This window comes from Cavia porcellus, unplaced genomic scaffold (assembly GCF_034190915.1).
Source record: "Cavia porcellus strain 051 isolate PalLab524CR breed Dunkin Hartley unplaced genomic scaffold, mCavPor4.1 scaffold_8, whole genome shotgun sequence".
Taxonomy (NCBI): Eukaryota; Metazoa; Chordata; class Mammalia; order Rodentia; family Caviidae; genus Cavia; species Cavia porcellus.
The window spans coordinates 68,991,895-69,063,983 of NW_026947491.1; the positions used below are offsets into that span (position 1 = coordinate 68,991,895).

Consider the following 72,089-nt stretch of genomic DNA (forward strand, 5'->3'; position numbering starts at 1 on the left):
CCCAAAGGCTTCACTGCTTTCAATAGCAACACCCTGGGATTAAGTTCTTAATATATGGACCTCTGAGGGATGTAACTCCTATTTAAACCGCAGCATGTGTGTAAACCAATTTGGCTTTATAAGGTCTCCTTTAGAAGGAGAATATGAAGGACTCAAAAATGTAGACCCCTCCCACAAAAACTCAGTTAAAAATGGGCAACTGAAATGAATAGACGTTTCGCAGAAGTACAAATGGTCAACAGATACATGAAAAAAGTGTTCAGCATCTCTGGCGATTAGAAAAATACAAATTAAACTAACACAAATCCTGTTACTCCAGAAAGAAAGTCTGTCATCAAGAAATCAAATACTAACAAATGCTGGTGAGGCTGTGGCAAAAAAGAAACCTGTCTTCAGGTTATATGTGGAAATATAAACTAGTACAACCACTATAGGAAACAGTAGTATAAAGATTCCTCAAAAATCTAAAAATAGAAATTCCATTTGACCTAGTTATTTCCCTTCTAGGTATCTTCCCAAGAGCTAAAGACATCATATTACAGAGACACAGTGTACCCATGTTTATAGCTACACAATTCATATAGCTAAATCTTGGAAGCAGCCCACACATCCATCTACAAATGAATGGATAAAGAAAATGTATTTATACATAATGGAGCTTGGAAGTCCAAGTACTTTGCCATAAAGAAGGTTAAATGAGATATCTATAGGCAAATAGGTGCATCTTGAGACCGTAAGCGTAATTGGACCCACAAGGTTAAATATCTGATAGTTTGTTTTACATAAGAAAGCCAAAATATAAAGAGGAAAATAAAAGGTGGATAATAGGAAATAGGGAGATAGATGTTTTGCAAAATGGACAGAGACCAGGAGATGCGAGAGAGGGGAGGGAAAGGAAGGGAAGGACATGAAAAAAGAATTAGGATGTGTTGAGTACTTATACCAACTCTCCGTGAGGAATGTAAGCATGACCTAATAAAAAATAAAAATGGAAAAAAATAAAGGACTAAGGAGAGATTTTCTGGGGAAGTCTGAGAAAAGTCTTTCATATTCCTGGAAGAAATTCCAAAGAGTTGTTTTACTTCTTTTGAATGTGACTGTGTGGGACTGTAATTGCTGCAGATAAAACTAACCTACGGAGTAAGGCAGAACCAAAGGAATTGGCATGAAAATGTGCTAGTCCTTGTCCTGCTTCTGTGCCTCTTATTGCTCAAGCCTGTGTGAGTTATGTTTTTAAATACTTGTCATTAAAGTATTCTAGCTGTTTTTAGAGAGTTCAAGGGGTATTTGTGAAACAGGACCAAATGACTAATACCAAATTGACTGAGATTAGTTTCTGCCACAGGGTAGAACACAAGCTTAAAACAGAAATTAATTCCAATCACTGAATATGCATGTCAGTTATCATGCACACCAGCTAACGGCAACACCATTTCTTCAATAATACGCTTCAAATTTCAGTGACTGCGATGTTACACAAAGCAAATATTTTGCTACTTCGGTCCACAAATCACTGTGTCAGTAACTGCTGCCCATCATGAGCAGTAACCAATCACTTCACTTCTTTCAAACTTTTGTTCATGGACAAGGTCTGTTCATACAAACAATAAAGCAGGGGATCTTGTTGGCTCTTGTTTTCCACTGCTACAATGCATTCATTTTAATAAAGTGAATGATCTAAAGAGAGATTTAGCCAACAGAGATAGGAGTGAAGCAAGGAAACAAAAAGCAATCATGCTGGAAAACAATTGGAACGGAACACAAATGCAATCCTTAGTAGAAAGGACAATGGGATGGTGACTGCTACTGTCTACCGATGACACCCAGCCCAGCTGCAGAAAGTGCTTGTGATGAGCCTGAAGATGCCCCAGAGAGAGTGATGTCTGCAGAATCTTCACGTTAAAGAAACTATTCGATATTTTGCAGAATCAAAACTAGTGTGATAGTTTGTTAGATGGTGATCCAAATTCAGGAAAGAGTATGACATTTACCAAGACAGAAAAGATGCCCAGTACTCCTTGGAAGTTGCATGAGAAGATGATTTTCAAATTGCTCTTGAATACATTTTTCACAAATAAATGTTTCCAACATTTTATATTATACACTAAATATTACTTTTACTAACTTTGCATTACCCTAAACATTTCTAACCAGAGAGTTTTTAGTATTTTGATACAAACTTACAAAGCTCACAGAAGAACTGCCAAATACACATTCAGTCTTTATACCAATCACTCCCTTAGTCTTAAATGCCTCCTCCCACACCCATTTTCTTTTCCTGACAATCTTTCATGCATCTTACCAAAGCCAGATTAAATGTTAAGACTGCTTTGGGTATGTTTGGCTTGCACAGTCTCAGAAGAGGGCTAGACACCCAAGTGTGTGATCTGTTAGATCCATGCAACCTGAAAATTTATGGATAACCTATGGGATAGGTTTATATGGATCAGCCCCTCAACATTTTGCTACAACAGCTTACCTTGATGAGTGGTATGGCATAAGGACGATATGCCAGACTGGGATTTGGGAAGGCTTGTGTTCTGCTGTCAGCTCTGTGATTAAAATGAAATCCAGGACAGGTTGCTTAACCTTTTTGTTTCTATGGAGTCTAACAAAAACAAAGCAAAACAAAACACAGACTTATACATACTTCAGGAAAAGAAAAATAGTATGAAGCTTTTTCAACAGATGGTACTACCCTCATCTGGGGGATCCTAAAGGATGTTGCATATCACAGAAAACCCACTATACTTTTAGGCAAAATTGAAAATGCATGTGCAGCAATCTCAGTGACCAAGGTTACCCAAGCAGTAGTTTGCTACACTACTAATTGTCTGGCAGTGAATGGCCACTGCTTTGAGCACTTCTCGAAATTGTACAAACCAAAGGTAATCTGTACTAATCTCAAGATGTCTCAATAAATTTAGCATTAAAATATTTATTTTTCCTTTCCTGAAGTGTGTATATTTTTTTTTCAGACTATTTCTTTCTTCATACAATAGGTTGTGAATAGGGTGAATAGGGCAATTTTCAAAGTTTTTTGGCACTAGATTTCTAGAATTTTCTTTCATTATCAAAAAGAGTTTGCACAAGAGCAATAAGTACTGAGTGGATCTATGATCAACTTGACTTTATGGGTGAGGCTATTCATGGACCATTTGATTTTTTTTTTTTTTGTCTTTTTCCTTTTTATCGGTACCGGAGATTGAACTCATGACTGCCTGCTTTCAAGGCAGGCGCTTATGCCGCTGAGTCAAATCCCCAGCCCCCGACCATTTGATTCTTGAGAAGCACTGACTACTCCGTATTTTACTATTTACACTACATATTAAACTATAGCTCTTTGATAGTTTATGAGTGCATTACTATTCCTTCAGCCGGGTTGACTGTTTAAAGATTCCTGGAGCACAAATGCTGGGCTCTGGAGAAAAACTTAATTCCTGCCTTGGAGGTTCTCATGGTGTGGTGAGAAAAACAACCCATTCTTCCTGCAGGAGAGACATAAAAATTTGGTTTTGAAGAATGGATGTGATTGCCCATGATACATGATAAAGAGAAGTGAGGGAGGAGGAGGGCATTTTAGGAAGGGGGCATGGCTGGTGCAAAGGCATGGATACACAAAATATTAATAAAAGCATAGAGTGACTGACAGAGGGTAAGTGGGGAAAAGGTGGTGGGAAACAGGACTGCAGGGTTCTGTGAAGAATTAGAAACACTAGGTATTTCTAACAGGAAGGTTTTAATACAGGGAGTTAGGCTGGAAGGGAGGAAAAGCACAAGAGTTGTTATAGAATGTTTAGATCATGTCTCACTGCTGTTACCCAGGGGAAGTGAGGGTGCTGTTTTCTCCTGATGGGTGGAAACTGGATAAAACCACTGCAGATATAGCTGCTGCAGTCCTGAACTAGAACAGCTTTTGCAAACACTGAGTCTCCGCATGAGTTGCTCCTACTGTAAACTGAACAACATCCTTAAGCGTCCTTTCCTTCTACCAGTCTTGTGTGTGTACATCCTAGTGACAAATCACACCTGGAACCTGACAGCAAGGGAATCTGGGAAATAGTTTCCAGTCCCTGTGGTAGGAGTAGAAATGAATGCTGTGTGGCAGAAAGAGTATCTTACTTAGTTGGCAAAGTGGGCCGAAACCACAGGGCCAAGGGACTGGAGAGGCATGCCAGTTAAGAAAAAGCAGTGTAGGATGCTTCTGGACAGTCAAAGCAGGATTGTCATGATGAGATGTACTTTGTGAATACTGGTGGCACAATGGAGCCCATTCTTGTGAACTAAAAAACCAATAAAAAAACTCATCAAGCTATATGGCAGTAATTTACTAAATAGCTATTATACAGAGCAGAGCTGTGTGCTGCGAGAGTCCTCTTAAAGCTTTTTTAAACTTTTAATATTTGTGATAATCCATCCATCCAGGTTTCTCCAACTTTTTACTAACTGTACATTTTACAATAGACATATAAGTTATCTGTAATCTCTGCCTGTAAAAAGCCAATCTTAAATCATTTTTCCTTTCAGGGAAAAATAAGGGTATTTTGGAAGTTTGAAGGATTGATCCAGTGCTTCTCAAGGTATCTTCTGAGGAAACATAGTCTCTTAAAAAGCTGTTGAAAATGATCTCATAATCAAACTAGCTTTAAAAAACTTGTATAATATACTTTCCTATGAACTTAAGCCACTAGTAAAATTACAGTAAAAACTTAATTTTAAAAGTTTTATCAGCATTAGTCACTTTCGACTTTTAATATCCAGTAGTGGCTGAGTTCTTCAGAGCTGTTAGGGAGACTGGATGCTTCTATAGGACAGCCAAACTGAAGGCTACAGACTATTTATAAAAGTAGATTTAGATGTGAGACGTGCAAAGAAAACCATTTTTGTTTAGGTGTAATTTCTCACATTTGGAAACATTTCCAAGTAGACACGACATAAGCAAATTTAAATGCTAAAAAACCAAGTTTTCAAAAATTACTTTGATAAATAAGAAACAGTAAGTGCTAGAACAATCACCTAGCAACATGTCAGTCCGGGACAATGGAAAACCTGTAACTATTGTAACAGGATGTTAAACGGTGAGCTTATAAATGCTGTACTCAAATGTTGTTGGACTTCGTAGAATTGGTAAAGATTTTATAAAACCAGTTATGTAACTAACAAATCGTGTCTCTCACAAGGGCATGAACATGAGTGAATGGAAACAAAAATTGACTTAGGGAGGCTTTTCTTTGGAGAATGATGCTGATTGTTCACCTGTCATTCAAGAGCCACAGAGGGATGCTGTTTGGGTGTCTCTGCCTCTAGTGTCTGTGCTTCCTGCAGCACGGAATGTCTTCTTGGTATCTGACTTGAATGGGGGAGACAGCTGGGCCACCAGCTTTGGGAATGAAGGTAGAAGCTGTTGTAGGTTTGGTTAGTTTTCTTAGAATTAGAGCAGAGCACTGACAGTGGGCTCATGGCTTCATATCCTGCCTGAGTAAGAGTGGTGTAAACTTAATCAGAATATGGTAGCTGGAGGAAAATGTTTTGCCTGTATCACAGGAAGTTCAAGTTCCATCCCAAGACAAGTGCTTTGAGGAGCTGTCTGTTTGAAACAGCCGGAACGTCTGCCAGTCTCACCTCCCAATTTGGTTGGGCAGGGGCGCTGAGGACAGTGCAACATGGATAACTCTCTGCCATATAAAATGCTGGAGGAAATCGTACAAAGTCTGATTAATAGAATTTGGCATTAAAGCATTTGTTACAGGAAGAAGCACCTACTGTGGACACTGAGAAGTTGGTGAAGTGGTTTGCATGTCTCTAACTCCCATACTGAGTAAGCCTCAGAATCATCTGGAAGCAATGTGCACTCATAGAAAACAGAAGCCAAGTCGGGTGTGGGGGTGCACTCCTGTAATCCCAGCACTCGGGAGGCCTGAGGCAGGCGGATCATTGCGAGTTCAAGACCAGCCTGGGCTACAAAGTGAGCCCAAGGTCAGCCTGAACTGCGTAGTGTGACTCTGTCAAAAAGACAGAAAAAAAAAAAAAAAAAAAAACCCAGAAGCCAAGTTGCACAGTCCTTCAATCTTCTCAAGCTCTTGTGTAACTGTAATATATTCATTTTTGGCATCTGGAACCCACTAGATCTACTCTCAGCAAAGATGCAACTTGGCTTTTTAAGGTCAGTCTGGCTATGTTGGCAGCTGCTAATGGTTTTACTGAAGATGGTATGTGAAGAAAGGCCATCAAGAAATACAAGTAACATCTCTTACTAAATGCATTACTTTTTATTACTACTTGATAAAGCTTAATATTTTTCTAAAAGAAAAAAGTTGGTTTACATGTAGTGGAGTTACAAGTAGATGGCTAAAGATAGTATAACTAGTAGAAATAAGAGCAGAGCTAAATAATATGAAAATAGAGCAGTAAGCAGCAATAAAATTAATTCCTACACAAAGCTAGCAGTGCAACAGGATAAGCGGAAAGCAGCTTTACATTAAAAAGTTATTTAAATACAGAAATAGCACCTTACAAAAAGGAATTGAAGAATGTAAACTCGGTAGGTAGATTCAAGTATAAAAGTTATACCCCCAACTCTTGTACCAGAACGAAAGGGTTTCACAAACCCTGGACAGTGTAGGGCACACACACCCTCAGTGCTGACGCAGCTGCACGAGTGATCCTTAGCAGGATCACCAACAAGTATCTTTTGCTTTCACTAAATTATACAACGATAGACTCAGGATTGCCATTGCTTCTTCCCTAACCCAAATATCCAAATCTAGCTTAGCAGCTTCACTCTCATCAGTCATTCTGTCAGAGAATCATTTTCCTGACAGAACCAACCACCGATTATTTTTACATCTCTTAAAGCCACACTAAGAAACAGGCATTGAATAGAAAAGCCATTTTTCTTAGTTGGCTCTTGCGAAGTGTGTTCACAAAGTGGTCACATTCTCATTTTGCAGGATTGTTTCTTAACACCTCTCAAGAAGGACGAATTCTCTGAGTTTAGGATAGTCACATCACAAACAGAATTAAAAAACAGAGATCAAACAAGTAGAGAGCATCCAGAAACTGTGAGGGGGGGAAAAAAACCCAATTTGTTTCCACCTAAACACAGGCCTCTTGGTGAAGGTATTTTGTGAAAGTTTTTAATCATGATAGATTTAAAATGTATGTACCTTGTCCAGATTTATATGTTGCATTATCCTGTAATCTACCTGAAAATGCATATTTTCATTTGTTTTGATAAGAGACCATCAGTATTAGTTCAGACTATTCATTACTATGCAATGGTTGATGGTTGAAACCACTCTTAATCTAACTTCAGAGAAGGTTGTAAAAAAGGGGAAAAAATACCATGTTGTAAACTTTAAAAGTTTAGTGTTGATAAAATTTGACATAAATAGCAAATTTATTTAATCTGGCTACCTACCTCAAGTTCTCAAAAATCTTGTCAGGGTAATATGCTAATAGTATCTTGTAGTTAATATAAAGCTACATTACTCAGACTCCCAGAGTCTTTTAAATTAATATTTTTATTCTTTCATATAACATTTTATTGGGTCCAAAAATAAAAAAAAAAATAGCCCTATACTAAAATTCTAAATCTAAGAAAAGTTTACCAAAGAAGAGAAAGAAGAAAAAAAAGAAGCAGAGAAGGAATGAAGGATGCCATTTGAAGAAATAAGAGTGAAGCAAATATCAATAAATCTAGAAAACAATGAAGTAGTTTGGTTACTTAATGAACCCCTAAAGTAATCTGGTTTATAGAGACACTGCATAAGTTTCCAGAATTGTATTTGTGCTACAACAATGAGCCTCTGCACTCACTGTTATTTGGGGGGGGGGGGGGGATGATACCATATAACTGGTTGGAATTCTACAGTGCACCCATTTTTCCTTTTACCCTTCTAAAGAAGTTAAGAAAAGAAAGAAACCCAGCAGAAATCACGTACTGACCTACATCAGCTGCTATATCATCACTCTTGAGAATTTCAGTCTCATCTACGCTCTGATTTTCCATGTGATTACTTTTTCCCATCCTGATTCATTTTTACAAACGCTTGCTAAAAGGCATTCATACCTGATACTCTATAATTAATATTAAAATAAAAATCGGCCACATAATGAAGGAAAATGAACACAGTAGAAATTTTAAACGAACAGTAAAAACCTCATTGTTGTCCCGTTATCTAAGAAGCAGCCATCAGGCGCCCAGGCTTCCCCTTAGTTCTCATGATCGGATCGGGTTAGCACAGTTCAGTTATAGCTGGGTGTGTCATTCGGTTATTTTGGTCTTGACGTCTGCCACATATACATGTCTCCTCCACATTACTAGGTTGTAGAATAAGTGCGGGGCAAATTAGAGGAAAAAGTACAAACATTCAAGTCGTCATACCCTGAAAAGTATGTGTTAGGCTGTAGTTGTAAACTCTTTGCACTAAATCCCATTTTAGGAACAAAATAAATAATACCATAGGATTCATAACTGAAGGTGGCTTCCCGATGAAGCCTAAAGAAGCAGTAGCTTTTTAAACTGCAGAAAGTTCTCTCACCACAGATTTACTCAGGGCAAGTGGAAATACATATCAAGAGTGCTTACCCTGCTTAAGTGCTAGATAGCGCCCCCTTCAGGAAAACCACAAGGCCCCAGTAGCCTGTTCAGATCTACGTCCAGGAATCAGATGATTCTTGAATCAAACCACATTAGTCAGCCAGTGCTTTCACTGTGACACCATGCAGAGCCTTACTCTGCCTGGCACGACACGCACAATTAGTTAAGAACTACTTTCAGGAACACAGATGATCCATGACGTTGGGAAGATAACAGAACCAGTGGACAAAAGAAAGAGCAAGGACACGAGCTGAGGACTGATGATGATTATGTTCCACTTAGGACACTGCCTGTGACACAGGGAAATTCAGGTGGTTTAATCCCACCCCACCTGCCAAAGCATCTGTCTAGTCAGGCCCACTGCTGGGGATTTCTAGTCTCCTCTGGGCTGAGCTGGTGTTTCGCGACTGACTCCTTTCTCTTCTCCTAAGGACAGGGTCTCCAAGGCTGCCAGGTGTCTTGAAAAATGTCTCTCGGTGTCTGCATCGCATACTCTTGGGTGTCACTGGAACAGGTGACTGAAATAACAAGAGCAAAGTCACAAGTTAAACTCTTCAGTCTCTGAACTCAAAGCTTTTTCTTGACTTTTGTCATTCTGATCCCTGTGCAGGTGTCCCGTCTTCTTGACTTTAGTTTCCTATCACGCTCATTCCTTGTATCTTTTTTACATCCCTAACGTCACTGAAATTTAAATTCTTGCTGATTTGGGGTGAGGAAAGGCCCCCTACCAAAGAGGTTAAGACATGGACAGGGCCTGGCTCTCCCTTCTGTGTGACCTTGTGCAAATTACTTAACCCATTTATCCCGTAGCTGTTTCATCAATGCAGTGGGGATGACAGAAATGTGACTATCAAGGCTGTAAGGGTTAAACAAGGTGACCTTTATAACACATTTTAGAGCACATGAAACAAACAGTAACTGTACATGCATGCTCTTTGTTTACATACTAATGTTCAGCCTGTCTTGTTAAGTTTATCCCCTTAATGTGTCCTAAAATGTCAGAGGCCATTATCCTGCTGTATCTTTAATGCCTAGATCAGTGTTTGGCTCAAACTTGTGGGAAAATGCACATGTTGGGGCTGGATATGTAGCTCAGTAGTAGAGTGCTTGCCTAGCATGTTTGATTCCACAGCAGCGCAAAAAAAGTGTACGTTGTATTAATCATCTTGTTTAAAAACCTCATGCAATTATTTCAATACCTGGCATACTTCTGACCCTTTGAATAACTTGTCTAAAGTGATTTTTTCTGGAATAATAAGTAATCACTCGAAGTAATACCTTTTATATTGTAGGAATTAAGCAAATATTTACTGTGGTTGAGGGACAGTTATAATAGATTCATTTATACTTATTAATATGCACTTTTTTTTCATACTAGGGATGGCCTTGTGCTTGCCAGGCAGGTACTTATGCTGCTGAGCTAAATCCCTGGCCCTATGTATGTTTTTATATATGTATACTATATACAGACCCATTGCCTCCTAGACATCATATTTTAAAAACATGCTAAGAATCTGAGTTAGTATCAAGATTTGTTTCCCTAAATTTTATACTATGTAATTTAAAATTCAGGGTCTAATAAAATGAAAGCTTGGAGATTACTGAGAACATCTAAACATCCAGCATTCCTCAAAAAATCTACTCTCATGGGGCTGGAGATTTAGCTCAGCGGCATAAGTGTCTGCCTTGCAAGCGCGTGGTCTTGAGTTTGATCCCCGGTACCGATAAAAAAAAAAAAAAAACCTACTGTCATTTAACTAAGATAGGCTGCCTTTATTCTAGGAGACACAATGATGAATGAAAAAAGAACTCTTGTCTGTAAAGCACAGGAAATTCTAGGCCCACAATGGAAGCCAGGGAGAGCTTGCCCTGACACCTCTATCCTGAAACCACGCTCCTACAGTGAGAACTAGTTACACGCAGCAGTGGGGCCCCAGACCTTACCTGTTCTAATTTCACAACTGACACTGGGTGTCCCATGTACACAGGAGACTCGGGTTGGATGACATTGTGCGACCTTGCCGTCACAGGACTCAGGTTCCATGAGGGCTGACCCTGCAGCTGAGGGTCTGCAGAATGGAGTGTGGATAACTTTGGATTAATCATGGCTGCAGGACTGACAAGAAGATGAGCTGTAGATCCAAGGCCAGGCAAGTTGAAATTCACAGGTCCTGTGTTTGGGAGCGTGCCAGGCGCTGAAGAAATCGGCCCGGGCATTGCAGAATAGATGACAGGAAAAGGGCCCAGAGGCGGAGACGGTAAGACCATGCACGGAACACTGAAGGGTGGCGGCTGACCTGAGGATGGTCCCACAGTGTGGGGGATTTGACTGCCAGAGAAGAGCACATTGAAACCATTTAATCCTGAAACAGAAGAACCACAGAGAAAATCAATTCAGCATAATGATTCCATTCGTGTTCACATCCTTCCGTGGCCTAACAGGAGAACATGATAAATCAATGAATGATGGAAGCTTCTCCTACTCCATCAAGTCAAACCCCACATCTGTGCTCTCCAGCTCACAAGGTTCTTCCCATCAGCGGTCAGGGCGGCACTTGGACATTTACCTGCATGATCATATGTGAGGCCTGTCAGGCCTGCCTCCTGGCAGGTTCCACAGAACCCAAAAGGAGCAGGAAAGGCAAATTTGGAAGGGAAAATTATTTTTATTATTATGAACTTCTAACTAAAACCTTCTACTTCCTCAAAGATTATCACAGGCAACAAATCATAGCAATATTAATAGTATTTTGACCATGTCATAAGTAAAAAGTAGAAATATATTCACATTATTTATCAGCTACTGCAGAGTTCCACACTTTCTTAGCACAATTTTGAGATGATGGCAATTTGGACTTGTCAGATCTTTTCCTCACTGTAAATAATTTCAAAAATTATGTTTCGACTTGTTCTTCAATATAATTGGTCCTTAGTAATTCTATGTTTTCAGTTCTATGCATCTGAGAACACTGTGTAGAGGAACTCACAGGCTTCTCCAGTTTAATCTATGGCTAAAAAAAGAGGAAAAATCGCTGTGCTGAGCTAGTTTTCACTGAGCAGTAGCTGAGTCTGATTTTGTAAATCAAAGTAACCCCAACACTGAATACCATGCTCAGAATAAGCATTCAAAGCTAAAGAAATGATAGAAGTAATATTTACCGTATGTGTTCTGATAGGCTTAAACTAACAAGAAACGAAAGGAATCAACTTAGTATCTTCATATCAAGAGTAACTTTATAGAAAATAACTTAAAAATTAGATTCTATTGTAATCTAGTTTTAATTTGAAACAATAACAGCGTTTACTATTTACCAGGTGCCAGATATTTTAAGTCCCTCAAATTTAACATTAAATCTAACTCAGTGTTCATAGCACTCTTATGAAGCAGGTGCTGTCACTGTTGCTGCTGTACTAATTAGGAAAGTTGAATGCTTAGCTTAAGTTCAAGTAGATATTAAGAGGTTTTAAACATCAAGCTCTTGCACTCCAGATCATAACAAATCCAAGTCAAAACAAAAAAGCTAAGTGTAAAATGACTCAGAAACAGTAGACAGCAGTGTATCAACAAACTTACTTTCTTTGGTCAGTGACACAGAAGAAACTTTATAGTGACCAACACAGGTCACAAAGCCAAGATGACACCTCTTACCAGATGGAGACTGCACATAAAGATACTGCATCAAAGATGGTTCTTTGGTGCTTTCATTTTCTCTTGAAAGTTTTTCAGTATCTGCATTTCTTGAAGGATTTCCACACTCAGAAGGAATGAAGCAGTTTGCTGTAGCATTTCTAGAACGCTCCTCTGCTGCAGGGTATGGACCATTCACATGAATGTCTTCCAGGGATGCAGAGCTCCTGCTTCCCATAGTCTTGGCAGAGGCAAGGTCTGAGGAATCTGAAGGCTTCTAAGTGTAACCAAACAGGAAACATAAAACCAAGTCAAAAATCCAACAATTAGTCACACAGTACTTTTCCCAAAATACCTAACACATACACAAAAAGGTAAAATATAGGCACGTGCCAGTGATTCATGTACATCAGTCGTTTCCATCCTGACAGGAATAGTGTAAGGCCATGTGTATTGTAGGCTCATGATTCCTAAATTTAGACATGACAATGGAAATCCACCCATGGTGTTTAGACTAAAAGTTTCTGAGCTGGTAACAATGAAGAGCGTTGACGCTCCAGTTTCTCAGGGCCTTCTAAGAACTGTGGGCTGGCCTGAAGCCTTCTTGGTTGTCTAAGACATATGCTTGTCAGATTTTCACTTTTGATCTGCAACCCTAGGCTATGTACAGAATTAGAAAAACGTACTCTGGCAAAAGACATCTAAAGCAAGGCTCTTAATTAACAGAGGATTTCCATGCACGCAGTGTGTCCAGCTGACCCAAGGCAAACTGCTGTAGATGGGGGTGCTGATCTTTCCAAGTCCTCCTGCATATGTGTCATTATTCTCTGCGTGGTTACTAAGTTGGAGACTGGTGGGCAACTCATGTTTTTATTCTTTTCATTTGGTAGCTAGGGAAAAGGAATTGCTGGGTGAAGAGACGTGAACAACACAGGAACTGCCGGCCAGCCAGCCAGCACCCGTGTTCCCAGCTCAGGAATTCAGCTGTGACCTGGACTGAGATGACTTCATCAATGAGCCTAACTTCTTTATCTTGAAAAGTAGGCAAAAAAGACTGAGGCGAGTTAAACAAATAATGTTAGCACTGCCTGCCACTATTTGCTTAATTGATCAAGCTTTTTTTCTTTTTTATACTTTTTGATATTTTAAAAGAATTGTGATTTTCATAAAAACCACTCCCCACCCATTCTTTTCTTCTTGTGATACCCGGAATTGAAGACAGTGACTTAGTAGAGTTACTCAGACTGAGTCTTATTGGTATCTTATGTGTACCTCTGTCTTCAGGGTTACTGGGATGGCATCAGACACATTCACCCCCACTCCCTCACCTTGGGCATGACTAGCGATAAGGGGCTGTCTTCGAGGTCCTGACTTTGTCTTTTAGTGGCAGGCTCATGCTCCTCGAAGGCCTTCCTGTGCTCACAGAGGCGCTTTTGACTGGAAGGTGTCAATGGCAGCTCTGTTGTGCCGGGGACCTCCGAGCTTCTGCTGTCCCTCTCCAGTCCTGACTCTGGAGATGGTCCTTCCCGCAGGCTCGCACACAGCATGAACAGTGAGGTGGAGGGCACGTACATCAGGGGCTGGCCGGCAAGCATGGCTGGCTTCACACTCTCCCCGTCAGAGGACATGGGAGCAAGGGAGACACCTACTGCTCCGCTGAGACTGTTCTGCATGGAGAGTGCGGGCAAGTCTGTTTGGGCAACCGAAAGTACTTGATGGGCCAAAGGATTAACACAGTAGTCAGAGTCAAAGGGGAGGCTGGTGTTCGAGCTGCCTGCTGTAGGTACTACTCTCTTACTGGCAGAATTTCTTTCCCTGTAATGAAAAGAAACACAGTGAGCACCACAAGTAACCACACTCTCCATCTCCAACTCTGCCTTCCGGAGAGAGACTGAGCCGATTGGGAGTGGGGTGACATTGTTGCGGCTGTTTGGTGGCAGCAATCACGGGCAGAAGAGAGACTGGACCAGACTTTGATTTACAGAAAGACTAGGCTGTTGAAGATCAAGTGTCGAATAAGCAAAGAGGAGAGTGAATAAAGAAATAAAGTCATCTACTAAATAATTACTTTCTATCATTCTTGTTCTATGCTGCTCAGTATAACTACAGAATTCTTAGTATACATTTGAAATTAAATCCCATTCATGTATCAGATTATAAGCAGTATCTGGGCCTTTTATAAAAAAAAACCTCCAAATATTTAACAATATGCTTATGCTTTTCATACGTTTTTGGGATGAGAAGAGGAAAATCCTTTAAGAAATGCTAGAGAAGACAGATGTCTTGTCGCCCTTTTGGTGGAAGCATCAAGGTCTACACTGCCGACTTTCTCATCTTGCATTTTGCTGCAGGGAACAAAATGGAGCGCACTAGGGTACACATTGGGAGGAGTACCCCTTCCACTATGGCCTCGCTAAGTGTGGCATCAGTATTATCCAGCTCTGTGAAACTCAACAGGCCCAGAATGAGTGTATCAACCACCACCCGCCGCCCACCTATCGGTCTTCGACCTCTGCAGCTGTACCAATAATGCTGCCATCACCGTACCCCTTACATGTCCTTGCTCCCTCCTTTCTGTTTTTGGGGACAAGGACTTGCTCTGTATTTCAGGCTGGTTTTGAACTCACTTTACAGCCCAGGCTAGCACCAAACCCTCAATCCTGCTGCGTCAGCTTTCCTAGTGCTAGGATTGTAGGTACATATCACCCACCTGGCTAGATGTTCTTTTTGATGCCTCACCAGGAGTGAGTGAGTCTCCTGAACCACTGGCTTACACTAATTCCCCTTTCTTTCTCTCTCTGACACAGTGCAGATCTGTACTTTAGCAGACCAGAACTATTACCAACCAAGGCCCTGTTTGTTGACCTACCTGTTCATCAGGAACTGTTTACTTCTAATCTCATCTGTTTAAAGGAGCCAGGAAGATCATCCCTAGTGAATTTGTTCTTTAGGGTCTGTCTGTGGAATGTAAATGCTTCTTTCTACTTGGCTTTCAATGAACTTTGTTATTATGGCCTATATCCAATCACTTATGAATGATATTTCCTGTTATTATCCTTTTTGGAAAAATCATGACAGTTAAACTAATCGGCCTTTGTCCATCTATTTTCTGATTCTGACTCACAATCTGTTTCTTACTATATGTTCATTAAGAACCCCACTCTCTCTTTAACGTTTCTTCTTCTTTCTCAGATTATATACTGATTTGTTTCAAAATTAAACCACAAATTTAAAGCAGATGGCCTGGATTTGAATTCTGCCTCTTCATTTAGCCTGACCACGGGCAAGTTACTTAACCTCTTTTTAGTTTTGTTTTCATAAAATGAGGGCAATGGTAGCAGCCTCAAAGATTATGATCAGCTGGGTTAACGGACATCGAAGCAGTACCTGGACTCAGTACACAAAGTTAGCTATGATGATGACAAGATGATGCATGGGACTAAGATGCATCATTTGTCAATGTCACGTCCATGTAACCTTTATTAAAAATCAGTGCAATTCTTTTTTATTTTGTTCTTTGTATACAAACTGTCAGAGATTAGAGGATACATTTTTCAGACTTTTGCATCAATGATAATACACAGATAGGCACAAAGGGAAAACTGATCATTTCTTAAATTTTAAAAATGGATGATTTAAAATTTATCTCAAGGGGTGACATTTCAATCTAATTAAGATTAACAGTAAGAAACAGAAAAGACCACTTACTGTAAATTGTCTTCTATTTTCTGCCTGTAGACAGCAGCTAGACTTCCAATTTCTAAGGAATAACCCCCTGATCCTGAAAAGGAAAATGAAGGTTTAACAAATACGGCAAGGGGCCTATATATACCTCTTGCGGTGGAATCTATTACAAATAACGAGGGGATAATAAGACTATCTCAAATCTGTTCTTGTTTTGATTTAAAGAAAGAAATTTCCCAAATGGCAAATTCGGGTCTCATTAAGAAGGACTAAGAAACCAAACCAAGCCAAAACCAAAGTAAGTGTTGCTTTGTCAGTCTGCTGAATTTTTTAGATATATTAAACAGGCCAACCGTGGCAAACCAATTGATTAAGGCTGACTGGATCAATTTCAGGCGTGGGGCTATGTTCACACACTGTGAAGTCAGCATCTCCTTTGCTGCCAGTAATTGTTTTACTTCAGGCAAGTGAAAAGCAGACCTCTGTAAAAATAGGCAGGATCTACAATCAGATCATTTTACAATGTCAGCATATGGGTACGGTGGTAGCTGATGGATTGCATGGAGTCAGCAAGGGCAGATACCTTGTTCCTCTCTGTATGGGCTGCTGGGTTCTGAGATCACTTTCCTCTCTATCCTCTCAGAAGTCTGAACTGTGTTAAAGGAACCATAACGAGACAGCCTCTGTTTCGCACAGACTTGAACTTTGCTGTATGCTTCTCTTTTCAATTCTGGTAAGACAGATGTAGAAATATCCACCAGTTCATCATCTAAATAAACGAGAGAATTGGCAGTGTTTGTTATGCAGCTGTAATTCAGGATAATCTTAGTCTTTTCAAGAGATGACTTTGAATCTATAATTAGAACTGTTACCCTATAAATAAAAGACAGTCAAAGGAATTTTATGAGTCTTGTCTCAAACCTCATTTTTCGATATATTTTGTTTTAAAAGTTAGTGGAGGCCTAACAAGTGAGAATGAATCCATATATATTCTGAAATTATCTGAACTACAACAAAAGTAGAGCAAGATGTTCTTCAACCCAAACTGGAACAGGCCTGACATTTTAATGCTCTGTTGGGCAGAGTATCAAAGGAAAACCTGACCACACTCAGCACAACCTTGCATATTTTGAGATTCACTTTCAAAATTAATTGAAATTTGCTTCTTGTGCCAAAGCTCTGGGGCAACGAGTAGAGGAATCACTATTTGCTATGATTAGGCTTTCTTATTTCTTTCTCAGGCTGCAGGAGGCTCAGTTACTAAGTGACCACAGGAGAAAGGTCAGCAGACTTCATGGCTGAAATGCTGCAGAGCAATAAGGTAACAGAACGTTGGTCCTTGAGAGACTATTAGTGCTTCAAGGCACCTGTATATAGTCAGGCCAGTGCTACCCATCTAGACCCAGGCAGCCAATTCTGCCATCCTGACAGCGAATCTTTCCTGGCTTGTTTGTGCTCATTTTTTTCTAAGCTCAAAATAATACTTTAATTACAACAGTGATTTAACACACAGGAACACTGACTTACATTTTATAAAATGCACACTTTGATGGTTAATGTAACTTTAAAAACACTTAACCTCCTGGAAGACAAAATAGGTAAAACTCTTAAAGTCATAGGAGTAGGTAATTACTTTCTGAACAGGATGCACAGGAAATGGTACCAAGCATCAAAAAATGGGATCATATCAAACTACAAAGCTTCTGCACAGCTGAAGAAATAACCAACAGTAATAAGTCAATGTATAGGTGGGATTTTTTTTGTTTTTGTAACTGTTCCTCAGAGGACTAATAAATAGAATATATAAAGAGCTAAAGAAGTACAAGTGTCCAATAAGTACATGAAGAAATGCTCAACATGACTGGCCATTAGAGAAATACAAATTAAAACTATACCAAGATTCCATTTTATACCAGAAAGAATGGCAATCATCAAGAAATCAAAAAGTAACAAGTACAGGCCAGGCTGCAGTAAAAAAAAGTCCTCCTACATTGTGGGTAGGAATATAAACTAGTACAAACATGGAAATCAGGATGAAGAGTTCTCGAAGAACTAAAATTATCTATTCCTTATGACCCAGCTACCTTCCTTTCTAGGGATCTTCCCCAAAGACATCATACTACAGCAACAGACGCAGACCAACGTTTATAGCAGCACCATTCATAACCTAGAAGCAGCCAGGCTACCCATCAAGAGATGAATGCATCAAGAAAGCGTGCTAACTATATACAATGGGATACTAGTTAGCAAAAAAAGGGACAGATTTGAGACATTTAGGAAAATGGGTTCACCTGGAAAATATGTTGAGTGAAATGAATCAGAGACGTAAGCTCAAATACTGCATAGTATCTCAAATATCGTATAGTACAGCATAGTACAAAGAGAACAATAAAGGATGATAGGAGACAAGGGCATATATCATTGACAAATGGTAAAGGGAAATAAGCAGAACTGTTGATTTCTAGTTTTATTCTGTTAGGTTCCAGGTATAGGAATCTAAGAACTTCTATAAATATAAACATTATATGCCATAAACAGAAGAAGAGATTAATATCAACAAGAATGAAAATGGGGAAAGAGAATTCAGAGGAAGGAGGAGGGAGGGAGGGGGATTAAAAAAAGAATCAAAGCCTTTCCCTGTGAGTCAGCACCACTTGCAGACTGTGGGGGCAGAGAACAAGGCCATACCAGGAAGCAGGCCCTGCTGGAACTAGAGCCATGCGTGAGCTGCCACTGGCCTGGGGACAGCCAGATCCCAGCCTTCTGGCATGCAGACTGGCAAACAAGTACTAATCAACTCCCCCCTGCCCCCACTCCCCAAAGGCGACCAGCTGATTGGTCAAACAGGCTGTGATAATAGCTATTGAAGTGCAATGCAATTGGATGCCTGTGGTGCTTTGTTGTTTCACTAACATTGCAGGTCTAGGGTGGGTGGTCCGATCATTGGTTTGGAGGCTGGCAGTACAGTGTGGCATCTAGTGGGGATCTCTTTCTAGGGATCTGCCCCAAAGACATCATACTACAGCAACACTATGATAGGGTTACAGTCATTGTTGATTCCCTATTGTCTTGTTTTGCAGTCCTATATTGTTTTGCTGGGTTGGGATTTATTCTCTTTTGATTATGTTAAATCTGATGGCATGAACAGCTATTTTAAAGATAGCAAGACATATGGTAGCAATTTTGGATTTACTATTGGCTTGTTTTGAAGTACTTTATTGTGTGTTTTGTTGTTTCTATTGTATTCTGTTGTTTGATTTTTATTATGTTCAAAGGTATCTGCACCTATTTTGAAGACGAGGCATTATGGTAACTATTGTTGATTTCACAATGTTTTGAAGTTCTGTATCACTTACATTGGCTTTAATTGATTGTTTTTTAAATGATTCAATATTGGGGCTGGGGATTTAGCTCAGCGGCATAAGTGCCTGCCTTGCAAGCAGGCAGTCATGAGTTCGATCCCCGGTACCGATAAAAAGGAAAAAGACGAAAAGATTCAATATTGTTACTTATTACCCTATTCAAATTTTCTATGTTCTCATGGCTCAATGTTTGCTAGATTATATTTGCCTAGAACTTTGTGCATTACTTCTAGGTTTTCCAGTTTGTCAGCATATAGCTGTCTGTGACAGTATCTACAGATTCTCTATATCTGTGGCATTTGTTGTAATGTCTCCTTTTTCATCTCTGATTTTATTTGCTTGCATCTTCTTTTAGTCTTGGTTAATCTAGTGAAAGCTCTGTCTATCTTTTTTAAAAAACCACTTTCTTGATTCATTTGTTTCTATTGTAATCTGTTCTATTAACTTTGGACTCGGTTTGTTCTTTTGTAGTTTCTTCACCTGCACTATCACGGAAATTAAAGTCAATTTATCTGTGATTTAGGCATTGGATTGCTATAAACATCTCTTTTAGTATTGCTTTTGCTAAATCCCATAGCACAGATTTTGTTAAACTTTCATTTTTGTTTCAAGAAATTCTTAAATATGCCCTTTGATTTCTTCACTGACTCATTAGTCATTCAAGAAAATATTCATTTCCATGTATTCATACAACTTGTAAAGTCTTCTTGTAGATTTCTAGTTTTATTAGAGAAGACACAGGTTATGATTTTCACTAAAAAAAGGTGTTGATGGTTTATTGTGCAGTGTGACATGAACTCCATCTTGGAGAATATATTTTGTGCTTGTTGCATGAAATACATAAATTTCTGATAGGTCCATTAAGTGTATCATGTAATTTTACTCCAGTTTCTTTTTTTTTTTTTAATGTAGATATGTCTACTGGTGAAAGAGGATTATTGAAGTCTCACTATTTCTGTATTATAGTCCATCTCTTGTTTTAGATCTAATAATGGCTTTATACAATTGGGTACATCAGTGTTGGGTACATATATATTTACATTTTAAAATTTCTTCTTGTGGCTCGATCGCTTTATTACTAAAGAGTGACGTTCATCTTTTTTTAAGGTTTTTGACTTAGTCTCTTTTATTTGATAAATACAGCTACTCTTGCTCACTTAGATTTCCATTTCATGGTATCTTTTCTCATCCCTTCATTTTCAGCCTATGTATGTCTTTACTGGCGAAGTGATTTTCTTGTGTGCAGCACATCATTGGGTCTTATTTTTGTACCCAATCAGGAGTCCTTATCTTTTAACTGAGAGAGATAATGTGTTTACATTGTGTTATTATTGATAAGACATAGCCTTGTCTTTTTTTTAGTTTTCAATTTTCTGGTCTTGTATGCCTTTTGTTTCCTCCTTCTTAGCTCTGTGGTTTGGTAGTTTTCTGCACTGATAAGGTGCAGATTTTCTTCTATTTTTGTGCATCTGCTCTGTTAATGAGTTTTGTACTTTCATGTATTTTCATGACGGTAGTTAAGACTTTGACTTCTAGTATAAATTTCTCAAAATCATTCTCTTGAATTCTTTGTCAGGCAATTCATCCAGGAATGTGTACACCAGGCAACTTAATTTTTTTTTTTCTGTTTTTGCATTTTGGCAAATGACAGTGAAAATACCATAAAGACTGATTTAGGAATTCACATTAATTTTAGTAAGAAAGTAGACTCACATATAAGTAATCTGTGAATAATATAGAAAACACAAACAAATCTTGATGAGTGGGAGAAAAAAGATGAGAGATTACCTAGGGATGGAAATGAGGACTAGCACGGAGGAAATACAAAGGGGTAGAGGAAGATATCTGGGGGTGATAGATATGTTTATAATCTTAATGGTGATTACTACACTGGGGCATGCAACTGTAGGTTTTACATAAACAAAAAACCTCAAATTATAATTTTAAGTTTGTGCTATTTATTATATACCAGCAGTACTTCAATAAAGCTAATAAAACATCTATGTATGGTAGTTTGCCAAACTGGAGAAGAAGAAAAAGACATTTGTAAGGTTTAACTGCTACTTAAAAGGGAAAGAAGAATGAACCAAGGAATTAAATGTCCCTTGTGTTTCAAACTCGGTTGCTGGGTTGATGATGTTATTTATCAGTAACAGAACCAAGGAATACAGGAAGAGGATCAGGTTTCTGAGGGTAAAGAAAAATAAATTTAATCTGAGGTTGCAGGCCTGGTTCCAAACCCTCATCAAATCAGAGTTCTCCTCCCACTAGTTGTGCAAATACACAAATTCCTTAACTTCTCAACACCATCTTATTTTCCCAGAGATCTTATTTTTTCAATGGCATCACCATCTTTCCTCTTAACATGTTCACAATGGGGCCATAATGTGTATGTGTTGTTGCTGGGCTGCTCAAACTGTCTGATATATGACTATATGACATGTATCAGCAGTGGCAATAACTGCCCAATGGGACAGTCACGCATGTACCACTGGTGGTTCAAGCTGGCAGGTATGTGTTAATTTCTGTTTTAAGACTTGCCACTTCGGGGGCTGGGGATTTAGGTCAGCGGCATAAGCGCCTGCCTTGTAAGCAGGCAGTCGTGAGTTCGATCCCTGGTACCAATAAAAAGGAAAAAAGACTCGCCACTTCTTCCTATTACACAAGGTGCAAATTTCTTGGCTTTACTCAGGTCTTCAAAAATGTGGTCCCAAATGATTAGATTTCACCTTATTATTCTTTATCCTCTGCTCTCCATTTAAATCAGTGTACACCAAATTTGTTCTTATGAGGTACAATTGAAAAATACAGTGAGCATTTAAAAGATGTTTTACAGTAAAAGATGTGGTATTAATTTCCTCAAAATACTGCGCCTACCTCCAAAAACTTATCCCATTATTCTTGTCCTTTTTCATGTGTCTTCAGTTGCATTGCTGTGGCTTCCCTTAATGTCCTGAATTGATTCAAAATATTTATCTTTCATGGTCATTTTTACTTTAGATGGGGAAGAGTCAGAAGTCACAAGGTGCTAGATCCAGAGAATAAGATAGACAGGAATATACTGTAATGTTTTTCTGAATCTCCTTTTCCACTGGATGGCACCCGGCATCAGTATTTGCCATGTGTTTTATCACACCTCCTGAAGACACAACAGAGGACTGCCAGAGCCGCTTCAGAGTGGCCGGAAGTGTGTTCAAAGTGAGAGGGTGTATTCTGAAGGTGATCAGTGGCAATGGGTTTTAATGTGTTATTTCTAAAAAGTTTATACTCACTTTATTTTTCAATCACACATCCTATCCTATTCCTTCATCCTTCTAAAACTTAACAGTCCATTAAGGTATCCTTTCGAGCCAATGCCACCCTTTTTAGCAATGAATCACTCTCTAACTTTAAAATATGTGCTAATTTCTCACTTTCAATACCAACCTCATTTGCTAACTAAGGTTACTGCTCTATAGATTATGGGTTAAAGGAAGATGAATTTTGATGTCCGGCCTCAACTGTACAGGCCAAGGGCAATCTTGTACTATCAGCTTCATTAAGTAAAACAACACAATACTAACTGCAATTGCTCAGCTGAGACATTCTTTGCTCTGGGTGATCAGGGAAAACATTATGAAGTTGGCAGTTGAACTTGATCTTGCAAGTTAATAGAATATAGTCATGAGGATATTTGGATGGAGGATAGACCACATACATAAGATTATACTGAGTAGTGAGTCTGTAGTAGGCCAATTGGTGTTAAGTGCAGTTTGCTTTGTTTGCACTAGGATGAAATCACCTCAGGACACATCTCATAGAATGTATGCCTGTTGTTAAGCGATGCATGGCTGTATTTCTAGTACTAAAAAAAGGAGAAATCTTCACAGGTGGAAAGAACAGGAAAAAATCAAAGACAGAGAAGCAGAATATGGCAAAGATGTGTATTTCACACAGGCAGGGACTACATCACACCTATCTTAAATGTCTCATGGCTTGCGGTACAGTAACTGGCACAGAGCCTACGCTCAGCAAGGAAATCCTGTGTTGAATTAGTTATACTTGATTTTAAGTGGTTCCATCTAGATCCTAAGTGAATAATGGGTCACAAGTGAGGTAGAGAGCTATATCTTTTATAAGCCTGAATTAAGTGGTATAATTTTATACCACCAATGCCAAAATTGAAAGGGTAATTTAAAAATAACGTTAATGGCTTTCCCCAGCAGTATCGCTATATGTAAAGCACCTGGTGCAGTAGGATCTAGTTTCTGATTGCTCAGATATTACCTGTGAATTAAGTAGAATACCTTCTCTCATTCCAGTTTAGGAAAAGTACATTTGTAACCTTTTTAGTAAATTACAAAAGAGGTGTTCATTAGAACATCCTATATTTAGCAGCAGCCTTACCACATATTAGTTTTGTAATAATTGATGTAATTTTTACATTATTTGGGATTTTACTACAAAACAATGTATCATTCTGCTAAAATAGAAAAAAGCAGAGCTCAAAAGAAGTGCCATTTTTAATTCTCACCCAGAACTTCCAGGAAAGAACTCTAATTGATGCAGAAATTCCCACATAAGCTCCTAGTATGTCTGTCTTACTGTCTATGCGCCAACCAGCATGTGCTATTTTTAAGCTAATGATCACTGCTTCATGAGTGAAGTCACTAAGTCCAATTAGGTATGTGATATAGATTATGAAAAAGATCTCACTCGGTAATACATGATCCATTTAGAAAAGGAATAGGTCCCTAGCAAAACCACACCTCCTTACCACTGGAGCCGAAGTCCACAGGTCCGATCCACTTGAAGGCTGGCTTTCGACCTCGTTCTTCTGTTACATGCACTTTCTTTATCAAAGCCAAGCTGGTCAGAACATTGGCTATGTCATAGAGGCGTCGTACCTTTGCTTGAAGATATAAAACACAATTACGTTCATGCCATGTGTGACAGATACATTTCAGTTTACATGACAAATAACATTGCTATGCCACCACGTAAACCTCAAGAGGAAAGCAGCAGGGTGGGATGAGACCAATGGCTCTGTCAGGAAACCACCTAGATTTATATTTCTGATGCATCTGAAGACATATATTAAGGGAAGGTCAGTGTGTCCTTCCCTTTCACAACTTCACACCTCTTTCAAGAGGCATCTGTTAATAAGCAGGGAGCACCAGGACTGCAGAAACACCAAGGGAGGAAATGTCTAAAGGCTTAGGAAAACGTAATTCTGATATGTGGCATGTCAAAAGCTTGCCCTGAGTTTCTCCCAGCAGGTGGTCAGGGAACCTGCTTCAAAGGCAGCTGGCCTGTGAAGATGACAGGGATTCCCTAGGGCTTCCTGCAAGGCCATAAATCTGTGATGCCTCACATTCAAGGTCATGAGATACAACTGGGCTAAAGTCAGTTGCTTTTCACCTGAAACCTGTGTGTTCTGGCTACTCAAAAGGAGAAAGGCAAATGGGCATTCCCAGGGTCCTAAGAAGCACTGGGAGAGACCCTTGTAAAATGCATGTACTAGAGGAAAAATTCAGAAGGGGTGGCAACACATCAAATGCAGGATGATGACCATGAAGTCTTTTCTATTTAAGAAAATGATGCACAGGTAAAAAAAAAAAAAAAAAAAAAAAAAAAAAAAAAACCACTTAAGCCTTAGGATCAAATCAACCAAAGGAGTCTGAATTATTGTCCAGAAACATCAAGCTTTCACCTCTATCCCGACAGAGCTGATTTTATCTAGCTATTTCACCCACAAGGTGGTATCACTCCAGCCGGAAACAAACAAAAAGAGCTACAGAATGACGAGCTTCTGGCTTCTCCCCAGGAGCTCAGGGCACTGGCTCAGGATCTTGGAGCCATCAAAGAGGAACACACACCATGTTTGACACTCAGAAACTGTCCCTATCCATCAGCCCATGCCCCACCACCCCTGCCCTGACAGTTTGTTCCTCTGGTTCTTACCTGTGGATAACTTTCATCTCCACCCTTCAGAAGAGTAGGCAGGGGGTGGGGAGAAAAGGGGAAAGAAAACTCAGACATTCTGTCTTGGATGCGATGTCACTAAAGAGAAATGCAAAGCAATCCACACCTTCCCTGGCTGCCATTCTCCCATAGCATTCTGCTTCTTAGCCGCTACACTAACTACTGAGGAAAACCTTTCTGACAGGAATGTAAAATTCTATTATAATATTTTATAGCACAAAGGAAGAAATGGATCTCTCAACAATTATATATACATGCATTTTGAATCTCAGAGGCAGAACACATCAACTTATAAAAGCCCCTCCTCCCACCTTTTTTTAACTGATAAATGGATCTAGGCAAAGATTCTTACTTTTAAATTTACTATGGTCTGGGGTATCTTGGCTTTCTTCTATCAATATTTTAGCAGCTACATCCAAAGTAACAATCTTGGTTTTGGAGACGAGGAATAGCATGACAAACTTCTGGCTCATAATTCTCAGAGACTTATCTTTTCTACTGTTTGCAGATGCTACAAAGGGAAGAAATAGAAGCATCAAAAACATGGGATATACAAGAAAGACTGCTTATGGCTTACCAGAACTATCTAGCTACAGAATATATGGACAACTACCCTTGCTATAGGCAGACATTTGTTGGACACACATCACAAAAATCAGCTTCTAAAGAAATCAAGATTTTCTTGTGGTTCATAAAATTACTCTGCAGTAAGCATAAACTCTTACATGCATATTTTAAACCACTCTCAACACTATACTTATATGCCATGTAATAGAATCCATGTGGTAGTTTTCCTGAAGCAACTTTTTGAAAAGATTAATATAGACAGACAAAAGGAGACAGCAGGGATCAGAAACTGTTTTTAGATTATCAACTTTCTTCTCAAAGACAAGAACTACATTTTTAATCTCTGGGCTCACAATTTGCAGAATATAGTAGGTGCCCACCTCTTCCAATTCTTTTCAGAAACAGGTCAATAAACAAGCTTTCCGTAAACAGGAATCTTATTAGATATGCGCTCCTATGGATGGCAGGTAAACCATTCCTGACAGATGGCTGCCTTCCCTGGCTATTAGGATAAGTATGGCTGCGTGGAGTGGAACTACAAGGCATGAGGTGGTGAGTCTAATGAATACCAGCCCCATCTTCCTCCCAAGTCTAATATTTGCAATTAAAATGTGACTGGCACATGTACTTTGTCATCTTAGCAACAGGGAGGGTGACAGTGATGAAGATCAATGGCTAAAATGAGAAGAGAAAATATATCAGTCAGGGGGAGGAAAGAAAAATGCAGATATAAATCAAAAACTTTCTGCACCAAATGACAGCAGGAGTTGCCTATCTTTATCAATTCCTATTAATGGGGCTCTTTTCTAAGTGATCTACCCCAACATATAATTAAAAAAAAATTATTTGAGAAGATAACTTCTTCAAAGTTTCACGACAAGAAAGCTGCCTGGGGATGTCAATCTTCCATGAGCACACTATTATGGATCTACAGTCCAGGGACGCTGAACACCAAGTGAGCCGCCATGGATGGATTTTAAGTAAGGTCCAGCAGGCAGCCCAGTTGGACAGCCATCTGCTTCCCTTTCTTCAGTAGACAGAATAAGAGGACATTTTCCTCTAGGGTTGACAGGCTCACATTTCTCTTCTTAGTAGCGAATCTCTTCAGGAAAAACCACTTTCTCTGCCCTTATTCATGAGGTTACAATGGACTCACAGGAGGAATAGTCGGGTTCAGAGAAATCCAGTAACTGGTGATCTTGGGAGTTTGGATAGCCATTTTTTCTATGCTCTCCAAACTTGTAATCCATCAGGTCTAACTCTTTCTGTTGTAGGTGGGCCATCTGCTCTTCGTATTTTTGCTCTTCTCCTAGTCTCCTAAGGGCTCTTAGGGTTTTCGGGAGGCTGTGCCGTCCATGCCAGCCATACTGATTCTTGGCCACCCGGCTAACCAGATGCAGGGACTCCAGCACATTTACAATGTCATAGATGCGTCTTCTTTCCACACCTGTTTGAAAAACAGAAGCCAAGAGATATCATGCAGGTGAACCTTTTGAGTATAAATTCCTTGAGGCCTGGACAGTGTCTGTGAACTGCTTTGTGTGATGCCCACTGTAAGGTCCATCAAGTATGGATGCTCCATAAATTCAACCTGTAAGGATGCAAACAACAGAAATTATTTTCCTTTTCTTTTCTTGAGATCCAGTGCTGAAACAGAGCTGGGCCAAACACCCACGTGGAGATGGTGATAATTCTATCTGTATGACCTAATAATGGAGGACCCACTCTTTAGACTTGTTAACACACCACATATTTTGGCATGCTAAAATGTGCAGTTCAATGCCATTTATATAACACTATGCCCACTGCTCACTCAATGAATGCATGGTTGATTTTGACCTGTACTCCTCGTTGTGCAACTATAAAACACTTCATCTGTAAACGGGGTCCTTTCTCTGAGTCTGAACCATGTGAAGAAATAATTACCTCTGTAACTTTCAATGGCCCAGTAAGGAAAAAATGATAGTAAAGTGTTTCCTACTTTGAAATGGAAACTCAGGATTCTAGTACTTAGCCACTAATCTCAAGTTGCTGGAAAAGGCTATAGCCAGGGCTGGAAGGTGAGTCTGCTTTTGCTCTCCACTGCTACTGACCACTCAGGTTCTCTCTCATATCCTGCCAGTCACAGTGAAGCAGAGACTAGCATATGCTGCGCATGAAATTCATCAGTTTCCTATCTACTTTCCCAACATTCCCCAAGGATCTAGGATTTTGAGTCATTCATCGAATTACCAAAAATATTTACAGTGGTTAACTGTTGAGGGATCTGGGGTCAGACTGCCTGGATATGAATCCTACATCTCTCTCTTACTAGTTGGGCGATCTTGGGGAGTTACTTAGCCTTTGTGTGTCTTAGTATTTATCTCACATAATGATGAATATTAAATGTGTCCATAAATGGAAAGGGTCCCCAATAGCGTTCATTTTATATGATACTGGAGATACCTAAAATTGCTGCTAAAGTAAGAATATTGCAGTAGAAACAGATTTTGAAAAATCTCATGTCTGTGACTCACTCTGTTGTGCAACAGGGCTCCAGGCCCTCTGTTCCCTTTTGCTCTCATCTAAGTTTCCATAATAAAAGCCTCCAGGGACCTTGCAGAAAACCAGCCCAGCTACAAAGATGCCCTCTTTTAGTTCACTTGCCAGGGGCTGTTATAATCAGGGCAGACTCTGAATGTAGCTGCGGGCCTGTCAGAGATTTAATGTGAGAAAGACACCAAATTGCAAGGAACACTCCAGAATTGAGAAGAAGTTCTATCATATGCAAGAAAAGACACTTCACAGTCTATCAGAACATTTCAGCTCATGACCCTGAAAGGCTTGTCACCCCCAAAAGCTCAGGCTTCACTGCCAGCTGCCTGTTGGAAGGTGCTGGCAGGAACAGACAGCAGCCCTTTGTCCAGAACTGCCTGGCTCTTTATTCCAGTCTGTTTCCACATATTAACACATTTTGTTTAGAGTGTAACATTCTGCAGACCTTCCCATTAGAAATATCATGTGAATGCCACTGAGACACCCCAGGGCCAGCCATATGCCCTCCTGTTTTGCTGTTTGATTAGACAACAAGCTGCTTAGTCTCCACCTAGTGGCTAAACAGTCCAAGAAGGGAAATAAAAGATTCTGAGAGAATCTTGGAGAGTACTGTGACATTTAATATGCACGGTGGGTACTTAGCAGGTGGATTTACAGAAACCTAATATGGCATCAGTTTACATGCTTATCATTCACTATTTGAATCTTGCTTGAGATGACTGCTCAGAGGGTGGTACACTTGCATTCCATTTCTCACAGGTGTCAACACCTGTAAGTTGATCTGAGGGCAGGCAGTCTTTTTTTCTTCTGTACTGAGGTTGTTCCATTAATCCTAGTCATGCCATCAGCTACAGCCAAGGATTTACCAATTGTTGCTATGCTTTCTTAGGTTAATTCCCTATTGAGAATAACTCTCAGCATAGTAAAATAGCTTTATTTTACTCTATACTTTTTGATTACCAAAGTCACTCCCTGGTCTTAAATTCCTGCTCCCAATCTCAGTGTCAAATCTAATAGTACCAGAATCTTGGAACCAATGCGATTTGAGTGTTCTGCACATCTTTAGTTCAAGTAAGGTCTTGTAACTTGTGACCCAGGATGTAGCAGAGAGTTCAGACTCCAGGAAATAATCAACAATAAAACAGCTTTTAGGAAAGGACTCCCATTTTTCGACCTCACATGAAAAGAGATGTCATGCTTACTTGGCAAATCTGGGTGATCACGAGGCTTGGGAAGCTGCTGTAAAAATCTCTAGTTCCGCTCCTTGCTGTTATAACACGGAGCACTATGGAATGATCTGCAGCTCATATGACCACAGGGAGTCCTCCCAAGACCTGTGACATGTCCCTCTAACATCTAATCTTTGGTGTTCTGCAGTGACATCAGTATAAAACCTCTGGACAGATATTAGGTGTTTGCAGGAAACAGGCTTCATGAACCTCAGTGAAAAGGACACTAAACGACCATTTTCTGTAAGACTGGTTTGCAGAATCCTGTGCCTTAACTATGTCTTTACCATGCCTCTATCCCAACGCATGGTCTTTTTATCACAACTTCCTTAATATCATGGTTTCCAGCCACCATAATCTGCTTGGCTATCAGCTTGAATTATTCAGATTATCACACTGACATAGTAAATAAATGTCTTTTCTCTGGGCTATGGAAGAAACAAACAAAAAATATAACTTATTTAGCTGATTTCTTCAAAACTTTTTTCCTAAGTATATAAAATCTTATTTTTTAAGGGATTCCTTCAGACTTCTAAACCACTGTGATTTCTGTTTAATGATTGTGAATGCGTTCATTCAGAAACCAACTGCAATCCATGTCCACCAGGGGTCTCTATCCTGAAGCAGCTGTACACACATTTGCAGACTACATCCATCACATTATGCATGATCATGTCACATGAACACACAGATTCTTCTTTGTTATGGGGTTTAGCTGGTTGAGTTATGTCCAGATGTGCTTCTTCTAGTTTGACAGGCTTGCTGTGAGGATCATGATAAAGAGTTTTGAATGTAAAGCTGGTGCACTCAGATCTTGCTGTGTAAAGTAAGTAATACCAGCTCTGAACTTCTGGAAGCATTATTGAACAGGAAAAAAACAGGGTATTTCTAAAAGCTTTTTGCGTCTCTTTGACAATAAATTTAAATATGACATTAATTTATAAGGTAAGTATCAAGAACTACTACTGTTTACAAAAATGTTTTTCAAGGTTAGAAAAAATACAAAACTACCCTGAATTTTTGTTTGGTCCTCCTCCTGTCCTAGAATTTTATGCAGAGATAGCCGATGACGAAGGAAGCTCTGCCTACTTCTTTGTCCTTATCCTTGTGAAAGGACGACTCTTTAGTTTATAAAAGAGGCCACCTGAAGTCTTTGGCCTGCCCAAGGAAACCAGTTTCCCACTGTAACCCGAGACAGGCCTCCAGGTAATCTCGTGATACATACCAAGACTGACAGCAACTTCATCTAGGGAGATGGTAGTTTTCTCAGTTGACAAGGGGTAACTTGGATAACGAGCTAGAAACTTCTGGCAGAGCAGTCCTAAACTTTTCTGTTTTCTGCTTGGCCTCTGCTTTTCATATTCGTCCACAGCACTGTCCCCAACAACATCAAGCTACAGAGAGCAGACAGAAGGGGGTGGGGGGAAATGTCATGGTTAACATCCCAATGGAGAAACTGTAATGATCGGTATTGGCAAGTTTACAGGGTGTGTGTGAGGGGTGTGGTACATACCAACCCACCCCATCCCAGATTCTGCTTAAAATACATGCTTAAATCTCATTTTCTGAATGTTTTACCTATTGCTTTTCCCTGAACTGAAGCTTTCCCTCCTTTGCTGAGTCTCTAGTTCCAAGTTTTAAAAAAAAACAATACAGTCATATATAGGTTGCCATTTCTTTGCCACTAGGGTGCTTTCTGCACTAGTAGTCTGAGAATCACCAGGAACTTTTCAGAGATATAGAATCCGAGGCCTCATCCCAGCCCTGCTGCATCAGAAGCTGCCTTTCCATAAACTGGTGATTCTGACTGACACGAAGTTTGACATGCACTGACCTGTGCTGTGTCACCTCACTACTGTATTTCACAGCTTACCTAACACTGATCAAACTGTGAGGTTTATTAAGCTGCAGCCTTTCTTACTCTTTCTTATTGTAAATACACTAAACTAGCCTCCTTTTCTCACCAACTTGCACTTGAAAATGATTTCATTAAAACCCCAAGAAATACAAAAAACCTTTTGACAAATATTCAAGGAGAAAAATGATACGATTATCTCAATAGATGCACAAAAAGCATTTGATAATTTGAATATTTATTCATGATTTTCACAAATGTTCTTAGAAAGGTAAGAAAAGGGGAGAAATTCAGTGAGAGCATTCACAAAAGTCAGAAACAAACATGTATTAGTGGGAAAACTTGGAAGCACTTTCTTAAAATTTGGAAAATGACAGGGATGTTCTTATCACTGCTCCAGTGGACCACCCTGGAGATCCCAGTAAGGGCATAAGGACAAGAAAAAGGAATGATATACAGAGGTTGGAAAGGAATAAGCAAAACTTTCATTCTGCAGAAGAGGAATGTTCACTAAAAAAAACCCTCAGGTTTACTAAAAATAAGGATTTAGCAAACACAAGACATGTCTTAAAATCAGCTGTGTTCCTATGCAGTAGCATCACAAAATGAACTGAAAAGGGATAATTTTAATACTAACAGGAACGATAAGGTGTTTAAGAATTGGGCTGGCATAGTGGCACGCATGTGTAATCCAGCACTGAAGAGGCTGAGGCAGGAAGATCACTGTGAGTTCGAGGCCAGCCTGAGCTACAAAGTGACTTCAAGGCCAGCCTGAACTGCATAGTGAGACCCTGTCTCAAAAAGACAGGAAAAAACAAAACAAAACAAAAAACTAGCAAAATCTATTTGCATGCAATACTAAAACTTAGGTTTTATAGAATATAGTACTTAAAATTTGGAGAAATATACTATCTTTAAGGAAAAGCGGACTCAGTACCATAATTTAGGGTTAACTCTTTCCAAGACATTTTCAGTTCCAATTAAAACCTAGTTAATATATATATGAGAGGAAAAAGGCTAGAAATAGTCATGCTACAAGCATGAAGAAAAATAAGTTGAGGGTCTTGCTTTACCTGTTATTAAGGTTTATTAAAAAGTGGTGTTGGCACGGAAATGGACAAACTGGCTGAGCAGAAAGGAGTCTAGAAATCAACATACAAGAAACAGTACTGTCATTTGGGGGGAGAGGAAGAATTCCTAATTATATGGTGCAGGGACAAGTGATTATACATATAGAAACACAAAGTAATAGTCTGACTCAACATCACATGTAAAAAAGCACTTCCAAACAGATTACGGTCTTAAGAACAGAAAGCAAATTTCAAAAGGAAATATAGAAGAATATTTTTCAAACCTTGGGATAGTGAAAGATTTCTTTATGCATACAAAATACTCCCCTTAAAAGAAAAGATGTATATACTAGACTATGTTAAACTTAAGAACTTATTTTTGTTCATCAAGTAAGAATAGAAAAGACAATTACCAAACTGAAAGAGTACATATAGTTGATAATCATTTAGTCAAGAATATATAACTTTTACAAATCCATGTAATAAAAATGAATTAATAAAATTCAGCAAAGGACACAAATAAAACTTGCACAGGAGAGGAAAAAACATGGTAGTCCACAATCATGAAGAAAGAAACTTAACCTCTTGAGTAATCAAGAAAAAGCAAATGAATAGCACAGTAAGATAAAATCTGTACACCCACAACACTGGAAGAAATGAATAAACCTGACAATTTCAAGAGTCAGAGAGGATATGAGTCAATAAACACTTTTCTATTACCAGTGGAAGCAAATTATATTTTATTAAGTAATTTGGCATTATCTTGTGAACAACTGCATTTCAATGACCAAGCAATTCCACTAGTAGCTATTTGCCCCCAAAATAGCAGTTCTCAAACTTTCTGCTCAGAGGGTCCATGCCTTTGTAATACTAAAAATTGCGGAGAAACCACAAAGGGTTTTTTTAAATGTAGATTTTATCTGCTGGTATTTACTAAATGAGAACTTAAAAAAGAATTGTTTTCTTTTGTATTCAATCTACTGCAGAATCCACATCTTTTACTTATTAGCTGACTTCAGTATAGAAGGCGCAAGAGAGAATGAGAGTTCAAATGTCTTAGCATTTTTATGAAAATAGTTTTGACTTCCTTGACCTTCAGACAGATTCTTTGGAGATACTGAGGGGACACTGAGGTTATCAGACACTTTGGAAACAATGCCCTAGGCAAAAGTTAGTATTTACATAAGGAATCACAAACAATCCTATCATAGCAACATAGTTTGTATTAGTCCCAAACTGTAAACAACCCCAGGAGTTACAAATACCAGAGCAGGTAACTGTATCTCAGTGTACTCTTGCAGTGGAATGTTACATAGCAAAGAAAATTACAGAAGTACTGTTGAAACATGTCTAAACCATAAGGATGCTTGTTTACTGAAGAAATTAAGAACCAGAAGGCAATATACTATGTGTAATTTTAATTTTACAAAGCCTAAAACCCAAACAAAATAACCTAAGCAATATACTAGATAGGAACACACACTGCATATGACAGTGGCTTAGAAAAGGCAAGGAAATGATAAATACAAATTCAAGAAAGTGGTTATTTAATGTAAATTAATAGTTCTGTTCTGCGTTCTAGACTGGGAGGCAGACTCACGGGTGTCTTGCTACTGCATACATAAATGATTAAACAGTCTATGAGAAAGTAATGGAAAGCCTATTTAAGGTCATTCAAGTTTTAGGTACCTCTTGACTATTGTGAACATGTCTAGTGACTGATGAATTTTAAATCTCTTAAAGAAAGAGTAGAAAACCACAAATTTATTTATTTTTACCTCTACTAAAGTAAAATATCAATAATGTTACCTCAATAAAGAGGTTAGTAATACTGTAATTTCTGCTGGGTGAGTTTTACTTTGCCCTATTTTGTCAGGAAAATTAAGGCAACCAAAAATTTTTTTAAAAAAAACTGTAATACTTCTACATATTTGACAGTAAAAAGCAGACAATTCTATTTAGTCTACAAACCCAATAAAAACATAAGCATCATTTTAGAGAACAGGAGAATAAAACAGACCCTAAGCGATTTCTTGTAGTCACTCAGCTAATGATATAAATGCAAGCTCTGAAAGACAAGCTTCCTGCACTTTTTACAACAAATATAAAATAGAAAGTAAGTTGAACAGCCAAGACCTAAAAGAGGAATTATGAAAATTTTCTGGCTTTAAGCACATAGGAATTACTCTCCAAACTATGATTTGCATCTAGTTACATGCAAGAATCTGCTAGTTCTACCAATGTAACGGTATGTATAGTAGACTTAATTCAGTTTGTTCTATTAAATTCAAATTGTAATTTGGGACATCTTTTTCTCTTTTCCCCTTCCAATTTCTTCATTTTGGCACATGTTATAGCTTAAAAATGCATGAAAAGCAGGAAAAATAGTCAAAAACACTCAAACCTATAAGTCACTTTTTAAAAACCAAGTCTGGGTAAAAGTTTGATGGAACACTGAAATGATTGACCACTGAATTTAGATACATTGTGTATTCAACAGTTCTAGTTATTTGTATTCAGCAAGTAATTTAAAGATGACTTTTTAAAAGCCCCAAGTTAGCAATGCACATATATGGAAAAATGCATTTTTCCAAATTGAAGTTATTTAGATTAGTATTACCCTTAAAATCCAAACACAATTAAGATTCACAAAAGTTTTTAAATAATCTGACTTCACTAAAATCCTTAAATCAATACTTTAAAAAAGTTGTCTTCTTTTTTTCCTTTTGGTATCAGGAATCAAATTCATAACCTCACAATTGCCAGTGCTGGTGCTGTGCAAAACCCTGCAAAATTACCATTTTAAAATGTGGTTTGGTCAACATATCATACAGAAGAGAGGAAAACATTCATTATGAAAATAAGAGCGATCGAAAATCAATCTGCACACAAAAAAACCACTAACATTTAATACTGCTTTAGGCTCAACAGGAATGGAAAAATGAGAATTCTATGAACTTTTTAACAAGTAAAAATTTTCTGAATTCTCTAAAAGCCCTCGGAGCACCTCCTGTTTACCTGCAGAGAGTCTGTAAATGCGTCATCCTTGTTTTCAATGGGTCTGAAGAGCCCCTTTTTCTTCTCTCGGTCTCTTATGTCTGGGCTGGCGGCACTGATAAGCATCTTCAGGTTGGCTGTGGGGGTCCACGGTTCTGTCTGCTGTCTGTCAACAAGCTTCACCGGAGTAATGGGATTTCTTTCAGGAGTGAAGATTTTTTGCTTTGATAAATCAATTGGTTCATTTTTTATTGGAGTCTTTGGGGCCATCCTTAATCGATCAACAAATATATTTTCCTATTTTTTTAAAAAAAGAAACTTTTAGAAAAGGAAAAAGCAGGTGTTAGGGTACGAGTATATAGTTCCTACCATTCACTAAGGCTTGGGAATACAAACAGAACCATGTGTGTTCAGGGTGAACAGAATCAGGATTGGGTTAATGAAAGGGGACAGAAGACTTCATGGGAATTGAACAGTGGCATCAGGGAGACCTGTACTCCTTTAAACACACTTTTTCATGGCATCTCTGTAAGAAATGTCACGGATGTATCTGTCATTGATAGATGCTTACAACAGGTGAGAGTGATGAAGGCCAACGTAAGTTGAATCCATATTGTTTCTAAGGACTACATAAGTATCTTTAAACCTTACTTAGAAGTTTGCACTAGCTAGTGAAGAGCAGTGATGCTTTTGCTCAGGTCACCAGTGGCAGAACAGCAATTAGTATAATACAACCAGCAAAAGAAAAAGCATCCAACAAAATATATTTTAAGCAAAGCTAGGGGGCCGTGCAGCAGTGTCATTCTTCTAGAACAGTGTTTCTTTACTATCCATGGAGTTTAAATTTCCAAACTCCCACATACTCATAGCTGATCTCACTTCAGATGACAAACATGCAACTCTCATCATATGGGATTTGCCGTTTTGCTTTGTCACTCAGACAAACCCACAGCCTGTTGAACTAGAAAAAAATCCTGATTGTAAGCTCAGATGGCCCAAGTTAATTATCAAAATGCCACTAAGGTTTTTAAATGCTCAACTCATGAGTCTAGAATTTAAATTTTTTTGGTAACCTGGTTAATAGTTTATAGATAATTATAAGCAAAGATTAAAGATGGGTCCATTATGACAAAGGAACCCACATTTAGAATTACCGAGCAATTAAAATTTTTCTTCCTAAAATGTTGCTGCCATTGAAATCAGAAAGATTCTGCTCTTCCTATGAATTCACTTCCCGCTAACACTGATTGACACAATGATGAAGGTAGATGGTTAAGTATCTGTCACTCCTTTCCCACCCATGTATCACACTGTAGGACGGCAGGCTTGGATTGTGGCTGATCAGCCACTTAGCTGTAGTGACAGTCTGCCCTAGCATACTAGGCAGGAAGGGTGTGGAGAAAGGAGATGATTTTTCACATCATCAAAGCTTACTAAGCGTTCGGCCTACAGGTCTGCACCCACTCAGCTCTCAAGTCCCTGCCAGTGTGGCCTTCTGATGGAGAGTCCCACAGTAAACTCTCAAGGGAAATTACAGGGTGCCACGTCCTGTTTCATACTTTATATATGCATTAATTCTTCATCTAATCCTGTGGTGTAGGTACTGTTATTTTTCCAGTTTACAGATGAAGAAACTGAGGCGGAGAAAGGTTAAATAACTCATATTAGTTCATATGCAACACAGCTAACACAGATGCTTCTAAATCACTGCATCTAGAAGTGAGCTTGTCCTGGGTGAAACTGGGAAGAAGTTTCCAACAACCCAGCAGGCCATGACCCCCACTAGCATCTTGGGAAAAGCAGTATGGGGATGCTTGCAGGACCTGAGCAGCGTATCAGGGTCTGCTGCTTAGCGAAGTTAACATGGGCAAGTCCTTCACCTCACTATATTTCTATTCTCAGTTGAACATTCAGTTCATAAAAACACTAACCTCAAGGGTCATGACAATAGCTCCTGGTACACACTGAGCACTCAGTAAAACTTACCATTATCTTTTTCACTTGTTGTCCTTCTTTATTGCCATTTATTTAAGAGCTCATATAATACAGCACTTAGAGTTAATATAACACAGCACATCGTATTGCTATTTAACTTCCTGGGTGTGTGTCCTATCTCTATACCGAGACAGTGTGCAGTGGAGGTCAGTTCTACATCTTGTTCCTCACAGACCTTGGTACAATGCCTTGCCCATTACAATTGCTCAAACACCGTGCTTTGATTACCGAGTTACTCCCAAAAGTGTCCAAATAGCAGAGGGTGTAGCCTTGGATGGCTGAGCGGACAGATATTTATTCTCCTTCTCTGCTATCTGCATAGTACCTGTGCTTGTGGGAGCTATGAGTCCCTATCTTCTCTCAAACTAGATGGCAATTCAGAATGGATTATTTCTTTATAAACTTTGGTGTATTTGCATTATAGTTTAAGTAACAGAGCAGGAGGGGAGTTAGGTTTCCATGGCAAGTCAGGACAGTGTCACAACTTTATGAAAATTTAAAAATTGCACTGTGAGTGTCAAGGATTTAGCTCTGCGGCGTAAGCACTTGCCTGGCAAGTGTGAGGTCATGAGTTCGATCCCCGGTACAAACAAACAAACAAAAAAAAAACCCCAAAAAACTGCATTGTGGGGGGCTCAGGTAGATAACGAAGTCAAGGCAACCTAGTCAGACCCCGCCCTGCATATCTGTCCATTCTGTTATCCTGCACTGTAGAGGGCAGAGGAAAGGTGATTAACATGGGAATTAAGAAATAATCCGCTTTATTTCAACTGTGTATTGCTAGTTCTGTCTGGGTACTAGTTTCTGTAGGTGAAAACAAGAATCCAGGCCCAAGTACCTGTCTTCAAGGCTTTCTAGCAAGGCTTTCTAACTGTGTAGCAGACACTGGGATGCACCAGGATCTTTTTGGGAATGAATGACTCATCCCTCAGCTGCTGGAAGCCACAGGAACAGTCAGCCCCTCAGCCATCTGCCTAGACTGAAGGGGGCAGGCAAGCCCAGACTCATACCCTTTCATCACAGGAGGCCTGCAGAAACAGCACTGACACATAAAAGCCTGGTTTTCTCACCCCACCCGAGGATCGCACCTACGGGTCACCCTGGAACTCTCCAAAACTCAGACTGCTTCTCCAATTATACGCAGCTCCACTTTTTCTTTTCTCAAATTGCACTTCTGTCTCTCCCCTCTCCTCCCCCAGGCCTTGAATTCGAGAGCACTGTCTCATAATTCTACACACTAAATTCCAAGTGAGATCTACTTGTCAGAAAATGTATCCTACAACGTCTTAAAAATCACTTGCTCAGTGAGAGCCTGGAGAACGGAACCCATGAACTGGTCCTGCAGTTCTCAGTTCTTCACAGGAAGTAATGCACCTCGGCTTACGTGTCTTACAGTTGCTTATACTGAGGATTAGCTCAAATAATGCAAGTGAAGCACTGTCATCTGCCAGGTGCTATGCAATGATCATTACTAATATAGCATCAGCACTATGACTACAGGTAAATGCAGTCATACAAAGAGCTGAGTAGCCAAAAGATCATGGTCCCAGTCCGGGTTCCATCTTCACGCAGCTTTGAATATGTAACCTCAAATAATACCTGCAGTCATCGGCACTGTCAAGTCCCTTGATGGTACCTGAGCAACTCTTGCAGCTTCCCCTAGGCACACCCCACCCTTTGCCCCAAAGGCCACCTGTTTTCCTGTGCTCTTAAATCACTCAGGCTGAGGCTCAGGCCATCACTTTCTCTTCAGTCCCACTGGCAGATCTCTGTGTACTGCAATCCTACCTACTGTTGAGGATTCACTGTACATACTACTGTTAGGAAGCATCTCCTGTGTCCTGATCCAACTCTTCTTCCTGCCAAGGTATACTTTCCAGGAGTAATCTCGCTGAGGGCTCTTCCCACCATCCTCCCGGGGGTTTCTCTACAAAGTCTGTTCTGATGCACAGCTAACCTTAAGGTTGCCAACTCAGATCAGTGGTGAAATATCTTACTTGACCTCCCTGCAGCAGTGAGGGTGCCCTCGATTCTGAAATACTGCTCTCTCTCGGCTCTCTTCGTTTTTCTGACTGTGCCTTCTCAATCTCCTTCACTGGTTCCTCTTCTTAACAAAATGCAGAAGTCCACACTAAGCCCTGTGGTCCTCTATTCACTTCCTGTGGGATGGTTCACCTAATCTCACATATGTGAGTTTAAAGTCAACCTGTGCTGCTGACTCCTACGTTTTACTCCAAGTCTAGGACATTTCATAAATTTCAAAAATCGGGCATTAGCTGTCTCCTGCTTGTAAATCACACAGTACAAACATATTCCAAATTTAACTCACCTTCTTTCTCAACCACTCCCAAAAAATATGAATGACTTTAAAAGAATACCCAGGTCCAGTAAGTCTGGGCGTTGTCCTCAACTGCACCATGCCCACGTCTACTTCACTAGCTACCTTTGTCTCTACCTGTACAGGTAGGTCTTAGCATTCATTCCCACCAGCTGGGCTCAAGTGAGCCCTCCCAAAAGCTCAGCTGTTGGCAACTTGTTGTCTGAACTATTTACATCCTACTTTTATCACCCCCAAATGCACTGGAGAATCTTAGCTCCTCAATATATAGGAGAGCTGTATTTATAAATTCACACATCACCTAATAGCAGTAAATCTGGGTAAAATTGTTAGTAACTTGTTTTCAAGAAGTTCCTCCATGAAGAGACAGAAGATGCAAGTATAATAAACAGTAATTTGGATCCTGACCAATGTGCGGATGTCAAGAAAGAAACTTTCTAAATAACTAATCAAGCAGACACAACTACCCTGTCTCCCCCAGAGGCATTTCTGGAAGAAAACAGTGCCACTGGGAACTTCTTGCACATTTCTCAAATGCCCACACCTCATGTTGTTTCTTCTGCTTGAAATGTCCATCTCACTCACTCTTTTCTTGTAGGCTGCTGAACTCCCTCATCCAGGATGGTGTAACTCAGCTGTTTCTTCCTCTTTCTGAAGCCTTCTAAATTCCCTGAGTTTACTTCTTTCTCCTCTATTATGCCCGGGTGTTTGTTCCCCGTGCTATTAGGACACTAACTCATAGTATCATTGGCTAGTTTTATATCTTGGTCCTTCAAAGTCTTTCAGGTAACTAGTGGCAAGGCCTATCGCATATTCATCTTTGGGCTGTCAATTTAATTTAGTGAATGTGAAGAGCATCTACTGCTGGGTGCTTTACAAAAACCCAATGAGAGTGGTGCTGTGTGTTAGCTCCAATTCACAGAAGGAAAAAAAGGGCTTAAAATGGTTAGGAGACTCATTAAATCACTGCATCCCCGCCTTGGAAACAAACATTTGTTGAAAGACTTTGCAAATGTATTTGAGGTCATACTAAGAAATCAAATCTAGGACTCTGCTTCAAACCCATGTTCTTACCATCCCTACAAAGCCTCCTTCCTAAACTTTCTAGCAAGATGGAAAGGAAAGGCCCCTTCCGGGAAATTGGTAGCTCTCTGCTCTCGTCTCTTGACTTCTCTGGGAAGTGACATGATCCTGCTCATGCACTCCATTTCAAATTTTCTTTCTTTTTTGGGGAAGGCAGATATCAAGGAACGAACTCTTCACCTCACCAGGGATCACCTCAGGGATCGAACTTACCAGGCAGGTATTTGTGCTGCTGAGCTAAACCCCAGCCCTATTTAAAAATTTTAACCACTTTCCCAATCCTGTTTATTTACTTCTGCATACCCATTAAAATATGAAAGCTCAACTGGACACAGACCTAGCTAAGGCTAACTAAGGGATCCTTGCTTAAAGTCCGTGACCCAGAAAGATGGAAGCAGAACAGCAACTTACAACACTGATTTAGACTTGTATAAACGTAAATCTTTCAAAGCTGAACCATTCAAATTATAAAGAAAACCAAAAAATTTTGCTCTGATATTCACCAAGCCAAAACTCTGATTATATACTTAAAGGGCATGACATTTCTACCTTTACATGCCTTAGTCAATTTAAAGTTATCTTTAAAACAATAATGTGGTGGTATACTTCTTATCCTAACAACAGGTGCTTTGCCACTAGGCAGGTTGACTGTTGCTAAGCCTAAAAATAAGACCACGAATAAAGCGAAGGCCAATGCCCAAGGAAGTTATTTCTCTCAGATTTACACTTGAAGTTTCTAAAACTAGATTTCTTATATTTATTTGCCTTTGTCTAAAAATGCTTAGCTTGCACCTGCCTGGCAAGCATAAGGTCGTGAGTTCGATTACCAGTATCAAAAAAAAAAAGCTCTTTACTTTGAACAAATTGTGTCTTTTTGGTGGGTCATCTGCTGGTTTGTACAACTGTGCTGATATTGGCAAGCTGACAGTTTAGATATTAATATTTTTGAAGACACAGCCTTACAACTCAAGGAGTACAAAAAGAGAAAGGATGGCTCAGTATAAAAATAGCAGAAGCACTGCAAAATATTCAGAGTATGTTGGTGGGCCAGTCACCTTGTCTTCTATAGGGTCAGCACAGGCTACATTCTTGGGCAAATGGGAAAAAGACTTACAGCCAGTTGCTTGGTAAGGAGACATTTCTCAGCATTTCAGTAATGGAGAATTTAAAACTACACACGTCTTTCGAGGCCAACACTCCTATAAACCACCTTTGACAACTCTAAGCATTATAAATTGACTGCTGGATCCACCATACCTGATTTAAGTAAGCTGGTTCCAATGCTACATCTACTTAAGGTAGTGAAATGGAAACAATAATGGTTTGGATGGCTCTATCTGTTAAAAAGTATATTTCTATTATGTCCACCAGAATTATTAAAAATCTCACTACACAAGTGGAGTCCACATCTCCACCTTTGGTATGTGGGAGATCAAGGTACTTAAGCATGCTTACCTTTTGTGCATTTTCCCCATCTTCAATTCCCAACTCTAGTCTGGCCTGCTTGGGGCTGATCAGGTCTTTTAGTGTTAAACAATTTATCTCCATCTGTAATGCACGATTACATTAAGTTACATTAAAAATGATTTTATACTCAGATATTTTCCTCCCACAGAAGCATGTATTAGTTGTTCGTGAACATGACCTTCTCCTCCCCTAAACACATCCTGGGAGTTTCCAAAAGTGTGGACAACTCCCAGTCCTACACCAGAACAAACACAATTACTGAAAATCTGAGAGCAAAAAAACCGACAAAAATATTAATTCTTCATGAAAAGCAACAGGGCAAAATAAAGTTGCCAAACTAGGAGGCTGTTGGAAATTACTGTACAGGGTACTGAAATCTGTCAGAAAGTACTGTGCAGGGTCTCTCCAGGTCAGTTAATTTTGGCGCAAAGAACTAGGAGGAATTCAGCGTTGAGGGGGTTTGAATCAGGGGGGCAGGAAACCTGATCGCTAGAGCAAACCCACTCAGCGCTCGGAGCAGGTCCTTCCCAGGCCCCAAAGATAAACTTTTTCAATGAAACCCCCAATCACGAGCGAGGGTGAGGTTGGAGAAGGAAGGCTGGGGTCCACACTGCCCAAACGAGCCAAGTTCCACCGCGGACACCTAGAGCCCACGCCGGCCCGAGGAGGAGGGCAGGCTGGCAGCCGTGAGAGAGGTCCCCGCTCCCCGATTCCCGCCTCCTTCCCACCCGGGACTGCACGCTTACTCACTCTCGCTCTGCCTCTGCCGGGACCTTCGCGGTCCCACGTCGATGCGGGCAGAGGATGCAGGTATCAGCAACCGAACGGCGACATCAGGAAGATCAGGTGAGGCGTGCAGACTCCCGGCTCCAAGAGCCCAGCGCTGGCGGGGACTCCGTGGCGTCCTCGCAGCGCCAGCGTTCCTACCCGCCCAGCGCGACTCCAGGGTGGATCGCGGTCCCCGCTAAAACACCTCCTCTGGCGCCTTGAGACCGAATTTGAGCATTCGCCAATCAGCGGAGGCTGGCGGGACGGCCTTGGCCAATCGCGCGGCGGCACGGCTCGGGACACCGCCCCTCGCGGGCTTGGCGCTTCGAGCCGCGCGTTTCTGCGGCACCCGCCCAATTGTTGCCGCCTCGCCCCCTCCCCCTTCCGGGTACCTGGAAACCTCGAGCTGGGAGCCAATTCCTGCAGCGGGCGCGGGCTCGGGCGGCGCGGGGCGGCGGGAGCCGGGGCTTCTTTTGTTATGCAGAAAAGACCCGCTCAGGTTCCCGAGACGCGGGCGCAGCCTGGGGAGGGGAAGCAGATGGAGTTGGGAAAAACGATCCGCGCACTTTGGATGAAGCCGCCGCCGCCCCTTCCTCCCCCAGCACCAGGCGTGGAAACGAAGTTGCCCAGACTTGCAGGGCGAGCTCCTGACCCCCCAGAGCGGCGACGCGGAGCCCGGTGACCGCGGCCGCGGCGACAGATGGCGCGCCGGTTGGCCCCGCGGACCGGACGGGGAGCCCCACAATTGGCTAACCTTTATTATTATTTTTTAATTCAGGTCTGGAAATATTTTTTGCTTACCGTCGCACATAATTAACAAGAGGAAAGAAGCACGTAAAGCTACAATACGGACTTGCTTTCTGGGAAACAGTTAAAATTTCTTCAACATTGCTGATTTGTGTTAAATGTTTCACTTCCTCCTGCTGCTTAGTTAGAATGTGAATATGGATAAAGGCAGCTGGAGTTTTTTTCCCTTTAATTATTGTTCTTTTAGTAGCGCATGTTTGCGGTAGATAATTACGTTTCTGGCGGGAAGTTGGTAAATGTGCATAACATGCCTTAATGTTTTTTTATCCTTTGCCCTAACAACAGCCCTGCGCCCTCTGCCTCTTGTTTCCCTTCCTATTTGTGAAGTGCTCTTACATTTTTCCATAGTGCCTTCTTCAATCCACTTTCTTCTTCCTTTTTTTTTCTTTTTGGTATGGAGGATCGTGGATCAAGGATCGAACTCACGACCTTGCGCTTGCCAGGCAGCCACCTATGCGGCTGAGCTAAATCCCCAGCCCTCAATCCACTTTCCCTTTCTCCTCACCATTGCCTGTTCCTCTTTCCATTTGAAAAACATCGCACTATTTTCTTTTATTTCTCTTTGTATTGTGGGTTTCTTACATAAGAGCAACCGTGCCATATTTAAACGATTGTCTGATTTGTTTCACTTAACATTATGGTCGTGAGATGCATCCACTTACCTACAAATGCCTCAAGTTTATCCTTCTTTGTGGCAGAGTAATGTTCCATTGTGAATAATACCAGAGCAGATAGGTGTGTCCAAGATTTAGCTTTATGAATTGTGCTGGTATACACATGGGCATGTATGTATCATTGTAACATGTCTTTAACTCTTTCAGGAAGACACCCAGAAGGGGAATAGCTGGGTCCAATGGAATTTCCATTTTAATGTTTTGGGAACTCTCCATACTGATTTCTGCAGAGCTTGTACTAGTTTACATTCCCACCAAAAAAGTAGAAGGGTTCTTTTCGTGGGCAGCCTGGCCAGCGTTTCTTAGTATTTGATTCTTGATGAGGGTCATCACAGAATTCCCAGAGCTTTAATCGTCCATTATTATAGGACATTTATTAAAATTAGTGAATCAACATTGACATATATTATTTTTAACTAAAGTCATTGTATTAAATTTCGTTTTTACCTAATGTCTTCTTTTCTGTTCTAGAATGTCATACTATTCATGTCACCTTAGACTTGTGAACTGTGAAAACTGTTCATAATTTCTTCATGTTTGATGACTTCTAGCCACAGTTTCTGGGCATACTGGGAGGTACTTTGTTGGGGTGAAATTCCATCAGCTGGAATTTCAAGCATCGTTTTTTAAAGCATGTCTTTGGACATTCAGCCATAGACTACATACCTTACAGCACAGCCACAGTTTGTGCTTATTCTTCGTCTGTACCAGCCGACATTCCCCACCCATGTGTAAAGAACCATTAGTAGATATCAGAATGCTCAATCAAGTCCTTCTCTTTTATTTAGATTGTTGATGAACACAGCCTAAAAATCATCACCACACCATGTGCTGTCAAGACATAAAACTGCATAGTATTAAAGAAAAATAGCTATAACGCCTACCTGGCAAGTATCAGGTCCTGAGTTCGATTTCAGGCACACAAAAAAAGTAGCAATAGTAGTACAAAGTTGATATTGTACAATAGAAATAACCCTTATGAACTGAAACCTATCTTGTAGGTAAAGGTATAAAGATTAAAACTGTATCTCATTAAATTTTGCTCTTACTGGGAGGCAGAACATTTCTATGAGGAAATCTTTTTTTCTAACTGGTTTAATGTTCTGTGGCTTCCAAAACTCATAATCAAGCTGGTGCCTTAGGAGAGCAGAAATTTATTCTCTTACAGCTGAGGGGGCTGAAGTTAAAAAAAACCTAAGGTGTTGACATGGCTGCGTTCCCTCTGGGGATCTAGGGGGAATCTGTCCTTTTGTCTAAAAGGCTTTTGGTGGCTGTCAGCAGTTTTTGTTCTGGGTCTCCAAGTCTCTTCCTCTGTGGTCACATTACCTCCTCTTTTGTCTTTAAGTTTTCTTTGTATGTTTCATACAAGGACACTTACTGCATTTAGGTCCCAGGTAGGTAATCCAGGATGATCTTATCTAAAGGTCTGTGATTATGTCTGCAAAACCTTTTCCCCAAATAAGGTAATGTTAATAGATTCTATAAGTTATCTGTACTTTTTTGGAGATGTGTGGACCAATATTCAAAGTATTAAAGTGCATTCATTTCTCTCATATTTCGAAATAACTTGCGGTGTTTCCTGGAGGTTAGGCAGTTTTATGTTAACAGACCTTTTCCTGGTATTTTCCTTAGTGAAAGTACTTTTCCTGTTTCAGCTCAAACATAGCCTGTGTCTGCTCAAATCAAGAACGAAGTTAGTATGTAGCATTAGATATTTATTTTATTATAAGTTAAAGTGATCTTAGATGTGAAGGAAAACTGGAAAATGAGTGACAGGCCAATTCAGAGGCATTATTCCAAGAAATTTATTAAATTGATGCTTTTGAGTCCTAGACTTCATAAGCAGTCTGTTTGACTGTTAGTCAGCTGACTACGGATGCTGGTGGGGAAGCCGGCTGCGGAGGCCCTGTGTGTGTGTGGCTTTTCCACGGAGCTGACCTTCCTTACTGCATGGGAGCTGTGGGCAGTTAGTCGGACCTTTTCTGTAGTGGCAGACAGTATTATAAACAACTGTCTCAGCTGGCAAAATAGATGCCCTTTTTGGACATAGCCTAGGAACTAAGATAACATCAACTCTCCATTCCATTGAATGAAGAAGCTGGTTTCACCCACATTCAAGGGGGAGATACAACATGCTCCACGTCTCAAAAGGAAGTGTCGAAGAATTTGGGACCGGATTAAAAAACAGCCATGTAAAGTTTCATGCCAGTTGAATTAGTATTCTTCCTTAATGTCTACCTGAAAAGATCACTGACTTTGGGATACTATAGTGTTACCTACATGGCAACAGTCCCCAGTTGTGTATCATGATCAGCTTGTGTTTCTTGACCCTGTCTAGCATTTTAGAATCACGTGGAAGATCTGTAAAAATTCAAATACTTGAACTCCACATCTAGATATTTCTCGTTTGTTCTTCCTTTGGTCTGGAATTTGACTTGGTGTTACATATTTTTGAACGCTTGGTGTCTTGTTCCTTTACACCATGCTCATCGATGTGTCCTCTAATGAGGCATCTTTAGGTCCTGTCACTGAGAACAGGAAGAGCGGGGCAGGTGTGCTACTCTGGAGGAGGTGCAGATTTGGAAGGACCAGGTCTTGCTGGCTCATGGTGATGTCACTGGTTTTGGGAGGAGGAGAGGTCATAAATGAGAAATCTGATGGGTGGGACAGGAATGTAACAGAAGAGAATAAACACAGAAATACCTCTGTGCAAACAAACAAACTTGTAAATAGTAACCCCTTTGGAGTTTCAAATCTCAAGGTTTACCGGAACAAGAGATTTATCGTACTTCGTAAGAATACACCGCAGTGAGGTAGAACTCGTGTCAGTTCTAGGGAAAGGCAGTGTTCCTTTTCTTGTACTACTGCAAGCAATGGAAATAAACTGGTCTTGGTGTGGCATCTGTGTTCAAAAGTGAAGTCACAAAAGGTTAACTGGAAACTGATTTTGTATCCCACAGGGAACAGGGATCTTAGCTTCACGTGATGGTGATTTTCAAGCTTTAGTACAACTTGTAATTGTCTTTATAGTCCCTATTGTGATCCTCTCCCCCTTCCTCCTGCTCTCTCTTTCTCTCCCCTCCCCCTGTCTTTTCGCTGCTTTTCTTCCCTTGTCCTCCCCTCCCCCTTTCTTTCTCCTACTTCTGTGTAGAGATAAGATCTCAGTAAATTGTCTAGGTTGACCTTGAGTTTATCAACTAGTTGCCTCAACCTCCTGGGTTGCTGGGATTACAGATATATACCACTGTGCCCAGGTAATGGTTCTTAAACTGAGGGCTGCTATTTTAAATGACCTTTGTCTTCAGCCATTCATTGTTCTAAGAATCTGATGCATTTGCTTCTCTAACTGCTCATAAGTTTAGAGAAGGCAGAACATTTATTTTTGGCTGGCTAGAAACAGTGTGAGAGGGAATGAGTCCATGATCAGTTCCTGCCCATGACCTTAGCAACAATAAAAAGACAGTAATAGCAATGGGCAGTTAAGGCTCCAAAGTTAAATGACATCCAGATGTCCAGCTGTTCAAAGGGAGGTGTTTTAGTTGGGATTGTCTGCATTGCAAGAAGCAGAGAATTCATTCTTTATCTTCTGCAGATGTGTGGTAACACTTGCCACTATGGAGCAAGATTGTATATATTTTTTAATAGCCATGTGATTTGCATTTTCACTAAATGAAAAGACACTGCATTTGGTGTGCGTGTATATGTATCTGTGTGCATGCTTAAAGCAGGGATGGGGGGGAGCTGTGCTGAATCAAACATTTTAGATCATAACAGATTGGATGAATTTTGAATTGGATATTTCTGGGACTAAGGTAGGAATAGAGACTATACTGGAGCATCCTTTACGTGGTGCAATGTTTGTTTTGTGTTGTTTGTGTTTTGAGATCTCCCTGTGTAGTTCAGGCTGGCCTTGAACTCACTGTGGAGCCCACACTGACCTTGAACTTGCAACAATCCTCCTGCCTCAGTCTCCCAAGTGCTAGGGTTACTGGAGTGTGCCACCATGCCCAGCTGCATGTGAAACATTTATCTGCAGGCTTTAGCATGGTTGGCTAGAGCTCTATGATGGGCAATAAAATTGGGACTGGTCACCACCCTAGAACTGAGATTCTGGAGAAAATGGGCAATACCTGCTTCCCTGCATCTCCAGAATCTTATCCACGAATGAAGAAATTAACTTTGAGGAGTAGAGAAACAGATTCTAAATCAAGCATGGTCATGAACTTCCTGGATGATTGAGAGCAAAAGAAATAGCCAGTAGGCCTCAGTTTTCTTTGTAAGTGGTGGGTTGATTAGAAGACCTGAAAAACCTGCTCTTCTACGTATTTATTGGACATTTAGTGCATATCTTAAAGCTATTTGTTACTGAGTCCTAATCGTACTATTACTAGTGAGGATATATGAGGGGACCACATTTTAACTTCTGTATTTGGTGTAACTGAACAAATTTATGTCTATTCATATTAATAATGAAAAAAAAAAGGCCAAAGAATATGCTTTGTGACCTTTATTCTTCTCAGTTCAGAATTAAATGACTGACTGTAACTTCTTGTTTTCGTCTAATAGCATTATTCTAATAGCATTTATTATAATACTTTCTAGGACCAAATGAAATTATTCTCATTGTGCAGTGTAGAGAGAATTTGAGAAGAAGAATGGTAAAGTTTGGGCTGAGTGACTTAGGAATTACAAACTTAAGTTCAAAGACTACAAACATTGTCTTTTCTTAACACAGAGTCACCTCATACATAGGACTTTTCTGTATTGGAAAAATGAGAAGTGGGTGTCGACTTTCAGGGGAGATGCAGTAATCTAGGGGTTCACCATTGTTGTAAGAGGAAAACTTTTATTGCACAAAGGTTAAGGTGTTATCTATATGAAGTATCTGTTAAATGAATATTTTTCCTGGAAAGAGGAATCATTTGGCCAACATCACCCTTGTAGCAGGTTTCCTCAGACGGTGGATAGAAGGCGAGTGGGTTGGAGTTAACATTAAACTACAAAATAATTATTTTCTCTGTAATACCTTACATAGAGCAGAGATGGTCCTCAGTACACAACAGAGTTCTATCCTGGTAAACTCATCATCAATTGAAAATATCATCATTGAAAATGCATCTAATATAACTAATTTACTGAACATGGCTTAAATCTTGCTTATTGTAAGTAAGCTTACCACTTACATTAGCTTGCAGCTGGGCAAAGCCATCTATCACAAAACCTATTTTATGAGTAAAGTGATGAATATCTCCTGTAACCAAACACTTCTATTCAAAAAAGTAGTGGATAATGTATGAAGTGCACTGTATGCAATATCACTTCTTCCATGATCACTCGGTTGATTGGGTGTTGCTATTCTTTGCTGCCCAGCAACTAATGAGGGGATTGGCCTGGCTCACAATCCAGGAAAAGATCAAAATTCAAAATTTAGAGTAAAAATTCTACTGGATGTGTATCACTTTTGCACCATTGTAAAGTCTTAAAACCTGTGTTGAACTATCATAAGTTAGGCACTATCTATACTGGAATTTCTAGCCATGTTCAAAGACTCATCTTTCACCCTTTCTTTGGAGTGAATTGCTAGGCTCCAGGCACACATGCTAACGTGTTCTTCCAGCCTCTGACACCTTGGTCGCCACTGCCACATGTGGCTTCATTTTCCCCTCACTCATGAGACATCTTTGTACAGTGTGCCACCCTCCTGGAACAAAGGTGTCATCACTTAAATCAGGGGCATCCTGTGATGCCCTGTGTCCAACCCAGGGTGCTGGCTGCTGCTGCATCTGCTGTGTGTGATCCTGTGATGCCCTGTGTCCAACCCAAGGGTGCTGGCTGCTGCTGCATCTGCTGTGATCCAGTGATGCCAGGCCTGGATCTTCGCTTTGCTGATTCTAGGCGGTATTGTTGCTGCTACCAGTTGTGTAAAACCTTGTTGCTGGCAGCTAGGAGATTGGCCACTTCCTCCTTTCTTTGTGTTCCAGCCAAGTCCAGCCTGCCAAGTGCCTCTCTAGGACCTGATATTTGTCGCTTTGATTCCTTTTTGTCCTTTATACATATATTTAGTAAACTGCTCTAATATCCTTGTGTGTCTAATTATTTTAGGTATTCAACATTTAAAATGAAGAATTCAACTTTTTTTAGATGAAGTTAAATTCTGCCTCCTCTTTGACTCAAGGATTTCCTATTGTTAATACCCGGTTTTATTGGATTTCTCATTGTTTAATATAATGTTCCCTTGTGATCCCTTCTGCTATTTTCTTAAGCTTACTGACATTTGCTCTAGGAATTTGTTTTCCATTTTTCCAGTTTCTTTACTTTTCTAGGGGTTATTAAACATTTTATTGATGTTTGTAATTATAATGACAATGCTAGAGTACCCTTTTAGTTCAAGTTTTTTCCTTTTTCCTAAACTTCCCGTAATTTTGTGATTTAAAAATGGTCTAAATTTAAAAAAATAATTCCACCTTATTGTTGGATAAATCAAACAAAATTGCTAGTTGAAGAACAATATAATTATGTAAATAATTTTACTTTTTCTGTCGAGCCTTTTAAAGAAGTAAAACTTCCAATTCACTTGATGCATAACTAAGAACATTTTACAAATAGAGGAAATCAGACAGTTTCGTCAATGTGGGATAACACATTGTAATAATAGGCTAAAATTTTAAAAGTAAAAGCAAGAGACAATATTTTCACAACGGTAAGAAAATGATTAGGCATTCATCATTCTCTAATGGTTCTTTTGTTAAATATGCAATTAGAGGAGAGCTTTTGTATAGGCTGTGAGGCTGATGGAAGACAAGCTCTCTTGTGGCTGTGCAAAAACATCTTGAGGTTTTCTTGTTTAAAAAGGTAGTCTGCTGGTTAATGTCAAGTATCAACCTGTCTATGCTGCAATGCCCCTCTAGTTGATGAAATGTTTTTCTAGATGTTTCTGTGAAGGTGCATTCAGTGAACTTTACATTTTAAGTTGAATGCTGTGTAACATGGATCACTTTCACAGTGTAGGTGAACCTCATCAAATCAATTGAGGACAAATGAGTAAGAGGGTCCCCACTTTTGAGGAAAAGGGATTTCTGCCAGCGGACAGCCTCAGACTTCATCTGCAACATCAGCTCCTCCTGGTTTTACAGCAAATTGATTTTGGACTCCAGGTGCCCCTATTTCCTGAGCTTTAAGTCTAGAGCTGCCTTCAGCAGATTTTCACATGAGCCCATTTCTGGAAATCAATTTGTTTCTATATGTACATCCTATTTGAATTTCTCTGGAGATCTCTGACCAATAAGTGTAGTCTAATTTTTTTTTTAGGCGTGGGGAATACTCAGTGATGACTCTTTGAAAGAGTTCAAAACAATCTTGTCTCAGGCCAATGGTGGTCTTACTAGAACTGAAATGAATACATATTAATAGCATTAAATTTCAGTGAAAGGTATTTATGGGCTGGGTAATTCAGAAAAGCTTTCATAAAATCTTCAGTTTCATTTACTTTTTACACATTAATTATTAATGTGGTGAAACAGTAATGCTGTTCTGCATTGACCCTTTTTGCTACAGAGGACACCAGCACTTTATGAGCTAAGGGAGCCAATTTCTGCCCATGTTGCATAGATAGGTCTCTGACTTGAGCCAGAGAAGCATATTAAATAGGCAGGTTTGTTTACAATGTACAGCAGGGAGAAAATGCAGTGGACAAAACGTGCATTACTTTCCTTATACTAACTTGATAGAACAACCAACCTCAGGCCCACACTGGATTCAAGGGGAGTGGTGAATATAGTCACTGACTCTGCAGGAAGAGAGTAACACACAAAGGACAAGCAGTCCTTTCTGGCTACAAATATCGGTGTGGTCCTTGCCTAAGGGATAAAATACAGAATTTAATCAGGTACCATAGTGAGGACAAAGTCTAGGAACTCTGGCTAATATGGCCACTTTAGTTTAGAAATCTGAATTAAAAGATAAATTGGCTGCCCACCTCCCCACATACCACTAACCTCATACAAGAAAATAGACCAACAACATGATTTGAGAAATGTATGGCGTGCATGCCACAGTGCACTGTTTGTCATTGGAAGCTCTAAAAGATTCGCCATCATTGATCTAGACACATATTTACTATTTTTCAAGTGGGTTACTTGTTTTCATGCTGTTGAGTTGTTTGAGTGTGTCTCGGTTACTTTTCTTACTCGAAGGACGGTTTATTTTGGCTCATAGTTTGTAGAGGTTTTAGGTCATGTTTGGCTGGCTCCAAGGCAGGGTGGCATGGGAGCGGGGCATCACAGAAGAAAGAGTTCATTTCAGGTGGATGGCAGCAAAGTGGTGCAGTGGCAAAGCGGCAATAGCACCCCCTTTCTGTCCCTTATAGTCCCCCTAGCCTACATGCCCTTAGGGTGGGTACCATTGACAAAGACTTCCCGTTATCCATAACCAGAACTATAGCAGATTAATTGGTGGGCTAATGTAGTAATCACACACTTTTAATTTCAGCATCGTGCAGTCTAGATCTAGTCACCACTGAAAAGGGGACACCCACACATAACCACTTGAGGCTTTGGGGAGACATCTACACACAAGCTATAACAGTGAATTCTGCTATAGCTTGAAAGTATTACCTTCAAGCTCATCCTTCAAAAATTTGGTCTTTGGTGCCATTTGTAAGTGGCTTAATTGGACGAAGTTAGGCCATTAGGGGCATTCCTTGGAAGGGGTACTGGGCACACTTCCAATCTCTCACATCCCGGCAGGTGAATGGCTGGTCTTCCCCATGGTCTTGCCATGAGATACTCCCCAGCTACAGGTTAAGAAGCAACAGGTCACCTGAACAATGGCAAGAAGCTATGGGACTGTGAACCAACCTGTTCTTCTTAGAAGATTATTTTAGGTATTTTGTCACAGGGACAGAAAACTAGCAAGTTCTTTATATATTCTTGAAGTTAATACTTGTCAGTTTAAAAATTCTGTCCATCTGTAAGTTGTCTCCTTTGTTTCCTTTGCTGTGCAGAAGCTGCTTAATTTTTTTTTATTAAGGAGAAAAGGAAAAAAAACAGAAATAGGGTACAAGTTATATAGAATTTCAGAAAAAATAATAGGAAATCACTAGTTAATAGATTACATATTGTTATCTTAGAAATAGTTATTCAAGTTACAAAATTAAAGCATATAAAGTGGACTTTCAAGCAGTGAGACTGGAAACAGTTTTGTTCAATGATCCAACAAAACTCAGTAATATGGTTATCTATCTTATACACTTAAATATATAAGCGGTTATATTCTTTAGAGCACTTTCTTTTCCTTTCTCTTGTACAATGACAATTACACATTTTGGGTTTTATTACTCCCACAGTTCTTATTACTTTTTTTTGAAAAGAGTAAAACCAAATGTGACATAACAGAATAGAGTCAGTCAAATCAGAAGGATGAACATAATAGAAAATGTAAAAACAAAATACTAGGTGATCAACAATGGTTACCATACTGTCTCTTGCTATCTTAAACAGAATTGCCTATATCATCAGTTATAATAAAATTGAACAAGACAGTAAAGAATAAAACCAAAACATTGGAGACATTACAGGGAGAAGCTGCTTAATTTAATATAATCCTGTTTTCTCATATTTTGCTTTTGTTGCCTATATGCTTGTGCAACAGATCTTTGGCTATACCAATGTTTTGAAGTGTTCTTCTGTGTTTTCTTCTGGTAGTTTCATAGTTTCACATCTTACATTCGGATCTTCAGTCCACTTTGAATTTTTTAGGGTATTTTCTAATGTGATGAGATGTAGGGGTTACATTTCACCTTTCTGGATATGCAGGTATAGTTTACCCTGTATCACTTATTGCAGAGACTGTCCTTTTTAAGATACACATTTTTAAGTGCTGCCACAGTCATCAGCATGGAAGTGCAGGCCATATACAAACCCAGTGGCTAACTTCCATTGTGAAGTTGTATCATTGCTTCCAAAAATACCTTCAGTCTAGACGTCTCATCAAAGCATTCAGAGATGCTGCTGATGTTGATTACAGCCAGAGGCATAACATTCCTGGACCCACTCAGGAGCAAAGTCAAAGCACTTACTGAACTGACACAACTCATCTAAATGAAAACTTTTCCCTTTGAAAGCTGCTACATAAGAATGGAAAATGTGACTTTTTTTCTTTTCTTTTTCTTTTTGTTTTTTGCTGTACTGGGGATTGAACTCACAACTTTGTACTTGCCAGGCAGGAAGATGTGACTGTATTACCAATTACATAGACCTTGACATAGGGAAAAAACACAAAAATACAAAGATGTGTGGCACTACCAAATGAACACAACTTTTGTCCAAAACATGACGATGATATAATGGAAATCTATGAAAATTTGAAAAGGAGTTAAGAATAATTTTCTTAAGGAAATTCAGTGAGGTGCAAAAGAATATAAATACTTGATGAAGTGAAGAAAACAATTCATAATATGCACAAGGAGTTCAGCTAAGAGGTAAACTTGTAAAAGGAACCAAACAAAAATCTTAGAGCTGAAGAATTCAATGAAGTAAAAATGTAACTGAGGGTTTTGACATAGATTATATCAAACACGTTCTATTACATCAAACAGAAGAATTTCTGAAGACAGTGCTTCTGAAATAACCTCACAGTAAACTAAAAAGTAAATAAACAAGCAAATAATAAAAACACTAAAGGCAGACTTCAAAACATCATTAAGCAAATAAATGTTTGAAGTAAAATATTTTGAAAAATTCAACAATCATTAATGATAAATAAAAAATTAACCCTGCAAATGAAGGAATAGAAGAAAGCCTGCGCTGGCAGACAAAATATATGAACCTACAACTAAAATCAGACTTAATAGTTAGAGATTGATTTTCCTGTAAGTTGAGGAACAGACAAGTGTATATGCTTTCACCAGTCTGATTAAACCATTTTGTGGCTATCCTGACTATGTAGCAGTCAAAGAAAAGACACAGATATGCAGGAGAGGAGGGAGGAAGTCAACTTTCTATTGACAGAAATATGATGCTGCTTTATGTGTGAGAAATCTTAATGAACAGGTGAAAAAGCTACTTCAACTAATTTAGCCACATAGCACAATGCAAATTTAATATACAATGCTTTACTGCAATTTTAAGACTAGCAATGAAAACTTGGAAAATCAAATTTAAAACAATATGTCATAAAATAATTTAAAATAAATTTAACAAAACATATAATATTGGTATACAGATGATTACTCAAACATTACTGATGGAGATTAAGTATTTTTTATGTATCTATCTGCATATATGTACATATAATACATGAGTTGGAGAAATCAGTGTTATTAAAATGTTTTGCTTTTCCAAGTTTTTCTGGTGACTGAACATAATTTCAAGAAAAAATTTTTATAAACTTTCTTTTGTAAGTATTTAGAAATTTATTATTCAATATATCAAAATGTAGAAAGCCTATGATAACCAATATAATTTTGAAAATTAAGAACTATGTTAGAGAACACACATTCCAAGATGCCATAAAGTAACAGAAATTAGGACGGCTTTCCATAAGAATGATATATAAATTGACCATTGTTATCTCCTATTATGTTGTTTTGAAATTCCATGTCATTGGCTTTTAAATTAAAAAATATATAAAATTTAAAAATAGAGCAGAATACTAGGAATAAACTCATATGTAGTATATATGAGATATGAAACATATAGCAAAATTTAGAGTTTTAAAAACTTTGTTACAGTAAAAGATACACTGCTATTAATCCCTCTCAAAATACTCCCTGTTGCTTTGAATATACTTAACATTGTTCTTGCCACTTCTGAAACAGTTTTTAAAGTACTCTTCTGTGTCTTTTATGGCCTCTTTGGTTTCCTAAATCAGTTTAAAATATTTATAGCTGTGTACTGTCAGATAAAAAGTTACAGTGCATCCTCATTCCCGCCATTCACTCCGTCTGGCACTGTGTGACTTCGGGCTCTTTCCCAAAGTCAAAATGACTATGGAAGGTAAATTTTTTGAGTGAATTCAGAGCATTGAGACAGCCATGACAATTCAATTTCAGATGCAGAAGAGGACTTCCAGTAAGTCTTAAAAAGTGGCAAGAACAATAAAAAAATGTATGTTTGAAGCAAAAGAGAATATTTTGAGAGGGATTAATGGCAATGTGGTTTTTTTGTTTTTTGTTTTTGTACCAGGGATCAAACTCATGACCTCAAGCTTGCCAGGCAGGTGCTTATGCCACAGAGCTAAATTCCTGATTTGGTAATTTGTGTTTTATTGACATAATTTTTTAAGAATGTAAACATTTGCCATATTGTTTAATCACTATATATATATGTGTACATATATATATATATATATGTGTACATATATATATATATATATATCATACTTACTTGATATATATGTCACAGTTACTTTACCTTGACTCAGTTCAAGGTAAATCAATGGATCAAGCAATAAAACTTTTGACAAATAATGCTCTAATAACTAGATTCACACATAAAATGAAACAAAATCTCAGAACTTATGCAATACACAAAAATGATTTTGAAATAGATCATAGACCTAAACATAAAAATGAAATGTAAACATTTTAGAAGACAAAAATGCAAACCAGAAAAAAAAGAATAAACTATACTTTGTCAGCATTAAAACATTTGTTTTTTCCAAAGGAACCAAAAAGGAAATAACAGACAGGCCACAGACGGGGAGAGTTCTCAGCACACGTGTATTAAGAAAATCTATCCAGAATATGTATAATGCAAAAACAAGAAGACAAACTACACTATATGCAGTAAATAGGCAAAAGATTGGAACAGATCCTTTGTATAAAAGGATGCATACAAATGATCAGTAAGTACACAAAAAGATGCTGAGCATCATTAGCCTTTGAGAAATGCAAAGTAAAACTCCAGTGATATACACTTACTTTCCCATGAGGATGCCTTGAAAAACGGAAAAGTAATAGCAACATCAAATGTTACCAAAGACAGGGCACACCTGCAACTCGCGCACATTGTTGCAAGGAAAGTAAAATTGTACACACAATTGAAAATCAGGGTTTCAGCTTCTTATAAAGTCATGCATATAATAATCATATTACTCAGCAATCCTACACAAATATTTTATAATAATGAAACAATTATATGTCCACATGCTTTTCATTTTTTGTTGCTGAGACAAAATACCTAACATCCAAAATTAAAGAAGGAAAGGTTTATTTTAGCTCAGTTTGTGGAGGTTTCAGGCCAAGGACTGCAGAAGAGCATTGCAGAAGAGAAACACTCAAGGCAGAGCAGGCAGGAGGCAGCAATCTGTAAGCCTGCCTTCTTTCTGTCCTTTTGTCTGCCATCTAGGCTACAAAACTCTTGCTAAACCATTTTAGTTATCACATACCTTGAATTCCAGTATCACACGCCTTAACCCAGCATTTCCACCCACGATCCAAGGACCTTCAAAAATCTCCATGTATGGGCAGGTAAGGCGTTGAGGGGACACCCTGATCCAAGTCATAACACCACATAAGTTTATGATATTCATAGCAATTTATTCATAATAGTGCCAATCTAGATTGTAACAACCCAAATGTCCATCAACAAGTGAATAAACAAATGACTGGGATAGTCATGTGATTAAGTATTAGCCATAGAGAAAGAGGAATGCAAAAGAAGGTAGAATCAAAGAAATGAGGTGCGGGGATATAGCTTAGCGGTGTAAGTGCCTGCCTAAGCAGTGCAAGGTCCTCAGTTTGATTCCTGATACCACCCCAAAAATAATATGTGCAGTAAAGATCCCAGTCAAAAAGCATGTATTCAGTGTGATTCCATTTACCTGAAATTCTAGGAAATGCCAAACTAAACTATGCTAACAGAACAGATGGTTTCCTAGGGCCAGGCGTGAGGCCGTGTTAATTGCGAAGCGGCACAATGAATATTTTAAAGTGAAGAACTGTTTGTATGTTTTTTTCAGTATTGGCTACAAATTGTAATCATATAAATTGTGAAAACATTTCTGACAGTGCACGTCAAATGAGTTTAGTTTGTAATACTTACTTTATCATTTAAGAAAGTTGGTTTAAAAAAAGAAATTGACAAAAGTCCAATATCGATCTCCTCTGTTTCACTTAACATCATTACTCTGCACCATCCGTGGACAAGGTATTCCTGAAAAGATGGGTGCTCATCTGGGTGCTACAGTCAGGCAATCAGGAGTGGAATCGCTTCCTTCTAAAAACTTTTCTTTTCATTGCTATTGTTTTATGGTTCACTGGATACAATGACTTCTAAATTGAAAGACTCTAGTTTGGAATTTTGTAGAAGTTGTTTTATTGGTATTTCCTCCATAAGGGTAAAGAAAGGTGTAAACCATTAACGGGCTAATTCTTTTACTTCTCTTCATTTTCCTGCTTTTTAAGACCTTACCTTAATGATAATAATAAAGAGGGATCCCCAAATAGTCTTTTTGCTTTGATTTGTTTTGCTTAATTTTAAAGACAGTGTCTCACTATCTAGCTCAGACTGGCTTTGAGCTTACTATACAGCCCAGGCTGGCTTCAAAACTGCAGAGATCCTCCTGCCTCAGCCTCCCAAGTGCTGGGATTAGAAGTGTGTATCACCTGCTATAGCATACGAAGTTACACTCAAATAATTCAAGGAAAGAGGCACTATGGTGACTACTATTATGTTAGATTACCTGGTGGTGAAACACAATGATGCTTAAATTGTTTGGTTCTGACCTGCTGTTCTGTTACAATGTCCTCTTTTATCTCAATCTCCCCTCCTTTTTTAAAAAATTAATCTATTTTCTCTCATTTTTTTAATTAAGGGAAAACTAAATTTAAAAATAGCAGGACATATTATAGTAACTTTTCTGTTTTCCTATTAACCTGATTTGAACCCCAGTATTGCTCTCCCCATCTTGTTCTGTCTGATTATTCTATATTCTATTTTGTTTGATAGTATATAGTTTGAGGGTATAGGCAACCACTTTGAAGGCAATAAGATATACTATGATGCCCATTATGGGTTGACTATTATCTTTTTTTGAAGTCCTGTAAGGTCTTCAGTGTAGGTTTTATTGGTCTTGTTCTGTACTGTTTTGATCAATTCTATTATACCTGATGATATAGGCAACTCAATTTAAAAATAGCAAGAGGCACAATGGTAACCACTTTTGATCACCTGGTATTCTGTTTTTGCATCATGTACTATGCCCACCCTTTTGTTCTAACTGACTCTGTTTTGCTTAGTCACGTTTGGTTTTATTCTCTTCAAAAAAAGTAATAAGAACTGTGGGAGTAATAAAACCCAAAAAGTATAATTGTTATTGTAAAAAAGAGAGGAGAGGAAGGTGGACTAAGGGATATAACCGCAGGTATGTTCGAGTGTGTAGGATGGAAAACCATATTAGTGAGCTTTTGTTGATCATTGAACGGAACTGTCTCCAATATCACTGTATGAATGTCCACTTTATATGCTTTAATTTTATAATTTGGACAACTGTTTCTAGGAAGACAATATGTAACCTATTAACTAGTGATTTCTTACTGTATATTTTTTTTCTTGAAATTCTGTATTACTTGTACCCTTTTACTGCTTTGTTTTTTTATATCCTTTCTTTTTTCTCTTTAAATAATAAAAAAAAGAAGTGTACATCACCACACATTGTCTTAGAATGATAATCTTAGACTGACGTAGATATAGATAGTTTATTTTTAGGCTCAAATCATAAACTAGATTTCAGGTTCAAGAAAGGAAAAGGGATAATTAGCGAGTAATACCAATTTATCACTGCATTAATTATTTTCTACAGTTAATCCCTATTTTTAAACATTATATTAGAACAATTTAACTTTTGATTTTTCTTTTATTCTCCACCATTGCTTTTATAATTAATTAATGATTAATTCTAATCCTGAAAAATAATTTCTTTCTGAAATGACTTGGTCAAAGTTAATCATGAGATCTTTTTCTCCATTTCAATTGTTTATAGTTTTTAAACAGGTAACACTTTTAGACTTCACATTTCATTTGATTCTGCCAAGAATTACCAAATGCTTGCTCTTTGCTATGGACTGATACTGAAATTGGCAGAATATAAAGATCATAAATGGACCTCTTTTACCTCAGCCCCTGCTCACATGGAGAGAGATACAGAAAGAGGAAAGTCCATGAAATTGCAGTCCTCTACCACGCGTGGACTCTTCATGAGAACTAGTTGATTCTGCTTCTGGATGGAGAGTGAGAGTGGTGGTTAAAACTGATGTTACCTAAGGTGGAGAGAGAAGGCGGGAAGGGCAGAAACACAGCACCAGAGTATTTTTGTGCCTGTTGTCTGGGGAAATTTGAATCAAGGAACAAGCAGCTCCAACAAACTTGCCATGATACTCCAAATTACACTCAAGACTTTCACAAAACCTGCATTTCCAACTGGACGGCCCTGAAGAATGGAGGCAGGATGGCTTTCTATCTACTGCTGTGAGCTTCCACACTCCGGAGAGAAGCCTGCTCAAGAGCCTCACCTTGGTGAATGGCCATTCTTATGTGCATTTTAATGAAAAAAGTGTAGAGCCTTGGGTTTAGAATATACTCTAGACAATAACTTAAAGCATTAAGTCATAAATATGAAAATGTGCTATAATGTGGAGAAACAGAAAGAACACACAAAGAAAAAGCTAAAAACAACAGTATACTGAATAACAATGGTGTTGGATTTACTTTTTTAATTCAATTACCCACAGCTTTGGGTACTTCCTAAATAAGAGAAAGTTCATCATTTTTTTGTGAAGGATGCATAAGGTTCAGAGAACTATTATACTACACTGAGGAAAGGCAGCAGTCATCTCTACAAGCAGTTCCCAGATGTGAGCATATACTTAGTCGCAAACCATATCGTGACTTAGTGGCTTCCCCCATCATTCTTAGCATTGGTTTGCACTTGGGCAGAACGAAGCTGTGTTCTTCCTCTGCTTTGTGTAATGACAGCTGAGATCACTCATGGAGCCTCATGGAGATGTAACAGGTCAGGCCTTTGATTTCTGAGGTCACTTTCCATATCATTCACTATTTTGCCCAGATTTCCTGGTGTCATGGTGTCTAGATACTAGTTTGGTTATCTTTTCACACAACCTTTGCTTTATCTTTTTAGTCCTTTTTTAAACTCTAAAGAAGCACAATGTTTCACAAGACATGCATATGAAATTCTCTCTCATCCTTCCTCTGCTACATTCAGCCTATCAAAATCATCTTCATCTTACAATGCACATTTCATATAACACTTTCTTGATAAAACCTGTACGGCATTTTGCTTCTCCACTTGCTACATCTGTCTCTCCTGCTGACTATACATTTGCTTCTGCACTTTTTCAGGATGCTATTTGTCTCTCTGTAGTCTAATTACCTTGTGCTCTATTCAGCTGTTTAGCTGTTCTCAGGAAAAGTTGGTTCTATCCACGAGTATTTATGCAGTAAGTTTTATGGTCTGAAGGCAGTCCTCTCTTCAAGCACATCTTATTTAGGAGGCTTATCTTTCATAAGAAAATGCTAACTCTCTTCAGACTGACCTATGAAACATGAAATTGAGCACTGTAAAATAATTTCCCTTCTACTTCTTGTCAGAGGCTGTAACCTAGAAATCTCTGCTGCCCAGAACCTATCAAAAGCTCAGTTGTGAAAAGCAATATATATGGCAATTGCCTGAAGGATATAAAGTCCATCCTTTCTCTAGACATGTTCTGTTTTATTCCTGGGTTTTCTAAACCAAGAAAGAGCTGCAGCCTGAAGTATTTTTGCCTTAGTTCCTCAGGGAACTGCTTTAAGAGAATTTCCTTCGGCAGTATGCCATTAGCAATGATTTTGATGGACATTATGAGGAAAAGTCTGTTCAAACTTTTGCCAATAAATTTGAAAATCTAGAGGGATTAGATAGTTTTCTAAAAAAATCATGAGTTAATGAAACCGGAGAGTTACATAAAGCTCAAAAAGACCAATGATCATGGTGGTGGTGGTGTTTTTCTACAGGTTACAAACATTTATTTCCTTCTAGAGCTAAGTCCATTTTTTGGAATGATTACCTACTGTGTTTATTTATCTAATAATTATATGTCTTCTCTTATCTTCTGTTCTTATTTTTCTCCTTCTTCTTCCTCTTCCTGTCTCTTTCCTTCGAGGCTGCATACTCCCTCATCCCAGTGATACATATGGTTAAATTGTGATGTGTTATGATAACTGTGTGGTTACAGCACATTGACTCCTGCCCATCAGAATTAATCCTAAATTTGACTGTATTCACATATATCTCTATATGTTGTTTTAAGGGGGAACATGTGACCCAAACAAAATTAATCAGTCCTTTCTTATATAGTTTATCAATGGGGAAAGTTCTCTTCTGGATTGCTGAGTAGGGGTGTTTTAAGTCATTGCTGCCCCCTTGTATAGACAGAAGGCCCGCAGAGAAATATGAGGGGGAAGGACACAGAGATAGAGACAGAGACACAGAAGCAGAGAGGATGGGGTGGGGATGTGGTAATACCTAGATAGACACAGCCAGAAACTTAACTAGAGATGGAGATCAAAACAGGCAGAAATGCATACAGAGGAAGAACTCAGATGCAGACAGAGATAAAGGGAAAAGAAAAAAGAGAAATAGTTTGGTATTATCAGAAATAGTTCAGTATTATCTAAGTCCCTAATGCTAAGTATTATCTAAGTCCCTCATGTCTTTCTTGTATGTGAGACAATAAATTTGTTTAATATTTTTGTTAAACTAATTTAATTTAGGTGTCTTTCATTTTTAAGGTGAAATATCTCTGACCAAAATGGTTTTACAGGTTTATTAAGGATTAGATAATTCCTTTATTTTACTATTTCAAAGCATGGAGAAAACCCCCCATAAATTTCCTCTATTCATGAGGCTACCATAACCATGATGTGAAAACTGAAAATGAGCACAATACAACTAACATAATGAATACAGATGCACTCATTCGAAATGTGACCCAGAAGGTGTCTGTCTCTAATCTTCATAGGATGGCTCCTTTCCCTGGTTTTTGCAGAAAACCTTGCAAAATTTTATTTGTCAGAGTTGACAAAATTTTGTCTATAGAAAACTCAAGTTCTTGATTCATTTGAAGCATGAAGGATCCTATTCTGATCCTTAAAGCAGTGTCACAGAGATAGTACACATCATTTCCACTTCCATATCATTGGTAAAGGCAAGCCATGTGGCTGCATCCATCAAAGGTTGACTAAGAACAACCCAGTTTTTACCCTGTACTTTTTTTTAAAACAGTATTAGGTATCACAGTATATTTTGTTATCTTTATAATAGTTGTTCTTTCAATCCCGTATATCAAAATGAGATGAAATACAGAACATTATAGAACTTATCAAAATAGAATATTGAATTGAGCAGTACCATTAATCAGAAAAGAGGAAAACAGTAATAAAAATACTTGCCTTCAAAGAAATGGTAGAAGAAAGTCTCCCTTATTTGCTATGGTCAACCTCCTAACAGATGCTCAGATTTCTGGTTCTCATTTGCTAATGGCGGGGGGGGGGGGGGAGAGGATAGGGGAAGTGGGATATTTGACTCTAGGCCATGTAGCAGTAGGTTCACTATTGCTTAGCAGGGAGGCAGGATGGTCATTTGTTTTCACAGCATCCTCAGTTCCAACATGGTGTGGATCTCAGGAGCTGCTGCTGGTTCTCCCCCTGGAAGGGCTGCAGTCTGCCACACTGCCTCTGTTTACCAGGGAGGGGAGGTGCTTGCTTGGCTTCCCAGAGTCCTAAGTTCCAACATGGCGTGGATCTCAGGAGACACTGCTGGTTTTCCCCCTGGAAGGGCTGCAGTCTGCCACCTACCCTGTACTTTGAAAAAATTATGATTACCTGCAAATTCTGCAGCCACCAAGTATTTGCTTCACTTCTTTGTATATTCAAAATATAACTGGTCCATTTTCAAAGGAGATTGTTCAAAATTTCCCTAGTATAGTAAGACCAGTCTTGAAGTCCAGGGATTCTGGATGATGTGTGATGGTGTCTTTATCAAGAAAGAGATAATGCTCTTAAAGTCTCCCTCAGGCCTTCATATAGCTTCTTTTGATCTGGAGACTTATGATTGAAAGCGTTATTTGTGTTCCATATATTCAATATACACAGGGCTTGGGTCAACTAAAAATGCTTTCTTATTTATTAATTCACTTATTTAGGAGCTTTGAATATGCAGAGTATGCATTCTCCCAATGAGCAACACCCACAGTCCTATTGTAAATATTTTGTCTGATAAGAGCTTCTTTTCTGGATAAGCGTGTTTTTCTTCATCAAGACTTGATTTGGTTCCCTTGCCCATTATTCTTTATCTTTCCTAGCTTCCACTTAAAAAATGCTGTCATTTCCATTTCTCTTTGGTCATGTTTCAAGTGAACAACAGAGGCTAAGTCCTTTGCTGAAGCTAGCTTTGTCAGTTCATTTCCTGTCAAGAGGAGATTGGGGTCCATTGTCTTGAATACAAGACAATCATAAATGCTTTCAATCTAGGTTAGTCGTACTTATGCAGTACAAATCTCTAACAAATGTGGACGGCTTCTTTCTTTGGGATTTTAGTCAGCTTCATCTGCCAATAGATGTAACCACATTTATTTTTTAGGCATAGTTCTTACAATTGCCATATACCTTTGATTTCTTGACCTTGTGCCAAATGGCTTTTCAGTGTTTAATAGGGGTACTATCATTACACAGGGTCCCCCAAACTTTGTGTGTTAGAAGCATAGTCCCCAGTGTAACAGTGTTAGGACATGGAACGTAGAAGGTGACTAGGGTTCGTGAATGGATTGATGTCATTAAGAGAACAGGGCAGTTATTACAATAGGTGGGTTATTATAAAAGTGAGCTTAGCCTCCTGTTGCTTGCTCTCTGCCTTCTGCTCTGTGTCATGAGGTGCTGTAAAGCTAGAGAGCACTCACTGGATCCTGGCACTACACTCTTGGACCCTGTACCCTCCAGAGCTGTGAGCCAAATAATTTTCCATTTTTAAATCTGTAATATTCCATTATAGCAAAAATAAAACTGATGAGGACAATAGAGTCTCACCTTTTTATGATCCAGTAATGTTTTATTTATCCTTCATCTTCTAATTTCTTAATCTAATTCCAAATACTTAAGTTTAAAGAAATATAACATTCCACAATAAACTATTAATTTCCGTATCAGGATAAATTGACTATGTTAAGGCAATAATCTACACATTTTAGAGGCTTAAGATAGTAAAGAACTATTTCCCACTCACATTGTGTCCATCACAGATTGGAGCAAGCTGTGTTTTTTAAAATCATCTTCATGTAGAGACATTGACTATTAGAGATTTTGTTATCTTGAACATGACCAACAGCTTGACAGTAGAAAGGGAATGTAGAAAACCATGTGTAGGCACTAACATGTCGGTCTGGAAATTACCATGGTCACTTCCACTTGTATTTGTTGGTCAATGGATGTCACAATTAATTTTTAAAAACTTGAGGGCATTAAATTCCATCACATTTCTGGAATTATAGGGAAATAGGATATTTATTCACTATCCAATATATAGAACACAGTCACACACTAACATTAATGAACTTTTTGGATCTTACTGAAAATTTGTGGGACCAAAAAATGGATTATATCACATGGTATGTAGAATTTTTCTAGAAAATTCCTCATCTGAAATTTCTTTTCTCCCTGTTTCATTTCCTACGGTATCACAAATGCTTTTCTTTCTCTTCTCCCCTCAGAGAGCACCTAGCTTCATTGGCTCCACTCAGTCTCTCTTGGTTATTCTGTTTGGGACTTAAAATTCCATAGTCCTTCATGGGGGAGAGCAAATTCCATTACCCCTGTTATTTGTACATTTCCTCAAGGTCTTATATACCATCCCAAGAGACTTAGGAAGCATTTCTTTTGAATAAATATAGCACCTCCTCTAATAAGAATTCTAGTGAATGCAATTTTCTCCATCTTATTACATTAATAATACATTAGCAAGTCAAATCTAGGATTACCAAGTAGGTTTTGTTCTAGAAATGAAATGTGGCTTAGCATAATATACCATTTCAATGTCATACGTTAATAGATTTAAAAAGAGTATCAGTAAGATTGTCTGAATCTGCTCTGTCTATCATGGAAGACTCTAGCCACATGTGGCTATTTCAATTGAAATTTGAATAGTTGAGATTAAACTCTTTAAATATTTGATTCTTCATTTTTTATTAACCACATTCCAATGCTCGTATATGATTGGAACGGCAGTACTAACATAGACAGACTTGCTATTAGGGCAATATGAGTAATGCTATTAGGGCATTTAGAAGAATGCCTGACTTGTAAGCACTGTCAAAGTGGTAGCCATTACTGATTCCAGAACTTAATATATAATAAAGGTGCCATTAAAATCAGTGTGGGGGGAAAGGAATTATTTAATAGATGATATTGAAACAACTGGCTTTGGAAAGAAAGAAAAAAAAGGAGGGAGGAAAAAAGGATATTAGAATTCTAGTTTACATTGCTTACACATTAAATTATATAGATTATTTAATTCTAAAAATCCTTAATGTTATAGGAAATTGAAGAATTTTGAAACATTCCGGGTTTGTGAAACATCTTATGTTATTCTCATTTTTAGCACGATACCATTGTGATAAGTTACAAAAAAAACCCCCACTCCAATTATTTACTGTCAGTGAAAATGGAAGTTGCGATAGGATGTTTGATGGGAAGGTGGTGGCAGGAGACTGGTTAGGCAGGTGAGGGGTGGTGGATCACAAAAGGTTTATTTAAACTCAATGAAGAAGGAGCTGGGGATTTAGCTCAGCGGCATAAGTGCTTGCCTTGCAAGCAGACAGTCGTGAGTTCCATCCCTGGCACCGATAAAAATGAAAAAGACAAAAAAAAAAAAAAAAAGCTCAATGAAGATCTTAAAGTTTAATTTCTTTTGTACAGTGTGCCCACACGGATGGTTTAGATTTCTGTTTTGAAATACTCCCGGTTAGTAGCAGAAAATGCTAGTAAATATAATAGTTTATGCTTGTAAATTTCAAGAATATTGACTTTAAGCAAGTTCATCTTTTTTTCCCCCTTTGGGGTAGGTTCTTGCTATGTAGTTCAGACTGGCCTCAAGCTCATTGTGTAACCCAGGCTGGCCCTGAACTCATGGCAAGCCTCCTGGCCTCAGCCTCCTGAGTGCTGGGATTACAGGCACGCACCACGATACCCAGATAAGCAAGCTAGTTTTAAATGATTGTTTTTACTTTGAGTGATATGCTCATTGAGGCACATGGCTTCAAAACTTGGATAGTGATGGAGAAAACATAACTATTATAAGTCAAATGTGTAAGCATTGAAATTACAGAAGCTTAGCCCTTCCAGGCTCTATTTAATTTGGGAGTAAATTGTTTTACTGAAAAAAAGAATTTTTTCAAATCAAAATTGTTTTTATGTTATACTTAATCTGATGGAAATAATCATTGCATTTTTTAATGGTATAGAAAATTAAACACTTCAAAAATTATGTAAGTATAAAAATAATAGCAGAAGGGCAAGCTTGATATTGCATTGACCATACACTATTCATTAAGAGAACAAGAACTGTAAAATGTAGGATGGAGAGAATATAGTTTTACGCAAAAATTAATACAGTATATGAGAAGTTTGGGAAATAGCTACTAAATTTTAAATTTAGAGACATTAAGATTTATTGTCAGGCAGGCTGCTACTCAGACTGTACAACATTCAAAGCTCTTGAGTTAAAACTATATGACACGGCGTGGGGAGGACTGGAGACCGACAATCCAAGGTCTTGAGACCATACTCATAAGTGAAATAAACCAAGCTCAGGTTTGTAAATATCGTATTGTTTCCCTAATGTAAAAAAAAACTGCAAGAGCAATAAGATCCAAAATATACAAAAGATATTGTAGTAATAAAAAGGAAAGAAAGTGCTCAAAAAGAAAGAGCAACTGGGATATGGAGTACAGGAAGAAAGGAAAAGATGGTATGTATGTAGGTAAACATACATAAAGGCATGTAGGTATTTGTGTGCAAGATAGACACCTATACTACTAATCTCTGATAGTTCTCAAAAAGAACAGTTTGTACTGTCATTGTTTGTTAGATCATTTTTTTATGCCTAGATTTTGTAACCTAAACAACTACTTCTAAGGTAACAATATGTAATATATTAACTTGTGCTTGTTTCCTACTATTGTTTTTGAAATTCTGTATCATTTCTATCCTGTTTTATATTTTGCTTTGTAAAATAAAAGAAAAAACTATATGACATGCAAGTGTGATCACATACAACCCAAAAATGACCTTCGCAGAAAAATCAGATGTTTTGAATTTTTTTTTCCTTCCAAACACCCAAAAGTTTGAATTTCATGTGAAACATTAACAGTTTTATATTTCACTTTCAATGCTCTCTGAGAAGTATTAGAACATCTAATACCTTACTAACAGGTATTTTCTTTAGCAGCACAAGATATACAGACCTCATTGAAAAATACTATACGCAACACAGTTTCATGTACTGAAGTGAAATCTTTTGACTTATGAAGAGACAAGAACAAGTTCAGTCTCCCTGTCCCCGACCTGGGATGAGCTCTTCACACAGTTCATTGCCTGTGATCCCAGGAGGAAGGCATTACAGGCTCTCCTTATTAGGACAGTTAATTTATTAATGTCTGCCTGAGGAGCATTGCTTTCCTAATCCTGATGTGGTCATTCATTTGGCCCTCTGTCTCCTTGTTTTAAAGGCATAGAAGATTCATAGTGTAAGTCACATCCCACGTAGTACACACTATGGAAATTGTTAACTGTTTTTGTTTAGGGAGAAGTTTCTGCTTTTTAGCATTTTAAGTGGTTTTTCTAAGGCTTACCACTTTCAAAGTGTTCATTGGCAGACACATGTGCATTGTGACCATGTCTACTTCTTCAAGAGTATGAGAGATGGACGATACAATCTCTTCCTCTCTAACACACATCTCTAGCTGTTCTTAACACAATAAACATTAGAATGGCCAATGACCTCTCGCCTCTTGTCCTAATTGAAGTTCAGCTTTTTTCAGCATGAGTACCTTCTCTGTGCCTCTCTTGTGGGAGTCTCACATGTAAACCGCTTAGAGCATTCAAGCCTGGGCTTCAATACTCCCCACTAGCCTTGGTTAATCATCTCTCTTCCACTGCTAAGCAAAACCACCTTCTCTTTTGGACTCTGCCTCTGTCCTTATCACCATGGAAATTCCTCCTGACTGTCATCCATTCTAGGTTCCTGCTCCCCATTTGAAGAAGGTGTTGCAATATGGAATCACAATCTTCTTAGTCATGCCTGAATACTAGGTGTCTTTACATGCATGAACACTTGAATACTTTTTAACTTCTCTACATTCTGACTGTATTCGTGGCTACCTACTGGCTCCAATCAGCCCCGTCACCTCTGAAATCTTTAATTCAGTCTCTGACCTTAACCTTTAATCCCCTCCCCCCGTGATCCAATTTTTATGCTTAAAAAAATGTTTTTGAAATAGGGTCTTGCTGTGTTGTCTAGGCTGTTCTGGAGCTCAGTATGTAGCCAAGCTTGGACTCAAATTCATAGCAATCCTCCTGCCTCAGCTTTCTGAGTGCTGGAATTATAAGCATGTGCCATTAAACCTGGCTTGATTCACCAATTTTTATCTGTTTTCTGTTACCTTCAGTATTAACAGCCTAAATCTCATCTGTATCAAAGTCACAAGTCAACCTCCATCTCTCTTTTCATGTCTTTTATAACATTTTAGGTCCAATATTTCATAAGAATATCTTTAAATTTTCTGCCTTATTGCTTCAGGAGTTTGGTAACTGACCCCACCACGTCAGTGAGATTGCCCTGGCTGTGATCTCCTAATTATCTACCAGTACACCGTTTCAGACATCATCATAGATTATCTGTGTGCAGAACTTGACCTGTATTAACTTTCATTCGTTAGCATCTGTGCCACTATTCTTTCAGGGTCTTCTTATGATCCCTTCCCCTCTCCTTTGCCAGTTCTTTCTCTTGTTCCCGCTCTCAAATACAGACTATTCATTTCATTTGCACGTGCTCACACTGGAGGTCTCATCCTTTTCTCTAACTTCCTCTGATGGCATGAAGATTCATGAATTCTAAAGAGAAATGAATGATGACTTTTTGATGTATCTTACTTCAGAAATGATTTTAAACTGCCAATAGACATACAAAGTTCCATTGAGTAGCACAACATAAATATAAGGTAAAGGGACAAAGAAATTGGGAAGAAACTATTAAAAAGAAAAGGCAAACTGATAGGAAGAAGGGGAAAGGAAGGAGAAAAAGAAGAAATATATTCAGACATAAGATAGTTCAGATAGTTTATATGGCTAGTTTCTTTTAATTCATTGAAAATAAAATCTTGTGCTAAAATGTTTGGACAAGATATCATTCTTATATCTTGTACTCCAAATAACTACTACCAAGACAGAAATACACAATGCATTAATTATTGTAGCAATTCTTCTAACCTGTTTTGAAACTCTGTTCCATTGTTATTTTTTTATGCTTTAAAAAACTAAGAGAAATAAAAACAAAGATATCAGAAGAATAAAGAAAAATATTCTGAAAACAGCATATAACCTGTGAGAAGTACTATGGTTTAATATTCAGTGCCCCCTCACAAAGACTCATGTATTGAGGACGTGATCCCCAATCAAGCGGTGTTCTGAGTTGGAACCTAGAGATACGATTGCTCTAAAAGGGCCCTAACTCCATCAGTGAGTTCGTCCACTGATGAGATGATACTTTGATGGTAATTATGGGTGGTGATGGAAACAGAATGGGGGTCTAGTTGAAGGGAGTAGGTCATGAGGGAGTGAACTGGGGGGATGTCTGGTTCCTGGCTCCTTCCTCTCTGATGCTTTCCCTCTTTCTTTCTGACTGTCGTGAGGTAAGCAGAATTCCCGCAATGTCCTTATACCATGATACTCTGCTCTGCCACAGGCCCACAGCAAAGGAACCAGCGAACCATGGACTAACGCTTCTAAAACCATGAGCTGAAATAAATATTTTGCCTTTAATTGAATTATATCCGGCATTTTGTTACAGTGGCAGAAACCTAACTCACACAAGAAAGGAGGCTAAATATATCATACATTCCAAGTTTGGTTCTAAGTTTATGAGAAGCCAGTGAGAAGAGGGTGAAATCTTACTATGGCTACATAATCCAAAAAGATGGTGAGACATATAACCTAGTTATTTAAAAGTATGAGCATTTCTGCTACTGAGATGAACAAGATCTTCTCTAGGAGGGGGTGATGAGGCTTCCAAATAATGTAAATGAAACCCTCAATGCCTTCCTTCTAGAAGATGCTGTGCTTATGAGTTTCCAGGATCTGTATTTTATAAACACTTTCATTTAGTCAGTGGAGAAGATTCAACTTAATTAAAGCAATTCTGTG

General features: G+C 38.8%; 1 protein-coding gene across 1 annotated transcript; it reads right to left on the minus strand.

The window, feature by feature from the left end:
• Positions 1-6,241: 6,241 nt before the first annotated feature.
• Positions 6,242-43,357, minus strand: E2f7 (E2F transcription factor 7). Its single transcript, XM_003475952.4, has 13 exons — positions 43,127-43,357; positions 42,365-42,457; positions 35,515-35,790; positions 30,797-30,965; positions 26,964-27,254; positions 25,593-25,751; positions 24,033-24,167; positions 16,498-16,683; positions 15,939-16,011; positions 13,559-14,045; positions 12,252-12,507; positions 10,547-10,965; positions 6,242-9,120 (listed from the first exon to the last, which is right to left on the minus strand). The coding sequence occupies exons 2-13, from the start codon at positions 42,455-42,457 to the stop codon at positions 8,950-8,952; spliced, it is 2,715 nt and encodes a 904-aa protein (XP_003476000.2). The 5' UTR covers positions 43,127-43,357; the 3' UTR covers positions 6,242-8,949.
• Between the last annotated feature and the right edge of the window lie 28,732 nt (positions 43,358-72,089).

Bases quoted from the DNA above. Each gene is read 5' to 3' on its own strand.
- E2f7 (XM_003475952.4), bottom strand. From the start codon at position 42,457: ATGGAGATAAATTGTTTAACACTAAAAGACCTGATCAGCCCCAAGCAG. The intron at 35,791-42,364 runs GTAAGCATGCTT...TTAAAAAAATAG, and splicing joins ATGGGGAAAATGCACAAAAG to GAAAATATATTTGTTGATCG. The intron at 27,255-30,796 runs GTATGTATCACG...TTTTTCAAACAG, and splicing joins TGAAGTTGCTGTCAGTCTTG to GTGTGGAAAGAAGACGCATC.